Source organism: Hibiscus syriacus, unplaced genomic scaffold (assembly GCF_006381635.1).
Source record: "Hibiscus syriacus cultivar Baekdansim isolate YM2019G1 unplaced genomic scaffold, ASM638163v2 tig00117034_pilon, whole genome shotgun sequence".
Taxonomy (NCBI): domain Eukaryota; kingdom Viridiplantae; phylum Streptophyta; class Magnoliopsida; order Malvales; family Malvaceae; genus Hibiscus; species Hibiscus syriacus.
The window spans coordinates 15696962-15769050 of record NW_024063533.1 but is presented as its reverse complement, the minus strand read 5'-3'; positions in this window follow the sequence as shown (position 1 = coordinate 15769050).

The following is a 72089-nucleotide window of genomic DNA, read 5'->3' as shown; positions in this document are numbered from 1 at the left end:
TAAAGAAGACTCAACGAAGAACCAATGCTATAGAGAGCGGAGACCCAGACTTTATATTGCTTTCTTAAGGGGTGGTATTAAGGACTTGGACCCGCTATCTATATGGAGATAGGAATCATAAGTATCAAGGGAAGGGGTTGACGCCATAATTATTAAAATACTTGATAAGTCGATAAAAGTCACCAGGACTTAAGAAAAGAGAATAGTCTCACTTTAATTAATTAAAAAGGCCTGCTTACAAATGAATTATGATAACCTATTTATAGGAAATGGAGGGGCATGGTCGAATTGATACATGGTGGTTCAGCCAGCCCTTGTGTCTCCCTATAAGGTCATAATTTTAATACAAAAAGAGATGATGGTTCGGTTTAAATTAAGGGTAATAACGCTTGGCCGAATAGCTCTTGTGTCCCTTCAAGTTGGTGCCAGATGGGAGAGATAATGATGCTTGGCCGAATAGTTAGATGGCTCTTCATCTTGGTGCCTAAATGATACAACATGCAAGGCACATGGTGGCTGGTCATATGGTACGTACATGGGATTTCTAGGGAGCCTTGTGGTGTAGCCTTGTGCATGGGATGAAGGCTGGTCATGTGCACCATCTTGGGCGTGCATGTGTCTTCCTCCAAGCTTGCTTGAGTGTGTAGCTAGCTAGCAAACAAGGGTCTGGTTGTGAATGAGCTTCCTAGCCGAGACCTTGCAAACTTCATAACAACACATTTATCTACATTCAGCTACCATTGATATCACTTTTGGTAACTCAGCTTCAAATAGTCCAACTAGTTGAGTTTAGCTAGCCTTGAGCTCCTCCAGCTGAGTTGAGCTTTCCTTAGTGTTCCACGAGTTGCCATGTACTTTGTGAGCTGTTTGTGAGCTGCATATGATGTCCAAATAATCCACCAAGCTACCCCAACGAGTGTCGTGCTCCAATGTACCTACATATGCAAGGAAACTAGGTAATTCCATGGCATTGAGCTGATATGAGCTAAATACGTTGCTGCCATGCATGATTATGGTATTGTGAGCTATGTTTTCATGTCATAAGCTAAATATATCATCTCATAATATGTTTGAGCTAATGTTTAAAGTCCTGGAGCTAATATGAATGCATATGAGCTAATAAAATGAATGATAGGTATGCTGCCATGATGTATATGTGATAATCATGCTTAATATGATTGTATGATTATTCTAACATGCTTAACATATTAAAATAACAATGTGTATGATGTGTTCATACTAAGTTATTTATTAACTATATAACTTGTATTCTTAACATGAGATGTATCATAATAACATATATTATTAAACTAGTATAATGTTAATTCAATATAAATATGTTCAAAAGTACTCCCTTTGTAGATTAAAACGTTCTTGCATCATCCCCTCTTTTTTAGGGTGATTTGTCCTCAAATTGAAATCATTTTGTCCTTGCATAGCTTCACATCTCTTTGCTAAAAGAAAGCATCCCTTAAATGTTTTTGTTCTTCCAATAGGTACCCTTTCATAAGATCTCCTTTTAGGCCTTTCTTTGGAATATAATTTACCAACATGTACCTTTTGGGAATGATCTTCTTTTAGGGATATGCCTTTTGGAAGTGACCTTTCACATGGTTGGTCTTGAAATGTGAGGAGAGAAGAGGTTTTAAATGAAGGGGTACTTACCTTTTGAAGATTAAGACCCTTTGATACGATCCAAACTAGCTCCAACTTTCTCCATGACTTGAACACGCCATGAAAGTTATTAAAATATGTTTCTAAGGGAGTTCTTTCTTACCTTATCTTTTATTATATCATTTATGCATTATATTCTATCATAATCATGCATCCATAAGATAGTGTAAATCATCATTCCATTCATACCATCCTATGTTTAGTTCATCATGTTTTCCATATCATTCATATCTACGCTACGACTACATATCATTTCTTAGGGTATTATTATTACATGTTTCCATTTATCATTTATGAATACCATGTTCATGCATAAACATATTCACATCTCTACATTTGATGCACATTGGTATTTTAAAATATGTTCACATGTGATGTGATCCAATTAAGCATCATGTTTACCATGGCTATTCCACCCTCACAAGGGAAGAAACTTTCTAACTTTACACATATATATGTTTATTTCAAATGTTATAATATAGTTATTTTCATATATATAATATCTATGGTTATTATAATAACTTAATCATTAATATATGAGATATAAGTTATTATATACTATAGTTCACATTCTTATATTATACATTATATAAGTTTATATACTTAGTTTATTTCTTTATGTTATGCATGTAGGCACATTCGGTCAATACTTGGGAGCTACATTGGAGCTAAATGGAGCATGCAACAATAAGGATACTTATATGGGAACGATTAAGAGAGCATAAGGAGAAAATTGGTGAAAAGTTGTCTAGAGGCCGTGAGCTCATAGCTGGATTGAGCTGAAGATTTGAGCTACAAGATGACCTCCTTTCAGCTGGGGAGATGCACCATCATCATCACCACTTAGGACACTTCAAATATGTCCTAAGTTAAAATTTGTGAAATCATACCTTTTCGCGAATAGTTGCCACCTCAAGAGGTACCTTTTCGTAAGGAGCTGCCATAGTGTTCACTATGCTACAAGTCACCTATGGCCAGCTCATCTTTAGCTCATTTACACCATAAGTAGCTCAAACATGAAGGGTTATCTTTCTCAAACATTGTGACCTTTCATGAATGATGCTACCCATGAAGATGCCTTTACATCCAAGAGCATGCTTGTGAAGACATTGTAATCATTAGAGGCTTAAATCACCATGGGACATGATATAAAGCTTCATATATATTCGACCACAACACATGCTATGCACATGAGATCATTTGGCGCCAACATGAGGAGATACAAGCCCATTCAGCCAAAGAGAAGAAAATGGCGCCAAGATGAATAAGCATGCCTATTCGGCCAAGGGAGATGCCTTCCTATCCTTAGCCAAATCATCAAGGCCCTTTCATGAAGGGATAGTCAAACCAACACCAAGCCTATAGACATGTTCTTTTTATTTTGAAGCATTATGTATCTTCCTAAAGTCATGTATCTAACTGAAACATCATGTAACCATTCGGCCAAGCCCTCTCATTTCCTATAAATAGAGTGGCTTGCCATCATTTGTACTCATCTCATCTCATATATAAAAATTACTCTTGTGAGTTAATTTCTCTTCAAAGTTCTTTGTGAACTTTATCGATTAAACAAGTATAATTCCTATACTTGTGGCGTCATTCCTTCCATCCTGATTCCTAAATTCCTAGATTAATATCTAGTGGGTTGAAGACACTATCTCCACCCCTCAAACAAGTTTATAAAGACTGGGATTGTGCTCATTAGCAATATTTCATCTTTGGCGTGTTTAAGATACAATAACAACACCGTCTCTATTTTCAACATCAACACTATCAACTTCATCCATCAAGACCATCATTTTCGCAGCCATCTCTATCCCTACTATTTCATTTCATTATTTATCTTATTATTCCATATATTATTCCATTTATTATTCCCATATTAATCTTATTTATTTCTTATCTTATTTACATCCCAAGCTTATAATTCAAGGACATCAGTACTTGTCAATCCTAGATCGAGACACAATAAGGCTATCTACATCTCTTTACGAAAGTGTGTAGATCAGCTTACATCAAGTGGTATCAGAGCATAGTTGGATTAACAACAAAAGTCTCATTGGCGTGAAAAAAAGACTCCAACAAAATTGGAGTGCAAAAAGAAAAAAAAAAGAAAAAAAGAAGAAGAAAATTTCAGAAAAAGAAAAAAATCAAAAAGAGAAAGCAAGCCAAGGAAAGTGTTGTACCATTGCAAGTACATCAAAGATGCCAAACTACACAAAGAGAAGATAACCTTATTGTTTCTTGAGAAACGTTGCAGTAAGTGTTGTTTCTTGAATTGTAAGTCACGTCTTTCTTTTCTATACCTTCATTTTCCTTGTCTTCAACCATTTCTTTCTTTTAATACCTTCAAATACCTTTCCATTTTTCTTCTATTCTTTCTACCCTAACCTATTTGCAGCCGACGCATACAAGGAAAGAATTAACTTGTTCTAATCTTGAGTAAGTTCCTCAAAGGGCTTAGCCAGAGAAATTGAGTGGAAAAAGGCTATTGAGAGAGTGAGATCAGAAGGGGAATTGTTAAAAGCCATAATTATATTCCTGAGAGTAAACACGAGTGTTGAGTGGAGCGATCCTATCATTTATTTGGAGTAAATTTTGAGAGGCTTTGTGAGTGTGCTGGTAAGGTTTACTTTTTGTTTTATTTATCTACTAACCATGTCTGAAAGTCCTAAAGGAAATACAGGTCAACCCAATTTGCAAATGAAAGCACTGATTGGAGAAATGATGAGAATGTTTCGAACATAATTTGATGCTCTCCATGAGAAACTAGATTAAAAACAATATCAACCACAAACTCAGAACAATGATACTCCTCAGAGGCAACAACCTCTTCCAGAAGATTATGTCCTAAACAATTATGATGAAGAAGAACCAGCATTGATACATGGACCTAGGCGTGCCAATGTTGATAACATGAGCAATATAAAAATCAAGATTCCTCAATTTCAAGGAAAAACTGATCCGGAAGCATATCTTGAATGGGAAAGCAATGTGGAAAATGTTTTCAGTTGCCACAACTATTCTGAACTCAAGAAAGTAAGATTGGTAGCCATGGTGTTTGTCAATTATGCTTTGATATGGTGGGATCAACTTACTATAACCCGAAGGAGGAATGGAGAGAGACCAATCTCAACATGGCTCGAAATGAAATGTATCATGCGTAAATGTTTCATTCCTACCCATTATCACCGAGACATGTTTAAAAAATTACAGAACCTGAAATAAGGCCAACGGAGTGTAGAGGATTATTCTAAGGAAATGGAAGTGGCAATGATCCGAGTTAATATTGAGGAGGATCGTGAAGCAACCATGGCCAGATTTCTTGCCGGACTCAATCCCGAGATTGCCAACACACTAGAGTTGTACCATTACATAGAACTTGATGAAATGGTGCAAATGGCTATGAAAATAGAGAGGCAATTACGAAGAAAATATATATCTCGCACTACCATGCCTTCGAGATGGAGTCCTAACAATTTGAAGAAGTCTACTCCTACTCCTACTCTTATAAAGGAAAAAGTTGAATCATCAAATGCTTCCTAAATTGGTAAGGAGAATCGAGGAAAAGAGATCCATGAATGATCAAGACACATCCGTTGCTTTAAATGTCTTGGGAGGGGCATGTATCCACACAATGTCCCAACCAAAACACCATGTTATTACTTGGAAATGGTGATATTGAATCTGACCATAAGGAAGAAGAAACATCACCGCTACCAACGAAAGTTGAGAAAGAATATGAAATTGGTGCTCCGGTGTAAGGTGAAGCCTTAGTGGTCAAAAGAAGTCTAAGTGCTCAAGTAATAGAGGACAATGCGCAACGGGAAAACATCTTTCATACCCGCTGCCATGTGAATATGCCATGTAAATGAAAATGTGTGTTTCATGATCATAGACGGTGGAAGTTGTACCAATGTGGCAAGTACCATTATGGTGGAGAAATTGGGATTAAAAATGTTGAAGCATCCAAATCCCTACAAATTACAATGGTTAAATGAACGAGGAGAACCTAATGTCAACAAATAGGTGATGGTTCCTTTCTCCATTGGTAAGTACAAGGACAAGGTTATGTGCGATGTTGTTCCTATGCATGCTAGCCATTTACTCCTTGGAATACCATGGCAATATGATAGGAGGACCATTCATGATTGTTTTACCAATCAATATTCATTCAACCATAGAGGGAAGAAGATCATCCTACCACTCTTGACGCCTAAACAAGTCCAAATTGATCAAATCAAGATGAAACAAAGTGTTGAGGCCATGAGGAAAGGAAAATCGAAGTTAAGCGAGGATGATCCAAGCGACACAATCCATCAATTTGGTGAACTAAAGGATGTGACTTTTTAAGAGCCAAGAGGTGCGACTATTAACCAAAGGATGGTAATTCTTCATCCAATGGGCGTGATCCTTCAAGAATCAAGAGTTATGCCTAATGAAAACCAAAGGGAAATGATTCTTCATCCAAAGGGCGTGACTTATGAGGACATCACTATTCCAAGAGTCATCACCTTTCATGAATCAATGCATATATCTATTGAAGAACAAAGGGGCACCAACGTTCAAAGCCAAATGTCTTCAATAGACATGAACTTTGAACCTATATTTTACAGGAAGTATTTCTTAACTTTAATTTTGTTCAATCACATTTTTACTAATGAAAGTTTTATTTCTTTTCAGATCATAAACTTCCAATGCATTCTTTCAAAAGATATGAATGATACAATCCAAACTAGGTCCAACTTTCTCCATGACTTGAACACACCACATATGTTATTCAAAGCTATTTCTAAGGGAGTTCTTCCTTACCTTATCTTATATTATATCATTTATACATTCTATTCTATCATAACCATGCATTCACATGTTAGTATAAATTATCATATTATTATTTCCATCCTATGCTTATTAGATCATGTTTTTCATATCTTTCAAATATATGCTATGATTACATATCATTTCTTCGGATATTATTATTACATGTTTCCATTTATCATTTATTATGAATATCATGTTATATGATATTCATGCATATAACATATCCACATGTTTATATTAATTACTACACAATGATACTTCAAGCATGTTATTGTTTCATATTCGTTTTGCATTCATTTGTTAGAGCATTCATTTCAGCTCCTACTTCATATACATTATCTCACATATAGTGTATGATGATATACTTAGCTCATGTCATGCATTCATAGCTCACAAGACCATGATCATGCACGGCAGCAAGGTAATTAGCTCATACAAGCTCAATGCCATTGAATTACCTTGTTTTCTTTGCATATGTAGGTACATTGGAGCATGGCACACATTGGGACAACATGGTAGAGTATTTGGACGTCATATGCAGCTCAAAAACAGCTCACAAATGTCATGGCAACTCGTGGAACACTAAGGAAAGATCAACTTAGCTGGAGGAGCTAGCATGTAGCTGAACTTAGCTGGAGGAGAGCTTTGGACCAAAGTGCTGAAAAGTGGACTAAAGGTAGCTGGAAGTAGCTGGGAGAGTAGCTGAGGAGCTGAGAAGACCAAAGCTAACTAGCTTGAGTTCATCAAGTTATAGCTCACCTAGTTAGCTACCAAGACACTCACCTAACTTACCTTGAAGCTAGTTCATCTCTAGGCTACCCATGGACTTCAAGGCATAATCCTATGGTTGCAACCTCACCAAAACATTACAATAAGACCCATGTACATCTAAGTAGGCTGCCATGTGTATCATTCAAGCATGTGCACTCCATGTGACATCAAATTGGCGCCAAAATACCAAGGGATGCTTCCTATTCGGCCAAAGACTCTTTCCTCTTCATTTTGGCACCCAAATAACTTCCAAATACATTCAAATCTTCCTTAGGGCCGAACCAACACATAACCATTCGGCCAAGAGCATGTATCTTCATTTAAATCATGTATTTTCAAAGGGGTTTCAACATTGGCAAAACCATCAAGTGTTTATTTGGCCTAAACCCTTTAAAAACTATAAATAGGCCATCATATTTCATTTTAATCAGACCTTTTTGATTAATATAAGTGAGATTATTCTCTTTCTTAAGTCCTGGTGACTTTTATCGACTTATCAAGTATTTTTAATACTTGTGGAATCAACCCCTTCCCCTTGATACTTCTGGTTCCTAGTTCTTATAATTAGAGTAGGTTAAAGTCCTTCATACCACCCCTTAAAGACGTAATATAAAGTTTGGGTCTTTGCTCTCTATAGCATTGGTTCTTCTTTGAGTCTTTTTTAAGATACTGTCCTCACAACCATCTCTTTGTTTCATTAACCATAACCCATAGCCATATCAATCATCTTCCGCTTCCATCTCTCATTTATTAAGTAGCCCACCTATTCACCCTTACGTCTACCACCCTTAACCATCTCTTTTGAGCCATTCACTTGTGCATGTTATTTTGCTTCCTTCCTAGATCCACAATCAATTGAAGAGGTACAAGTGCCTTACATCAACCGGTAATTAGAGCTTTGGTGGAAGAAAGCAACGTGTAACAACAACAAAAAGAAAACTAAAAAAAAGAAGTGCAAGTGAAGTGCAAAGTGAATGAAATCAAGAAAAATCCAGCAAAGGAAAACAAAGCACTCCAAAAGGAAAAAAAATTCAAGCATTCAAAAAGGAAGAAAAGAAAAGAAAAGATAGAAAGAAAATTGAAGCACTCATCAACAATTCTCTTCACCAAGCTAATTCAAGTACGCCTTTTAAATTGATTGTGGTGATAGAAGGTTGTGAAGTGACTTGTCCGACGTCAAACAAGTAAAAATTTACTTGATATGGTTTTGAGTAAAGTTCTCTAGAACATGGGACAAGAGAATTGAGAGGAAAAAGGCTGGAGCGTGTGTGAGATCAGAAGAGGACAAGTAAAAGCCATTAAGTCCTATAGTACAAACACGAGAAGATTGAGTGACATTCAAGTTTCCTTGGAGTGACTCGTGAGGATTTGTGAGAGTATATTCTGGTAAGGTCCTACACACATTTCGTTTTTCCTTATTTGCTAACATGTCTCTTCTATCCAACATTTTTGTAGTCAAAAGTACTTTGAACATTCAAAGTCAAGAGGATGAACAGAGAGAGAACATCTTCCATACCAAATGTCACGTGGGAGATAAAGTTTGCGTGGTAATCATTGATGGAGGAAGTTGTACAAACGTGGCAAGAAAACACATGGCAAAAAAGTTGGGTCTGAAGACTTCCAAGCATCCTCATCCATACAAACTTCAGTGGCTTATTGATGAGGGTGAAGCCAAAGTAGCCAAACAAGTTATTGTACCTTTCTCAATTGGAAGATACAAAGATGAAGTCCTTTGTGACATGGTGCCCATGAGTGCAAGCCATATTATATTAGGACATCCTTGGCAGTTTGACAAGAAGGCTACCTATAAAGGATTTTCTAACAAGTACTCTTTCCAGCATCAAGGAAAGAAAATCATATTGGTACCCTTACTACCAAGTCAAGTTCATGAATGTCAAGTGACCCTTAAGTCACGTATAGAGGAATGGGAGAAAAATAAAGCCATGAAGAAAGTTGAAAGAGAAGTATTACAAGAGCAACAAGTTGAACAAGTGGAAAATCAGAATGATATGAAAAAAGTTGGAATTGATGAGTGTAGAGAAGAAAAGAAGAATGGAAAGCAAGACTCACCTAACAACTCTTTCCCTCCAATTCTTTCTTTTATTTTGTAGGATAATCCAAGAGACATGTCGTTTGAAGAACCAATAGTCATGACTTTTGGTGATCCACAAGACATGTCTTTTGAAGAACCAACAGTTATATCCCTTGACGTTCCAAAGGATATATCACTTGAAGTGCCAAAGAATAGGATCATTGATAATCCAAGTATATTGCACATATTGAACGAAATTCAGTAACCAATGGAGATTTCCATCATTAAGCAACCAACGCCTATCAAACATCCACCCTGGTTTGCTAATTCTAATCATTTTGTTATTAGTTTTTCATTTTATAACTTTGATTCATTTTGCAGCAATGTGATTCATATAAGTGGTATTATCCAATCAAGCTATGGTGGCAAGATCAATTGTCATTTTGAGTTCAATTGGTGCATCAAATTCAACCACTACGATGGTGTGAAGCAAGCATTATCCACCTTTTAAAGGCCATCATGTGGAAGAGCACAAAGCTTCAAGTTGTTGACTTTATTCACTTTCTTGAAGGATATCAAAATTCAAATTTCTTCACCAACCATCATGATGATTCAAGGAGTAAGAGTGAAAAGATATAATGTTTTGAAATGATACAACCTTTGGAATACAAGATACAATTTTTGAATCAAAGGACATGTGATGGTTCCCAAACATTGTGTCCTCCCATCAAAGGACGTGAAGTTACCAGATTTAAAGCCAAGAGGTTGAACATTTCGTGTGATTCATCTATTGGGGGAAAACATAAAGATTCAATCCTTTCTACATCAAGAAGGTCTTCAATGAGAAACTACTTCGATTTGAGGACAAATTGCCTAAAACAAGGGGAGGATGATACGATCCAAACTAGCTCTAACTTTCTCCATGTCATGAACACACCACGGATGTTATTCAAAGCTATTTCTAAGGGAGTTCTTCCTTACCCTATCTTATATTATATCATTTATACATTCTATTCTATCATAACCATGCATTCACATGTTAGTATAAATTATCATATTATTATTTCTATCCTATGCTTAATAGATCATGTTTTTCATATCATTCAAATATATGCTATGATTACATATCATTTCTTGGGATATTATTATTACATGTTTCCATTTATCATTTATTATGAATATCATGTTATATGATATTCATGCATATAACATATCTACATGTTTATATTAATTGCTACACAATGATACTTCAAGCATGTTATTGTTTCATATTCATTTTGCATTCATCAAAGTATGTTTCAATACATTCATGAATGTCAGCATGCTTAATCATTCATTTGTTAGCTCATTTGCATTCATTGCATCTCCTAAGTCATATACATTATCTCACATAGAGTATAAGATGATATACTTAGCTCACAAGACCATGATCATGCATGACAACAAGGTAATTAGCTCATACAAGATCAATGCCATTAAATTACCTTGTTTTCTTTGAACATGTAGGTACATTGGAGCATGGAACACGTTGTGACAGCTTGGTAGAGAATTTGGACGTCATATGTAGCTCACAAACAACTCACAAATATCTTGGTAGCTCGTGGAACACTAAAGAAAGCTCAACTTAGCTGGAGTAGCTAGCATGTAGCTAAACTTAGCTGGATGATGTGATCCTGTCTAGCACTAACTTTCTTCATGACATACTCACATCTTTGAAGATCCATCAAGTTCAATATAAGGAAGTTCTACCTTACTTTATCTTAAATTGACTCATTTATGCACTATGTATTATTATGAGCATACATTTGAATATTAGACTCTACTTGAATTATCAAAACATGAGCATTCATTCATTATGTCATATGGTTTGCATCATTGATTGATATTCAAGCATATAATATATAGTTATAATAATAATATTCATTATCATATGATGCATGAGTTATTATTATAACATATAGTCCACATCTTTATATTATAAGTTATTTACTTTAAATACTTAGCTTATATTATGCTTTCTTTTTTAAGTGCATATTCGGCCACATGATGAGAGCTAAATTTGAGCTTAACTAAGGATAAGGAGCTAGTAAAATTTACATAGGATGACTCGGGAGATCATGAAGAACAAATGGTGAAAAGTTATCAGCTCATCCCCGAGCTCATAGCTAACTTGAGCTGGACTTTTGAACTGGACTTTTGAGCTACCTAGAGGTTTCATTTCAGCTGGAGAGTTGCATATTCATACCTTTTCATGAATAGTTGCCATTCCAAGAGGTGCCTTTTCACAAGGAGTTGTCCCATGACTCATCTTCATTTATTTCATCTATAGCCAGCTCATCTTCAGCTCAAACAAATGGAAAGTATCTCAAATGATGAAAGGTTACCTTCCACAAATGTGAGCTTTCATGACAAGTTGATGCCCATTGAAGACCATGACACCTAGATGCACGTTGGGAGCTAAGTCACGCCTAGTTGCTACCTATCTTCATTCAATGGACTTCAAGATATCATCCTATGGTTGCAACCTCACCAAAGCCTTGCAAAAAGACCCATACGCATTCAAGTAGGTTGCCATGTGCATCATTCAAGCATGTGCACTCCATGTGCTACCTAACTTTTAAATGCATTCAAATCATCCTTAGGGGCAAACCAACACATACCTATTCGACCAAGAGCATGTATCTTCATTTAAATCATGTATTTTCATAAAAAAATAATGTATTTTCAAAGGAGTTTCAACCTTGGCCGAACCATCATGTATCTTTTCAACCTAAACCCTTTGAAAACTATAAATAGGCTATTACCTTCATTTGTAATCATCTCATCTCATATATAAAAATTACTCTTGTGAGTTATTTCTCTTCAAAGTTCTTTGTGAACTTTATCGATTAAACAAGTATAGTTTCTATACTTCTGGCGTCATTCCTTCCATCCTGATTCCAAAATTCCTACATTGATATCTAGTGGGTTGAAGACACTATCACCACCCCTCAAGCAAGTTTGTGAAGACCGGGATTATGCTTCATAGCATAGTTTCGTCTTTGGCGTGTTTGAGATACAACATCACCACCATTGCCATTTCATCATCATCCATCATCAACATCCTTCATTAAGACCATCATCAATTCCATAATTCCGCAGCCATCTCTATCATTTCTTCATTTCTATTCATTTCTTATCTTTATTATTTCACTTATTCTTCCTTTATTAATCATATTCCTTTTCTTATCATTGTTGTAACAAAGCTTATAATTCAAGGACATTAGTACATGTCAATCCTAGATCGGGACACAATAAGGCTATTTACTCTCTTCACCAAAGCGTGTAGATCACCTTACATCAAGTGGTGTCAGAGCATAGTTGGATTGACAAAAAAAGTGTCATTGGCGTGTAAAGCTAAAAGAAGTTCGAAAGAGAAAAGGCTCCTTCAACAAATTGGAGTGCAAAAAGAAAGAAAAAGACAAAAAGAAAAAAAGAAGAAGAAAAATTTAGAAAAGAAGAAAAGAAAAGAAAAAGAAAATAAAAAAAAAAGAAAACAAGCCAAGGAAAGTGCTATGCCATTGCAAAGTACATCAAAGAGGCCATCTACACTAAGATAAGATAACCTTATTTTTTCTTGAGAAAGGTTGCAGTAAGTGTTGTTTCTTGAATTGTAAGTCACCTCTTCCTTTTCTATCCTTTAATTTTCCTTGTCTTCAACCATTTCCTTCTTTTAATACCTTTGAATCCTTTATTCTACCTTTCCATTTCTTCTATTCTTTCTACCCTAATCTATTTGTAGCCGACGTACACAAGGAAAGAATTAACTTGTTCTAATCTTGAGTAAGTTCCTCAAAGGACTTAACAAGAGAAATTGAGTGGAAAAAGGCTATTGAGAGAGTGAGATCAGAAGGGGAATTGTTAAAAGCCAATATATATTCCCGAGAGTAAACACGAGTGTTGAGTGGAGTGATCTCTTAATTTTCTTTGGAGTGAAAATTATGAGGCTTTGGAGCGTGCTGGTAAGGTTTTAATTTTTTACTTTCTACTAACAATGTCTTATGATCTTTCATCATTCCAAACATTGGAGAACGAATAGCAAAGAAAAAACACATTTCACACTTGTTTCCATGTAAATGGTCAAGTGTGTCTTGTAGCTATTGATGGAGGAAGTTGTACAAACATTGCAAGTACATACATGGTGAACAAATTGGGCCTCACAACGATTAAACATTCCAGCCCATATGAATTGCAATGGTTAAACAACGAGGAAGAGATGAAGGTCACTAAACAAGTACTTGTGCCATTCTCACTTTGATAGAGAAGAGGTGGCGGATTGATGAACGTTGCTCTTGTTGAAGAATCAAACCTAGAAAAGCTCTAGACTCGATGAAGAACAATAAGGAATGAATGAGGAAGGTGGCGGTAATAGTTAGGGTTCTTTAGGGTTTCTTTTGGTGCTGGAAACAAGAAAAGAAATAAGATTAAAATAAGATAAACAAAAGATAAAGGAATTAAAAATAGAGAAAAATAACCAAGAAATCAAAGATCTCCCTTATGAAAGTGAACGGTAAAGATGATTGATGGCGTGGATGATGTGGAAAATCGATGGATAATGTCCTATCGAGCCCTCCTAGTCGCAATGAAAAGGCAAACACGATAATATGGCTCTAACCAACCCTCCTAGTCGTGATGAAAAGGCAAATTGGAGTGTGAAGATTAATCTCCCTCACAAGAACTTGAAAGAACTCCAGGAGAAGAAGCTTCGAAGGCACAAGGCAATCAGCACTTGCAAAAACAAACTCTCGTTGTATTATTTATCAAAGAAATATTCCATTAAAAAGTTTAATGAAGCCTCCTTTATATAGGGGCTCAGTTCTAAAGGTCCTAAATAACTAATGAATAAAATAATAATAAACTAAACATATCTTAACTCTAATTTCTAATAAAATAATAATAACTAAAGATAATATTTTTAACTCAACCTTAATTCCTAATAAAATAATAAATCTAATCCTAAAAGATAATGCATCATCCTATATTAAGTTATATTACAAATAATCAATAAAAATATTGAAAATTCGTAATATTTACAAAATCCCGTATTAATCCCGTATAGGATTTTCTGCATGCACCGTCTTCAGTAAAATAACCATATCTTGAGTTCCCGATATCGGATTGATGCGATTCAAGAACCGTTGGAAAGATAAGAGACATACGGTCGTATCTCCAGAATACATATTGACTAAATAAGATCAGGATCCCATTAAAAAAGTCGTCGTAAGTCTGCTTCTATTCTGATCTTCTTTTCCAATGCTTGGACGAGTGGATCATTTGAAAGAGTTATTACTTCTTCCTTTGATGTGAACCTTGTGATGCATGAATCATCCTACCTTTCCTCAAAAATATTCAACCTCGAATCTGAAACATTAAAGGGAGCAACATTAGAATCGTTTAATGATTCATTAACATTATACTTACCGAATAGATATGCTTTGAATCTTCGAGACTTTGTTCTTCTAATAGGTTTGAGTAGAAACATTAGTCCAAAGAAGCATGTATTATGGACTCTGGTGCATGTATCATTCCCCCACTCCTCAAAAGGATTCGTCCTCGAATATGAAAATCCAAAAGAAAGAGATTTAGATGTGTTGAAAGAAAAACTTGTGAAACATTTACCAGGATCAATGTGATGTGTCTTTATGAATTTTAGTCGAGGTTTTTTCTTTGTAGGAACTGATTTCTTGAAGTCTTGAAATTCTCTTTTGCATACAAGTCTTGTAATCTGGTGTTTTGGTTGAAATTCAACATGGCGCCGGCCACTGTTGGCTTTATGTATGATTATTTCACATAATTTCTCCATGGTTTTATTTGTGTGTGGCAAGAAAGAGTGTTTAAAAACCAAGCCAACTGGTTTGTTAAAGTAATCCCTTAAGTATCCTAAGTGGGGTTCATGAATTAATGATCCCCGGGAGGAGCTTTTTGGACTGTAGAACCTGTTTAGTTGGCAAGGAAACTCATATACAAGATAAAGCTCATTAAAAGCACTTTTAAAAGTATGGGTAGAAATATAAAAAATATCCGAGTTATCGTGATTTAAATCTTTGATATGTTCAATTCTCGGAATAGTAGTATGAGTTTGATAGGTAAGAGTATACCTTCGTGGTAGTGTATCGTCTACTATTTTTGCTTACCTTGGTATGTTATGCACTTAAAGGAGTTGTGTTTAGTATGGATGACAACTTCACGAGCCTTACCTTGTAAGAAGGAGAATAAGTATGTTACAATGTCATTAAAATGAGTAATAAAATACTTACCTTTGGACTCTCGTAAATCATGACTCTTCATTAATATAGCATAGTGATTAGGGCTTTCAGGTGGTAACCCGTCAGGAGGGTCACCTAGCACTATTCGATAACTCTTGGTGATAGAAGATGGTGTGGGCCAGTCTCCTGTTGCTTTTACTTTCTCATCATTTACATGGATTCCCTGTGCATGAACTATAAATCAGGTGGAGTTGTTCAAGTCATGTTTCATCATTAAGATGACGTTATGACTAAGGCTTTCATGGATATAGCCTTTTTGTAACAAATTTAACTCTTTGGTTTCTTCGAGATTGTATGTTTGACGAGGTATGATGGAACCTTGAATTAGATTGGTTTGGTGTAGTTTTTTTTCCAGTGGTAATCTGTCAGGTGGATCACCTAATTCTTCTTGAAAATCCTGTAACAAAGATGAAAACATACTAGGCAAATCCTTGTTAATGTTAGAAATCGAAACAATTGATTCTCTAAAGCGAACAAGGATGGAAGGATGTTTGTAAATAAGGTTCTCTCTCAATTCTTTTGTGCTCACACAGATTTTGAGTCACTCTTTTCTTCTCACAATTAGGTTTACTCACCTCCCATGGGTCATTATTCTTTTGGCTTTTGTAACTAGTGACCTCTTTTTCTTTTGCCTCTTTCTCAGCTTTTTCTTTTTTTGCTTTCCCTACCTCCTCACAAATTATCATTTGATCTTTAGGGGGTGGAAGTGTGTCATTCTTTGCTGGTCGTTCTTTCTTTTTGTCAGGTTTGTCATCTCTTAGCTTTTTTAGAGAAGATGGAGCAGAAGACGAGGAAGGATTTGAAGGATTACCTTGGTAAGAGGATGAAGTACCTTGGTAATGTTCTCGGAATCTCCTTTGGATTTGTAATTCGATTGTCATTGCTTTCTTTAGTGTATCTTCAAGGTTTTCATACCCATGGAGGTCAAGAAGATCAGTGATATTTGAGTTCAAGCCGACGACGAATCTTGACACGGTGACTTCTTCTTTTTCGGTTATATTAGCCCTATTGAGTAAGGACTGTATCTCCTTGTAGTAGTCTTCAACTGAACTTCTACCTTGTTGAAGTCGGTGTAGTCGTAGTTTAACTTCTCGTGTATAATGTGTCGGTAGGAATCGCTTCCTCATGGTTTGTTTGAGGTTGGTCCAAGAAGTGATTATTGGAATTTGGAAATTCTGGATCTTTTTCCTTGTTTGCATCCACCAAGTTCGAGCATATCCTTCGAATTGCATGGTGATGAGGGGAACTTGTTTAGCTTGGGGGTAGTAATGGTATACGAATATGAGATCAAATTTTCCTTCCCAATCGATGTACCTGTCCGGATCGTTGTCTCCTTTGAAAGACGGGATCATGAACTTTGGTTTTGCAAAGAGTTCGGGTGCTTGGAAATGTGGTTGTTCTCGCCTGGGTACCAAAAGTTCAGCATTGTTTAGTCTTGGATTCTGGTTTGGTAGATCCAGTTGTGGTTCTTGTCGTTCTCTCACGGTATTGGTAAGTTCATCAAATCTTTCAACTTGAGTCATGAGTCGTGCAAGTGCGGCTAAGATAGCCGCAAGTGTCTTGTTGTTATTGTCACACATCCTGAAATCATAACACTCGAAAGAAAATTTTAAAGTAAAATAAAAATAAAAGAAAGAAAATTCAACAAAGCAAGAAACCTCACAAGTCACTCCAAGAAAGTAACATAACGAGAGGCAAGTAAGCCGATCTTGTACTCTTTAAAACTCACTTTACCAAGTAGTCTTCCACAGTTCGTATTGGAGTTTGATTACTAGCAAAGGCGATAAGAAAAACCTAAAAGCTCTAAGAGGCCAAACAAAGGTTAGACTCCAAGAGAACGAGAATGCAAAGAAGGAAGAAGTATGCAAACTCTTTAGTCGTACTAACACAAGGAAGATAATGTGTTAGATAATGCAAAAGAATAATAACAGGGAAAAACAAAAGAACCTAAAGCACTAAGAGTCAAAGAAAAAAAAGGACCAAACCAGAAAACCTAGAAAACGCTAGATCAACTTGAGAAACATTTTTTAGGGGGTTACCAGTATCCAAAAATTCTGGAAATATTCTTGAATGTCTTTCGATGCGTTAAGAAACAACCTGTAAAATTTCAGAACCAAATACCTTCAGTAGTATCCAGTAGACCTGTTGAATGGTGAGTCCTCAAACAATCTATTTTTCTTGATCGCTTTGTTCGAAGTTGTTATTGATCTCCAAAAATTCTGATTTTTTCTGTGAATTATCTCCAATATATGAAGTTTTAATATGGAAATTTTCACCACAAAATACCTCCTGTAGAATTTTCAATAAATTCGACAATATTCTAGACCGAATCTACCGATAAAACTTGAATGATGTATTTGAAGGACCTAATGAACTCTGATCGAAGTGAATTTTGGACTGGAGATTTGGAGAAAATCAGCCCTAAATACCTTCTTTTGCATTTATTTTTGAAAATTTGGCTTTTTTGTTTTTTTATTTTTAAAAAATAGCAAACTAACAAGAAGGATTTAAATCTAAATTAAAATTAAATAAAAATAACCTGAAACGATGAATCTTCTCTGAACTAGCTCCGTTGGGGTACCTTGACGGTGTTGTGTGCAAGAACAAACAAGATTTCTTGCTTCTTTCCAAGAATCGGCCCAGCTCTGACACCAATTGATAGGGAAGCGGTGGCGGATTGATGAACGTTGCTCTTGTTGAAGAATCAAACCTAGAAAAGCTCTAGACTCGATGAAAAATAATAAGGAATGAATGAGGAAGGTGGCGGTAATAGCTAGGGTTCTTTAGGGTTTCTTTTGGTACTGGAAACAAGAAAAGAAATAAGATTAAAATAAGATAAACAAAAGATAAAGGAATTAAAAATAGAGAAAAATAACCAAGAAATCAAAGATCTCCCTTATGAAAGTGAACAGTAAAGATGATTGATGGCGTGGATGGATGTGGAAAATCGATGGATAATGTCCTATCGAGCCCTCCTTGTCGCAATGAAAAGGCAAACACGATAATATGGCTCTAACCAACCCTCCTAGTCGCGATGAAAAGGCAAATTGGAGTGTGAAGATTAATCTCCCTCATAGGAACTTGAAAGAACTCCAGGAGAAGAAGCTTCGAAGGCACAAGACAATCAGCACTTGCAAAAACAAACTCTCGTTGTATTATTGATCAAAGAAATCTTCCATTAAAAAGTTTAATGAAGCCTTCTTTATATAGGGGCTCAGTTCTAAAGGTTCTAAATAACTAATGAATAAAATAATAATAAACTAAACATATCTTAACTCTAATTTCTAATAAAATAATAATAACTAAAGATAATATTTTTAACTCAACCTTAATTCCTAATAAAATAATAAATCTAATCCTAAAAGATAATGCATCATCCTATATTAAGTTATATTACAAATAATCAATAAAAAAATTGAAAATTCGTAATATTTACAAAATCCCGTATTAATCATGTATAGGATTTTCTGCATGCACCGTCTTCAGTAAAATAACCATATCTTGAGTTCCCGATATCGGATTGATGCGATTCAAGAACCGTTGGGAAGATAAGAGACAGACAGTCGTATCTTCTTGACTAAATAAGATCAGGATCCCATTCAAAAAGTCATCGTAAGTCTGCTTCTATTCTGATCTTCTTTTCCAATGCTTGGACGAGTGGATCATTTGAAAGAGTTATTACTTCTTCCTTTGATGTGAACCTTGTGATGCATGTATCACACTTGGAAGTTACAAAGACGAGATTCTATGTGATGTGGTGCCTATGAATAAGAGTCATACACTCTTGGGGAGGCCATGGCAATTTGACAAGCATGTTGTCCATGATGGATTCACAAATCGATATTATTTCTATCAAAATTAAAGAAAAATCATCTTGACTCCACTTTCACCAAACCGAGTAAATGAAGATCAAAACACCTTGAAAAACATTGAAGCAATGAAAGAACAAAATCATTTTGAAGTTAAACAAAATGTTGGAGTTGAAAATGATGAACGGGGAGTGGATGTAGAAACTGTTGGATTTGAAAAGAATGAATTTGGAGAAAAAGAGGAGAGTGAAGAACAATTTTTATCTAACCTTACTTCTTCTCCTATTCTCTCTTTTGTTTTGCAGGATAATTCAATAGATATATCTTTTCAAGGAGATGATTCAAAAATCATGGCTTTTGAAAAACCAAAAGATGTGACTTTTGAAGAACCAATAGCCATGACTTTTTGTGATTCACAAAACATGTCTCTTGATATTTCTAAGGTTATGCCATTTGAAGTTCCAAGAGAAGCATCACTTGAAGTTCCAAGAGTTATGTTCGTTGACATTCCGAGTGCATTGCACATCCAGGAAATAATTCAACAACCAACTCCCATTAAACATCCACCATGGTTTGATAATTCCTTTCATCTTGTCAACAGTTTTTCATTTACATGTTTTGATTTATTTTGCAGCAAATCTGATACAAGCACGTTTTCAACTATAAAGGGAGTATTCTTGAACATCTTTATAATGCATTCACTTTATACTAGCCTTATAATATATACTATTATAATACATATCATGCTAAGGATATTAGTTATGAAGCTAAAGAATAACTTAGTATGAATACATCTTGCACATTGTTATTTTAATATGTTAAGCATGTTAGGATAGCTTTATAAACATATTAAGCATGATTATTATTTATAAATCAAGGCAGCATACTTATAATGCATTTCGTTAGTTCATATGTGTTCATATTAACTCTTAAGCCTCATTCATAATCCTACACATATTATGAGATGATATAATTAGCTCATGGCCTTCAAACTTAGCTCATATTACCATAATCAAACATGGCAGCAAGGTATTTAGCTTGTCTTAGCTCAATATCATGGACTTACCTTGTTTCCTTGCACATGTATGTACATTGGAGCATGATGCACGTTGAGATAGCTTGGTGAATGATTTGGACGTCATATGAAGCTCACAAACAGCTTATAAAGTACAAGGCAACTCATGGAACACTAAGGGAAGCTCGATTCAGCTGGAGGAGCTTAAGGCTAGCTAAACTTAGCTAGTTGGACTATTTGGAGCTGAGTTGTCAAAAGTGATGTCAAAGGTAGCTGAACATAATGTTGAGGAGCTCACAAGGACTTAGCTAGGAAGCTTGTTCACGAACATCCCATGTTTGCTAGCTAGCTCCACAACTCAAGCTAGCTTGAAGGAGACAGATGCACACCCAAGAGAGAGAGAGCATGACCAGCCATCATTCCATGCACAAGGCTGCACCACAAGGCTTCCTAGAACACCCATGTGCCTTGCATATGACCAGCCCCCATGTGTCTTGCATATGGATCATTTAGGCGTTAAGATGAAGAGTTCTCTCCCTATTCGGCCAAGCCATATGTTTTGCATGTGATCAGCCCCCATGTGCCTTGCATATGACTCTATTTAGGCGCCAAGATGAATGGCCATCTATCCATTCGGCCAAACACCATTACTCCTCCAATTTGGCGCCAACTTGAAGGGTTTCAAGTGCTATTCGACCATGAGACATACCCCTACACTTCAACTGAACCATCACCTATTTATTCAAGTTATTTATGAATTAAATTATGTCATTTTAGGAAGGCACAAGGCTGGCCGAATCTCCTTATAATTATTCGAACATGTCTCTCCATTTCCTATAAATAGGAAAACATTCATCATTTGTAAGGAGACCATTTTTATTAATCAAAGTGAGATTATTCTCTTCCTTAAGTCCTGGTGACTTTTATCGACTTATCAAGTATATTTTATACTTGTGGCGTCAACCCCTTTCCTTTCATCTTGATACTTCTGGTTCCTAGTTCTTTATAACTAGTGGGTCAAAGTACTTCATACTACCCCTTAAATAATCAATATAAAGTCTGGTTCTTTGCTCTATATAGCATTGGTTCTTCTTTGAGTCTTCTTTAAGATACTATCCTCACAACCATTCTTTTTTTCATAAACCATAACCATAGCCATATCAACCATCTTCCGCTTCCATTTCTCATTTAAACAGCCCACCTATTCACCCATACGTTTACCACCCTTAACCATTTTGTTTTGAGCCATTCACTTTGCAGGTTGTTTTGCTTCCTTCTTATATCCACAATCAATTTGTTAAGGCATCAGAAGATCCTTACATCAAGTGGTATCAAAGCTTTGGTGGAAGAAGCAACGTGCAACAAAAAGAAAAATACAGAAAAAGAAGTTCAAGTGAAGTGCAAAGTCAAAGAAAAAGAAAATCAGAAAAGAAATTGAAGCACTTCAAAAGAAAGAAAGAAATTCAGCATTCAAAAAGAAGAAAAGCAAAGAAAAGAAAAGAAAGAAAGTTGAAGCACTCATTAACAATTCTCATCACCAAGCAAGTCAAGTAAGCCGTTTAAATTGATTGTGGTGATAGAAGGTTGTGAAGTGACTTGTCTAAGTAATCCTTTTGTTTCTCTTCTTTCTATTTCTAAGCCACCCTTTCATTATATTTGTTTTTCCCTTCCTACTAACCCTTTTGCGGCCGACGCCAAACAAGTAAAATTTACTTGATATAGTCTTGAGTAAAGTTCTATAAAACTTGAAACAAGAGAATCGAGAGGAAAAAGGATGGAAAGTGTGTGAGATCAGAAGAGGACAAGTAAAAGCCATTAAAGTCCTAGAGTGCAAACACGAGTGGATTGAGTGACATCAAGTTTTCTTGGAGTGACTCATGAGGCTTTGTGAGAGTATATTCTGGTAAGGTCTTTTACACATCTTATTCTTTTCTTATTTGCTAACCATGTCTCGGAGCTCAGGATGATCACCATAAAGAGAAGCCCCTAACTTGCAAACCCAAGCCATTATGCATGAAATGGCAAGATTGCTGAAATGGCAAGATTGCTGAAATTATAATTGGAGCCTTTGCAAGATCATATGGATCAATTAGAAGCATACTTAGGCAACCGGAGAGTAAACGCCTTAGAATGGAAGAAAAATTAGAAGAGGAGGAGGCTGAAGTAACATCAGTAGCAAGAAGAGATGTTCATAGAAATCAGAATGACAACTTCAGCAACATCAAAGTGACCATTCCTCCATTTCAAGGACGAACAGATCCTGAAGCCTATCTAGACTAGGTAATCAAAATCGAACACATTTTCGAATGTCAAAATTATACGGAACAAAAGAAGGTCAGGCTTGCTGCTATGGAATTCGTGGATTATGCCTTAGTTTGGTGGGATCAATTGGTAAGTTCAAGAAGACGAAATGGTGAACGCCCCATCACTACATGGGAAGAAATGGAAGCCATTATGAGGAAAAGGTTCGTGCCTACTCACTATCACCGATATCTTTATCATAAACTACAAAACTTGAAACAAGGAAGAAAGAGCGTTGAAGATTATTTCAAAGAAATGGAGATAGCCATGATCTGAGCCAATGTGGATGAAGATTGAGAAGCAACAATGGAAAGGTTCTTATCTAGCCTAAATCTTGATATTTATAACCTTGTTGAAGTTCAGCATTATGTAGAGATTGAAGAGATGGTGCATGTAGCCATGAAAATTGAACGACAACTTAAGAGGAAAACCTACAATTGGAGCAGTCCAAATTAGACCACCAAATGGAAGCAAGAGCCTATTACATTCCAGAAACAAACTCCAGTCCAATCAAAGGATCGTACTGAGGTACCCAAAATTATACAAACGGGTGAATCTAGCAAAGGTAAAGAAAAGCAAACCAGCACTTTCGAGAGATCAAGAGATATCAAATGTTTCAAGTGTTTTGGAAAAGGGCATGTTACTAGTCAATGCCCCAACCGAAATGCCATGATGTTGCTTTACAATGGAGATATTGTATCATATTCTGATGAGCCTATTTTTGACGAGGAACCTGAAACAATACAAGAAGAAGAAGCGGAAGAAAATGCAGATAATGGTGAGATGCTTGTTTCAAAGAGGTGCCTACAATCACAAACATCCCAAGATGATATTCAAAGAAACAATATCTTTCATACAAGGTGCCACGTTAAGGATAAGGTTTGCACAATGATCATCGATGGAGGAAGTTGCACAAATGTAGCCAGCACTGTTATGGTTGAAAAACTTGGATTGGCAACGTCAAAGCATCCTACGCCATATAAACTCCAATGGCTTAATGAAGGAGGTGAGTTAAATGTTACCAAACAAGTTCTAATTCCTTTTTCAGTTGGAAGGTACAAGGACGAGGTGCTTTGTGACATTGTCCCTATGCATGCTAGCCATATTCTACTTGGGAGACCATGGCAGTATGACAAAAAGGCCATTCATGATTGTTTTCACAATCAATACACTTTTAAGCATGATGGACGCAAGGTGACCTTGATGCCTTTAACACCTAAAGAAGTACAACAAGATCAATTGCATATGCGAAAGAGTGTACAAGCATGGCGCAAAGACAAAACCCCAACGAAAAATGAAGAAGAACTAAACAAGAAACTAAACTTCTTCAAAAAGAAACATGATGGTTCAATTCTGGAAAATGAAGGGTCTCCTACGAAAAGTGGTGATGATTGGGACTTAAAGTCACAACTCTTCACCAATGGTTTTAATATTCAGAAGGTAAGTACCCTTTCTTTATCTCCTCACTTTTCAGGACAAATCACGTGAAAGGTCACTTCCAAAAGGGATATCCCTAGATAAAGATCATTCCCAAAAGGTACCTATTGGTAAATCATATTCCAAAGAAAGACCTAAAGGGAAATCTTACGAAAGGGAATCTAATGGAAAGACACAATCGTTCAAAGGATGTTTTCTTTTAGCAAAAAGACGTGACACTATGCAAGGACAGAATGAACGCGATTTGAGGACAAATCACCCTAAAGAATGGGGGATGATACAAGCACGTTTTCAACTATAAAGGGAGTATTCTTGAACATCTTTATAATGCATTCACTTTATACTGGCCTTATAATATATACTATTATAATACATATCATGCTAAGGATATTAGTTATAAAGCTAAAGAATAACTTAGTATGAATACATCTTGCACATTGTTATTTTAATATGTTAAGCATTTTAGGATAGCTTTATAAACATATTAAGCATGATTATTATTTATACATCAAGGAAGTATACTTATAATGCATTTCGTTAGTTCATATGCATTCATGTTAACTCTTAAGCCTCATTCATAGTCATACACATATTATGAGATGATATAATTAGCTCATGGCCTTCAAACTTAGCTCACATTATCATAATCAAACATGGCAGCAAGGTATTTAGCTCGTCTTAGCTCAATATCATGGACTTACCTTGTTTCCTTGCACATGTAGGTACATTGGAGCATGATGCATGTTGAGGTAGCTTGGTGAATGATTTAGACGTCATATGCAGCTCACAAACAGCTTACAAAGTACAAGGCAGCTTATGGAACACTAAGGGAAGCTCGATTCAGCTGGATAAGCTTAAGGCAAGCTAAACTTAGCTAGTTGGACTATTTGGAGCTGAGTTGCCAAAAGTGATGTCAAAGGTAGCTGAATGTAGCTGAACATAATGTTGAGGAGCTCACAAGGACTTAGCTAGGAAGCTTGTTCAGGAACAGCCCATGTTTGCTAGCTAGCTCCACAACTCAAGCTAGCATGAAGGAGACACATGCACGCCCAATAGAGAGAGAGCATGACCAGCCATTATTCCATGCACAAGGTTGCACCACAAGGTTTCCTAGAACACCCATGTGCCTTGCGTATGACCAGCCCCCATGTGCCTTGCATATGGATCATTTAGGCGCCAAGATGAAGAGTTCTCTCCCTATTCGGCCAAGCCATATGTTTTGTATGTGATCAGCCCCCATATGCCTTGCATATGACTCTATTTAGGCGCCATGATGAATGTCCATCTATCCATTCGGCCAAACACCATTACTCCTCCAATTTGGCGCCAACTTGAAGGGTTTCAAGTGCTATTCGACCATGAGACATACCCCTACACTTCAACCGAACCAGCACCTATTTATTCAAGTTATTTATGAATTAATTTATGTCATTTTAGGAAGGCACGAGGCTGGCTGAATCTCCTTATAATTATTCGGCCATGTCTCTCCATTTCCTATAAATAGGAAAACATTCATCATTTGTAAGGAGACCATTTTTATTAATCAAAGTGAGATTATTCTCTTCCTTAAGTCCTGGTGACTTCTATCGACTTATCAAGTATATTTTATACTTGTGGCGTCAACCCCTTTCCTTTCATCTTGATACTTCTGGTTCCTAGTTCTTCATAACTAGTGGGTCAAAGTACTTCATACCACCCCTTAAAGAAGCAATATAAAGTATGAGTCTTTTCTCTATATAGCATTGGTTCTTCTTTGAGTCTTCTTTAAGATACTATCCTCACAATCATTCCTTTGTTTCATAAACCATAACCATAGCCATATCAACCATCTTCCGCTTTCATCTCTCATTTAAACAGCCCACTTATTCACCCATACGTTTACCATCCTTAGCCATTATGTTTTGAGCCATTCACTTTGCAGGTTATTTTGCTTCCTTCCTAGATCGACAATCAATTTGTTAAGGCATCAGAAGATCCTTACATCAAAATCTATTCATGTCTATGGTATTATCTTATCAATTTTTGATGATAAGGTCATTCGATAATGCTTATGGACAAGACAAAAGATCAAGGATGATTATTCTAACCATGAAATTGTAGAAATTTTCTTTGATTTGCAGGACAATCTAAAATGCACAACTTGTCAAGGGAAAGAGCCAAGAGGCATGATTAAAAAAGGCTTAAAGGACGTGACTCTGTAAGAACCTAAGGATAAGGAGTTTCAAGGTACTTATTCAAGTTTTATAACTTTTCATAAAGATCCTCTCATAGATCTTTTCGAAAGGGAATGTCTTGAACAAGTTGCTACTGAATGGATATATTTGAAGACAAATGTACAACGTTTGAATGGAAAAACACTAAGGAAACTTCACCTTTCGATTTGAGGACAAATCACCTAAAAGAAGGGGAAGATGATGTGATCTTGTCTAGCACTAACTTTCTTCATGACATACTCACATCATTGAAGATCCATCAAGTTCAATTTAAGGGAGTTCTACCTTACTTTATCTTAAATTTACTCATTTATGCACTATGTATTATTATGAGCATACATTTGCATATTAAACTCTACTCGAATTATCAAAACATGAGCATTCATTCATTATGTCATATGGTTTGCATCATTGATTGATATTCAAGCATATAAAATATAGTTATAATAATAATATTCATTATCATATGATGCATTAGTTATTATTATAACCTATAGTCCACATCTTTATATTATAAGTTATTTACTTTAAATACTTAGCTTATATTATGGTTTCTTTTGTAGGTGCATATTCGGCCACATGATGGGAGCTAAATTTGAGCTTAACTAAAGATAAGGAGCTAGGAAAATTTACATAGGATGACTCGGGAGATCATGAAGAATAAATGGTGAAAAGTTGTCAGCTGACCCCCGAGCTCATAACTAACTTGAGCTGGACTTTTAAGGTAGCTAGAGGTTTTATTTCAGCTGGAGAGTTGCACCATCATCACCACCACATAGAGTACTTCAAATATAGTCTATGTTAATTTTTGTGGATTCATACCTTTTCGCGAATAGTTTCCATTTCAAGAGGTGCCTTTTCACAAGGAGCTATCCTATGACTCATCTTCATTTAATTCTTCTATGGCCAGCTCATCTTCAGCTCAAACACATGGAAAATAGCTCAAATGATGAAATGTTGCCTTCCATAAATGTGACCTTTCATGACAAGTTGTTGCCCATTGAAGACCATGACACCTAGATGCACGTTGGGAGCTAAGTTACGCCTAGTTGCTACCTATCTTCATTCCATGGAATTCAAGACATCATCCTATAGTTGCAACCTTACCAAAGCCTTGCAAGAAGACCCATGCGCATTCAAGTAGGCTGTCATGTGCACTCCATGTTACATCAAATTGGTGCCAAAACACCAAGGGATGCTAACTATTCGGCCAAAGACTCTTTCCTCTTCATTTTGGAACACATAAAACTTTCAAATGCATTCAAATCATCCTTAGGGACAAACCAACACATACCCATTCGGCCAAGAGCATATATCTTCATTTAAATCATGTATTTTCATAAAAAATAATGTATTTTCAAAGGGGTTTCAACCTTGGCCGAACCATCAAGTATCTTTTCGGCCTAAACCCTTTGAAAACTATAAATAGGCTATTGCCTTCATTTGTAATCATCTCATCTCATATATAAAAATTACTCTTGTGAGTTATTTCTCTTCAAAGTTCTTTGTGAACTTTATTGGTTAAACAAGTATAATTCTTATACTTGTGGCGTCATTCCTTCCATCCTGATTCCAAAATTCCTATATTGATATCTAGTGGGTTGAAGACACTATCACCACCCCTCAAGCAAGTTTGTGAAGACCAGGATTGTGCTTCATAGCATAGTTTCCTCTTTGGCGTGTGTGAGATATAACATCACCACCATTGCCATTTCATCATCATCCATCATCAACATCCTTCATCAAGACCAGTATCAATTCCATAATTCCGTAATCATCTCTATCCTTTCTTTATTTCTATTCATTTCTTATCTTTATTATTTCACTTATTCTTCCTTTATTAATCATATTCCTTTTCTTATCTTTGATACAGCCAAGCTTATAATTCAAGGGTATCAGTACTTGTCAATCCTAGATCGGGACACAATAAGGCTATCTACTCTCTTCACCAAAGCGTATAGATCACCTTACATCACTGGAGGAGAGCTTTGGACTAAAGTGCTGAAAAGTGGACTAAAGGTAGCTGGAAGTAGCTGAGGAACTGAGAAGACCAAAGCTAATTAGCTTGAGTTCATCAAGTTATAGCTCACCTAGTTAGCTACCAAGACACTCACCTAGCTTACCTTGAAGCTAGTTCATCTCTAGGCTGCCCATGGACTTCAAGACATCATCCTATGGTTGCAACATCACTAAAACATTGCAAGAAGACCCATGTACATTCAAGTAGGCTGCCATATGCATCATTCAAGCATGTCCACTCCATGTGACATCAAATTGGTGCCAAAACACCAAGGGATTCTTCCTATTCGGCCAAAGACTCTTTCCTCTTCATTTTGGCACCCAAATAACTTTCAAATGCATTCAAAGCTTCCTTAGGGCCGAACCAACACATAACCATTTGGCCAAGAGCATGTATCTTCATTTAAATCATGTATTTTCATCATAAATCATGAATTTTCAAAGAGGTTTCAACCTTGGCTGAACCACCAAGTGTTTATTTGGCCCAAACCCTTTGAAAACTATAAATAGGCCATCATACTTCATTTGTAATCAGACCTTTTTGATTAATATAAGTGAGATTATTCTCTTTCTCAAGTCCTTGTGACTTTTATCGACTTATCAAGTATTTTTAATACTTGTGGCATCAACCCATTCCCCTTGATACTTCTAGTTCATAGTTCTTATAACTAGTGGGTCAAAGTCCTTTCATACCACACCTTAAAGAAGACATATAAAGTTTGGGTCTTTGTTCTCTATAGCATTGATTCTTCTTTGAGTCTTCTTTAAGATACTATCCTAACAACCATCCCTTTGTTTGATTAACCATAACCCATAGCCATATCAATCATCTTCCGCTTCCATCTCTCATTTATTAAACATCCCACCTATTCACCCTTACGTCTACCACCCTTAACCATATCTTTTGAGCCATTCACTTGTGCAGGTTATTTTGCTTCCTTCCTAGATCCACAATCAATTGAAGAGGTACAAGTTCCTTACATCAATGAACCTTTTCATAAAGGTACTTATCGAATTAAAGGACTCAAGGAAAAGAAGATCTTTCGATTTGAGGACAAATCGATTAAAAAAAGGGAAGGATGATGTGATCCAATTCAGTATCATGTTTACCATGGCTATTCCACCCTCACAAGGGAAGAAACTTTCTAACTTTACACATATATATGTTTATTTCAAATGTTATAATATAGTTATTTTCATATATATAATATCTATGGTTATTATAATAACTTAATCATTAATATATGAGATATAAGTTATTATATACTATAGTTCACATTCTTATATTATACATTATATAAGTTTATACACTTAGTTTATTTCTTTATGTTATGCATGTAGGCACATTCGACCAATACTTGGGAGCTACATTGGAGCTAAATGGAGCATGCAACAGCAAGGATACTTACATGAGAACGATTAAGAGAGCATAAGGAGCAAATTGGTGAAAAGTTGTCTAGAGGCCGTGAGCTCATATTTGGATTGAGCTGAAGATTTGAGCTACAAGATGACCTCCTTTCAGTTGGGGAGATGCACCATCATTATCACTACTTAGGACACTTCAAGTATATCCTAAGTCAAAATTTATGAAATCATACCTTTTCGTAAATAGTTGCCACCTCAAGAGGTAACTTTTCACAAGGAGCTGCCATAGTGTTCACCATGCTACAAGTCACCTATGGCCAGCTCACTTTTAGCTCATTTACACCATAAGTAGCTCAAACATGAAGGGTTACCTTTCTCAAACATTGTGACCTTTCATGAATGATGTTTCCCATGAAGATGCCTTTACATCCAAGAGCATGCTGGTGAAGACATTATAATCATTGGAGGCTTAAATCACCATGGGACATGATATAAAGCTTTATATATATTCAGCACAACACATGTTATGCACATGAGAGCATTTGGCGCCAACATGAGGAGATACAAGCCCATTCGGCCAAAGAGAAGAAAATGGCGCCAAGATGAACAAGCATGCCTATTCGGCCAAGGGAGATGCCTTCCCATCCTTAGCCGAATCATCAAGCCCCTTTCATGAAGGGATAGCCAAACCAACACCAAGCCTATAGATATGTTCTTTTATTTTGAAGCATTATGTAACCATTCGGTCAAGCCCTCTCATTTCCTATAAATAGAGTGGCTTGCCATCATTTGTACTCCTCACATCTCATATATAAAAAATACTCTTATGAGTTAATTTCTCTTGAAAGTTCTTTGTAAAATTTATCGATTAAACAAGTATAATTCCTATACTTGTGGCGTCATTCCTTCCATCCTGATTCCTAAATTCCTAGATTAATATCTAGTGGGTTGATGACACTATCACCACCCCTTAAACAAGTTTGTAAAGATCGGGATTGTGCTCCTTAGCATTATTTCATCTTTGGCATGTTTGAGATACAACAACAACACCATCTCCATTTTCAAAATCAACACTATCAACTTCATCCATCAAGACCATCATTTCCGCAGACATCTCTATCCCTACTATTTCATTTCATTATTTATCTTATTATTCCATTTATTATTCCCATATTAATCTTATTTCTTTCTTATCTTATTTGCAGCCTAAGCTTATAATTCAAGGACATCAGTACTTGTCAATCCTAGATCGGGACACAATATGGCTATCTACATCTCTTCACCAAAGCGTGTAGATCAGCCTACATCAACATGTTAGAATAGTTTGCATAACATTTACATATTATATTAAGCATGTTTTCATTCACTTGTCAGCTCATGTCACGTTACTTCAAGCATATTATTATATCATATTAGATTTGCATTCATCTTAAGCATATTTTTATAATAAGCATACATGCATTCGTATGACTCAATGCATTCATTTTAATACTTATAATTTTCATGTGTTGTTCATGTTTTACATTCACAGCATATCATTTGGTAGTTCATTACATTCATCTTTACCTTTAGCATTTTCACGTGTAGTTAATGTTGTTTAATAATAAAGATGCAACCAAAGGTTCACAATCATTGGCATGACAACAAGTGTTAGCTTCTCTTTCTGGGGTTCGTCCTGGACTTCAAGACATGATTAGTTAAATAAGAAAAGAAAAAGATGTGTAAAAGACCTTACTAGATAATACTCTCATAAAGCCTCACTAGTCACTCTAAGAAAATTTGAATGTCACTCAATTCGCTCGTGTTTGCACTCTAGGACTTTTAAGGATTTTACTTGTCGATCTAACACAAGCTCAAGCCTTTTTCCTCTCAATTCTCTTTATCCCAAGTTCTAAAGGACTTTACTCAAAACCGTATTAAGTAGATTTTACTTGTTGGGCGTCGGCTACAAAAGGGTTAGTAGGAATGGAAAATAAAATATAATGAAAAGGTGGCTTAGAAATAGAAAGAATAAAACAAAAGTGATGCAATCATGCAAGGGACCAAACTTCTTCAACACATGATCACTTCATGGACGTTCTGCCTTGTTGATTATAAGGGAGTCTTACCTTATTTTATTATTTATTTACTCATTTATGCATTACATGTCACGTGAATATGTTTATCTTATTCTTAATTTTTGCTTGAATATTATATGCTGTCATTTATATGTATAATATATGATATTCATGCATGACTTATTAATTCACATCTTTATATAACCCATTCAATGCATATGCATTCATAGTTAGCTCATTTGCATTATTAACATAGGTGTAAGCATGCATTCATAATTATCATAGCTCAATTCCTATCTAATTATTTGTTTACATACTTTGTCTAGGTTCATTGGATGCTAAGAAGACTAAAGGCAATTGAAGAGTTGGTTGGACAGTTCACGTCAGTCAGATTGAACTATATTTTTTAAAATTTTTCAAGCATCTTTGGGTTATGAAGTATTCTTAACATTTAATCCCCTATCTCTTATCTTTCCAACTCATTTTGAATCACATCAATCCGATATCGGGAACTTGAGATATGCCCAGATTACTGAAGACAGTGCAGGCTGGAAATTAATACGGGATTTGCAACCTTTTATCTCCTTCAAAGGACTTATGCATGGGAGGAATTAATGAAGACATGCATGGACGAGAAAAGAATATTAAAATGAATCAGAACATTTGTGAGGAGGTGCAAGGATTCATTCAAAGGCTTTTAAATTCATCCATTCATGCATATTCATGCAAGAAGCCAAATAGTCATGTTCACACAAGGGGGAAGAATTTCAGCCAAGATATATTCACGAACATTCATCCATAGAAGACAAATCAACAAGTTCACACAAGGTGGGATGAATTCGGCCAAAGGATGTATTCCATTAAAAGATGAACATCCATTCATCAAAATTCATTCACCTAAGCCATGCTTTGTATCTACTTAAAGTATGAACACTCATCCATGAAGGCTGACTCATTAAATGTTTTGTATTCACACCATGCACTCTTAGGCCTATAAATAGATTTCCATTCATTTGTAAAAGGAACCAATTCACTTTGTTTAATCAAATATTTGTGAGAGTTTCTCTCTTTAGTTCTTAAGTGAACTTTATCTACTTATCAAGCTTATGCTTGTGGCGTCACCCCTATCTATGTCACCCTGATACTTCTGGTTCCTATCTCTTTATAGATAGTGGGTCAAAGTCCTTGTTTACCATCCCTTAAAGAAGCAATATAAAGTTTGGGTCTTTGTTCTTTAACATTGGTTCTTCTATAAGTCTTCTTTGAGATACTACTTTTCATATTCATCTCCGTCACCTTCATTCTACTTCCATTACCATACTTCATCATTTCCTTTAAACATATCACCAACTTATATATATTTTTCGCTACCATATTTATCTTTCCATTTCATTACTTCCATTTAACCATTTTTTAGCTTTCTTGTTTGTGCAGGATACTTGTTATTTTCCTAGATCGAAACAATCAAATATACAACCTTAAATTCACCATCCATCCAGGTGACACTAGGTTGAACTGTATCATATGGTAATCAGAGCTAAGGTGGATTACAACAAGAACAAGCAAAAGCAACATCCTACCATTCAATAAAAATAAAATCAAAAAGAGAAGTGCAAAAAAAAATCAGCAAGTTAATCCAAACATCAACAAGGGATTCCAAGTGAAGAAAAACTAAAGAAAGGAAATAAAGAAAGAAAAATGCAAAGAAGTGCCAAAGGTGATAAGCAACATTATCAATCCAACCGATCCTAAAGAAGTCTTCAAGACCTTTGATTGTTTCTTCTAGGAAGGTGGTGAGTATCTTTGCATAGTTAGTGAACATTTCTTTCTTTTTCTTCCTTTTATAAGACCACGATTCACTATTTAATCTTTCTACCTTTCTATTTTTTTCTCTACATTAACGAACTTTTCAGCCGACGTCCATAGCACTTGAAAGATCTCGAGTTAGTTCTTTTAAGAACTTTACAAGAGAGGAACGAGTGGAAAAAGGCTAATTGAGTGTGTGAGATCAGAAGAGGAATTGAAAAAGCTAATTTATATTCCTGAGTGCAAACACGAGCATTGAGTGGAGCATCATCATTTTTTTTTGGAGTGATCGTGAGGATTTGTGAGTGATTATTGGTAAGGTCCTTTCATCTTATTCAACTATTAATTTTTCACTAACAATTCTCCCATCTTTCGAATGGAATACAGACAGTAAAGGAGGAATCCATTTCATACTCGTTTTCATGTGAATGATAAAGTATGCCTTGTAGCCATTGATGGTGGTAGTTGTGCAAATCTTGCAAGCACATACATGGTTGAGAAGGTGAGGCTTATAACATTCAAACATCCCAGTCCTTATGTTTTGCAAGGATTAAATGAAGATGAAGAGTTAGAATTCATAGAGCAAGTACTTGTGTCATTTTCAATTGGAAGATATAAAGATGAATTCTTGTGTGATGTTGTTTCTTTGAATTCAATCCATCTACTCCTTGGACGTCCTTGGCAGTTTGATAAACAAGCATTGTATGATGGGTTCTCCAATAGGTATTCATTCAAACACCAAGGGAGAAAGATCACGTTGGTTCCAATGTGCCCAAATCAAGTCCATGAATGCCAAGAGACCCTTAAGTCACGTATAGAGGAATGGGAGGAAACTAAAGCCATGAAGAAAGTTGAAAGAGAAGTTTTACATGAAAAACAAATAAGAGTAGAGAGAGTTAAACATGCACAAATCAAAGAAGAACATCGTGAGAAAACCAATACATTTGGAGTTGAAAATTAGAGTGTGATTTTGCGTGAGAAATCCATTAGAGTAATTGAAAATGAGAGTAAGAGCATTGAGAGTGAAGATGAGTGTGTTGTAAAACATGAGAGTGAGATTGAAGAGATAATTCAAAACAAACATGAGCATGAGAGAAAATAATGTTAGGAGAAGGAAGTTTTACTTTATACTAATCAATCTTTTCTTCCTATTCTTTCATTTGATTTGCAGGTTATTCCAAAGGCCTTACCATTGCAAATTGATGAATCACATTTGTCCATTGATGTTCTAAAGGTTGTAACATTTGGTATTCCAAAGCATCTGCTCTTTGACATTCGAAGTACATTCATTCTACATTCAAAGTTCAAACAACCTTATGAAGGGAAAGTTTCAACGAACCAAATTTCATTCCTGAACTTTAATGAATCTTGTACGTTCATTCACATTGATAATGATGTTTCATGTTCTAAATTATTTCTATTTTGTAGCACATTGAATCATTTACATGGAAGTATTATTGCTTGTGATCAACAATTCAAGGAAAAGAAACGAACATTATCCAACTATTCAAGATTCATAATGTGGAAGGGTACAAAGACTAAAGTTGGCATGCCTTACCTACTTGAAGGATTCAAAGAAATTCATGCATACCCTAATAGGCATAATGATCTTCATTCATCATTTCTTACACCAATGGATCAATCAATGACAAAAGCCTTCGATTTGAGGACAAATCGCTCTAAAGAAGAGGGGATGATGCGATCATGCCAAGGACCAAACATCTTCAACACATGATCACTTCATGGACGTTCTGCCTTGTTGATTCTAAGGGAGTCTTACCTTATTTTATTATTTATTTACTCATTTATGCATTACATGTCACGTGAATATGTTTATCTTATTCTTAATTTTTTCTTGAATATTATATGTTGTCATTTATATGTATAATATATGATATTCATGAATGACTTATTAATTCACATCTTTATATAACTCATTCAATGCATATGTGATGTGATCCTGTTTAGCACCAACTTTCTGCATGACATACTCACATCATTGAAGAACCATCAAACTCAATATAAGGGAGTTCTACCATACTTTATATTATATTTACTTATTTATGCACTATATATATTATTATGAGCATACATTTGCATGTTAGATTATACTTGAATTATCATAGTATGTGCATTCATTCATTATATCCTATGGTTTGCATCATTGATTGATATTCATGTATATAATCTATAGTTATAATATTAAAATTCATTCATTATCATATGATTCATAAATTATTATTATAACCTATAGTTCACATCTTTATAATATGCACATCATTATATTATATGCATTATATAGTTTATATACTTAGTTTATTTCTTTATGTTATGCATGTAGGCATATTCGGCCAACACTTGGGAGCTACATTTGAGCTTAACTAATGATAAGGAGCTAGGAAAACTTTCATAGGATGACTCGGGAGATCATGAAGAACAAATGATGAAAAGTTGTCAGCTGACCCCCGAGCTCATAGCTCACTTGAGCTGGACTTTTGAGCTAGCTAGAGACCTCATTTCAGCTGGAGAGTTTCACCATCATCACCACCACACAGAGTACTTCAAATATGGTCTAAGTAAATTTTTGTGGATTCATACCTTTTCGCGAAGAGTTGCCATTCCAAGAGGTGCCTTTTCACAAGGAGCTGGCCAAAGACCCATCTTCTTTTAATTCACCTATGATCTTCAGCTCATACACATGGGAAGTAGCTCAAATGATGAAAGGTTACCTTCCACAAATGTGACATTTCATGACAAGTTTCTACCCAATGAAGACCATGACACCTATATGCATGTTGGAAGCCAAGTCACGCCTAGTTGATGCCATCTTCATTCCATGGACTTCAAGACGTTATCCTATGGTTGCAACCTCACCAAAGCCTTACAAGAAGACCCATGTGCGTTCAAGTAGGCTGCCATGTGCATCATTCAAGCATGTGCACTCCATGTGACATCAAATAGGCGCCAAAACACCAAGGGATGCTTCCTATTTGGCCAAAGACTTATTCCTCTCCATTTTGGCGCCCAAATGACTTCCAAAAGCATTCAAAACATCCTTAGGCCGAACCAACACCTTACTATTCGGCTAAGAGCATGTATCTTCATTAAAATCATGTATTTTCATTTAAAAGTCATGAATTTTTAAAGGGGTTTCATGCATAGCCGAACCATCATGTACCTATTCGGCCTAAACCCTTTGAAAACTATAAATAGGCTTTGGCATTTCAATTGTATCTCATCTCATCTCTTATATAAAATATACTCTTGTGAGTTAGTTCTCTTCAAAGTTCTTTGTGAACTTTATCGATTAAACAAGTATAGTTTTTATACTTGTGGCGTCATTACTTCCATTTTGATTCTAAAATTCCTAGATTGATATCTAGTGGGTTGAAGACACTATCACCACCCCTCAAGCAAGTTTGTGAAGACCGAGATTGTGCTTCATAGCATAGTTTCCTCTTTGGCGTGTTTGAGATACAACATCACCACCATTGCCATTTCATCATCAACATCATCCATCTCTTCCATCAATTTCGCAGCCATCTCTATCCTTTATTTATTTCATTTTATTCTTATTATTTATTTTCATTACTTATATTATTATTCCTTTATTAAATTACATTATTAATCATTATTTTCTTATCTTATTTTGCAGCCCAAACTTATAAATTCAAGGACATCAGTACTTGTCAATCCTAGATCGGGACACAATAAGGCTATCTACTCTCTTCCATCAAAGCATGTAGATTCGCCTTACATCAAGTGGTATCAGAGCATAGTCGGATTGACAACAAAAGTGTCATTGGCGTGCAAAGCAAAAAAAAGAAATTCAAAAGAGAAAAAGACTCCTTCAACAAATTGGATTGCAAAAAGAAGAGAAAAATCAGAAAAAAAGAAAAGAATAAAAGAAAAGAAAAAGAGAAGTTCAAAAAGAGAAAGCAAGAGAAGGAAAATGCTCTACCATTACAAGAACATCAAAGAGGCCATCTACACTAAGAGAAGATAACCTTATTGTTCCTTGAGAAAGGTTGCAGTAAGTGTTGTTTCTTGAATTGTAAGTCACCTCTTCCTTTTTTATACTTTCATTTTCCTTGTCTTCAACCATTTCATTCTTTTAATACATTTGAATCCTTTCTTCTACCTTTCTATTTTTTTCTACTATTTCTACCCTAACCTATTTGCAGCTGATGCACACAAGGAAGGAATTAACTTGTTATAATCTTGAGTAAGTTCCTCAAAGGACTTAACAAGAGAAATTGAGTGGAAAAAGGCTAACTGAGAGAGTGAGATCAGAAGGGGAATTGTTAAAAGCCAAATTATATTCCCGATAGTAAACACGAGTGTTGAGTGGAGTGATCTCTTAATTTTCTTTGGAGAGAAGATTGTGAGGCTTTGAGAGTGTGCTGGTAAGGTTTTTAATTTTTTTTCTTTCTTTCTACTAACAATGTATTATGATCTTTCATCTTTCCAAAAAATGGAGAACGAATAGTAAAGAACAAACACATTTCACACTCGTTTCCATGTAAATGGTAAAGTGTGTTTTGTAGCTATTGACGGAGGAAGTTGTACAAACATTGCAAGTACATACATGGTGAACAAATTGGGGCTTATAAGGATTAAACATTCCAGCCCATATGAATTGCAATGGTTGCATGGCAATGAAGAATTGAAGGTTACTGAACAAGTATTTGTTCCATTCTCACTTGTAAGTTATAAAGAATAGATTCTATGTGACGTGGTACATATGAATACGAGTCATTTACTCTTGGGGAGGCCATGGTAATTTGACAAGCGTGTTGTTCATGATGGTTTCACAAACCGATACTCCTTCTTTCACAATGAAAGGAAAATCATCTTGACTTCACTATCTCCTAGCCGAGTAAATGAAGATCAAAACACCTTGAAGAAGACCATTGAAGCAATGAACGAGCAACTTAAAGACAATGCAATTGAAAGAGAACATTTGGAAGAAAATTCAAATGATGAAAAAGTTGGGATTGCAAATAAGAGAATTGAAATAGATGAATTTGGATATAAAGAGGAGAGTAAAGAACAAATTTTATCTAACATTACTTTTTCTCCTATTCTTCCTTTTATTTTGCATGACAATTCAAGAGACATATCTTTTCAAAGAGATGATTCAAGAATCATGTATTTTGGAGGACTAAAAGATGTGACTTTTGAAGAACATATAGTTGTTACTTTTGATCCACAAAACATGTCTCTTGCTTTTTCAAAGATGACGCCATTTGAAGTTCCAAAAGAAACGTCATTTGAAGTGCCAAGAGTTGTGTTCGTTGACATTCAAAGTGCATTTCCAATCGCAAAAAGAATTCAGCAACCAACTCCTATTAAACATCCACCTTCGTTTCATGTTTCCATTCATCTTGTTAATAATTTCTTATATTTTAACTTTGATTTACTTTGCAAGAATTTGAGCTATATACATGGTATTATCTTACCAAACGTTAATGACAAGATCATTTGTCGTTATAAGCTTGATTGGTGCATTGAACTCAACCATTTCAAGAAGTTTCAAAGGTTGAGACTCTCCATAAACCATCATGATGATTCAAAGAGTGGAGATGAAGATATACATATTCTTTTTAACGAATATGATGTGTCGGATCAAAGAGATATTCCAAATGATTCAATTTTTCAAATGGAGGAACCAAAAGGCGTGATCCTTGGAAGCTTAAGAGAATTATCTTCTCAAGTACTAAAAGATATGACTTTTCATTTAAAGGACGTGATCTTTGGGAAACCAAAGAATATGTCTTTTAGAGTGAAAAAAGAAGTGATCATTCAAAACAACATGTCTTGTGATTCAAATGACATAACTTTTGGCTATTCAAAATATGAGAACAGGGAGTACAATTTTCACTTGTTCATAATTAACAATTCTCTTACTTATGAAAGTTTCTTATCTTTCAGGTCATGGACATTCAAGGAACCTATTCAAGGGATATGACTCTTAATAAGAATCCTTTCATAAAGATGATCTATGGAAGCAAACCAGCAACAATTGAATGGGTGTACAATTTGGAGAAGTCATCTTTCGATTTGAGGACAAATCGCCCAAAAGAAGGGGATGATGATGTGATCCTTTTTAGCACCAACTTTCTGCATGACATACTCAAATCATTGAATAACCATCAAACTCAATATAAGGGAGTTCTACCATACTTTATATTGTATTTACTTATTTATGCACTATATATATTATTATGGGCATACATTTGCATATTAGACTATACTTGAATTATCATAGTATGTGCATTCATTCATTATATCCTATGGTTTGCATCATTGATTGATATTCATGTATATAATCTATAGTTATAATATTAATATTCATTCATTATCATATGATGCATGAATTATTATTATAACCTATAGTTCACATCTTTATAATATGCACATCATTATATTATATGCATTATATAGTTTATATACTTAGTTTATTTCTTTATGTTATGCATGTAGGCATATTCGACCAACACTTGGGAGCTACATTTGAGCTTAACTAATGATAAGGAGCTAGGAAAACTTTCATAGGATGACTCGAGAGATCATGAAGAACAAATGATGAAAAGTTATCAGTTGACCCCCGAGCTCATAGCTCACTTGAGATGGACTTTTGAGCTAGCTAGAGACCTCATTTCAGCTGGAGAGTTAAACCATCACCACCACCACACAGATTACTTCAAATATGGTCTAAGTCAATTTTTATGGATTCGTACCTTTTCACGAAGAGTAGCCATTCCAAGAGGTACCTTTTCACAAGGAGCTGGCCAAACACTCATCTTCATGTAATTCACCTATGATCTTCAGCTCATGCACATGGGAAGTAGCTCAAATGATGAAAGGTTACCTTCCACAAATTTGACCTTTCATGACAAGTTGCTGCCCATTGAAGACCATGACACCTAGATGCATGTTGGAAGCCAAGTCCCACCTAGTTGCTGCCATCTTCATTCCATGGACATCAAGACATTATCCTATGGTTGCAACCTCACCAAATCCTTGCAAGAAGACCCATGTGCGTTCAAGTAGGATGCCATGTGCACCATTCAAGCATGTGCACTCCATGTGACATCAAATAGGTGCCAAAACACCAAGGGATGCTTCCTATTTGGCCAAAGACTTATTCCTCTCCATTTTGGCGCCCAAATGACTTCCAAAAGCATTCAAAACATCCTTAGGCCGTACCAACACCTTACTATTCGGCCAAGAGCATGTATCTTCATTAAAATCATGTATTTTCATTTAAAAGTCATGAATTTTCAAAGGGGTTTCATGCATAGCCGAACCATCATGTGCCTATTCGGCCTAAACCCTTTGAAAATTATAAAGAGGCTTTGGCATTTCATTTGTATCTCATCTCATCTCTTATATAAAATATACTCTTGTGAGTTATTTATCTTCAAAGTTCTTTGTGAACTTTATCGATTAAACAAGTATAGTTTCTATACTTGTGGCGTCATTCCTTCCATTTTGATTCCAAAATTCCTAGATTGATATCTAGTGGGTTGAAGACACTATCACCACCCCTCAAGCAAGTTTGTGAAGACCGGGATTGTGCTTCATAGCATAGTTTCCTCTTTGGCGTGTTTGAGATACAACATCACCACCATTGCCATTTCATCATCAACATCATCCATCTCTTCCATCAATTCCACAACCATCTCTATCCTTTATTTATTTCATTTCATTCTTATTATTTATTTTCATTACTTATATTATTATTCCCTTTATTAAATTCCATTATTAATCATTATTTTCTTATCTTATTTTGCAGCCCAAACTAATAAATTCAAGGACATCAGTACTTATCAATCCTAGATCGGGACACAATAAGGCTATCTACTCTCTTCCATCAAAGCATGTAGATTCACCTTACATCAAGTGGTATCAGAGCATAGTCGGATTGACAACAAAAGTGTCATTGGCATGCAAAGCAAAAAAAAGAAATTAAAAAGAGAAAAAGACTCCTTCAACAAATTGGAGTGCAAAAAAAGAGAAAAATCAGAAAAGAAGAAAAGAAAATAAAAAGAGAAGTTCAAAAAGAGAAAGCAAGCGAAGGAAAGTTCTCTACCATTACAAGAACATCAAAGAGGCCATCTACACTAAGAGAAGATAACCTTATTGTTTCTTGAGAAAGGTTGCAGTAAGTGTTGTTTCTTGAATTGTAAGTCACCTCTTCCTTTTTTATTCTTTCATTTTCATTGTCTTCAACCATTTCCTTCTTTTAATACATTTGAATCCTTTCTTCTACCTTTCCATTTTTTTTTCTACTCTTTCTACCCTAACCTATTTGCTGCCAACGCACACAAAGAAGGAATTAACTTGTTATAATCTTGAGTAAGTTCCTCAAAGGACTTAACAAGAGAAATTGAGTGGAAAAAGGCTAACTGAGAGAGTGAGATCAGAAGGAGAATTGTTAAAAGCCAATTTATATTCCCGAGAGTAAACACGAGTGTTGATTGGAGTGATCTCTTAATTTTCTTTGGAGTGAAGATTGTGAGGCTTTGAGAGTGTGCTGGTAAGGTTTTTAATTTTTCTTTCTTTCTTTCTACTAACAATGTCTTATGATCTTTCATCTTTCTAATAATGGAGAACGAATAGCAAAGAACAAACACATTTTACACTCGTTGCCATGTAAATGGTAAAGTGTGACTTGTAGCTATTGACGGAGGAAGTTGTACAAACATTGCAAGTACATACATGGTGAACAAATTGGGGCTTATAACAATTAAACATTCCAGCCCATATGAATTGCAATGGTTGCATGGCAATGAAGAATTGAAGGTTACTGAACAAGTATTTGTTCCATTCTCACTTGGAATTTATAAATAAGAGATTCTATGTGACGTGGTACATATGAATACGAGTCATTTACTCTTGGGGAGGCCATGGCAATTTGACAAGCGTTCTTTTCATGATGGTTTCACAAACCGATTCTCCTTCTTTCACAATGAAAGGAAAATCATCTTGACTTCACTATCTCCTATCCGAGTAAATGAAGATCAAAACACCTTGAAGATGAACATTGAAGAACTGAACGAGCAACTTAAAGATAATGCAATTGAAGGAGAACATTTGGAAGAAAATTCAAATGATGAAAAAGTTGGGATTGCAAATAAGAGAATTGAAAGAGATGAATTTAGAGATAAAGAGGAGAGTAAAGAACAAATTTTATCTAACATTACTTTTTCTGCTATTCTTCCTTTTGTTTTGCAGTACAATTCAAGAGACATATCTTTTCAAGGAGATGATTCAAGAATCATGTCTTTTGGAGGACTAAAAGATGTGACTTTTGAAGAACATATAGTTGTTACTTTTGATCCACAAAACATGTCTCTTGATGTTTCAAAGATGATGCCATTTGAAGTTCCAAAAGAAACGTCATTTGAAGTGCCAAGAGTTGTGTTCGTTGACATTCCAAGTGCATTGCTAATCGTAAAAAGAATTCAACAACCAACTCCTATTAAACATCCACCTTGGTTTGATGTTTCCATTCATCTTGTTAATAATTTCTTATATTTTAACTTTGATTTACTTTGCAGGAATTTGAGTTATGTACATGGTATTATCTTACCAAACGTTAATGACAAGATCATTTGTCGTTATAAGCTTGATTGGTGCATTGAACTCAAGCATTTCAAGAAGTTTCAAAGGTTAAGACTCTCCACAAACCATCATGATGATTCAAAGAGTGGAGATGAAGATATACATATTCTTTTTAACGAATATGATGTGTCAGATCAAGGAGATATTCCAAATGATTCAATTTGTCAAATGGAGGAACCGAAAGGCGTGATCCTTGGAAGCTTAAGAGAATTATCTTCTCAAGTACTAGAAGATATGACTTTTCATTTAAAGGATGTGATCTTTGGGAAACCAAAGAATATGTCTTCTAGAGTGAGAAAAGAAGTGATCATTCAAAACAACATGTCTTGTGATTCAAATGACATAACTTTTGGCTATTCAAAACATGAGAACAGGGAGAACAATTTTCACTTGTTCATAATTAACAATTCTCTTACTTATGAAAGTTTCTTACCTTTTCAAGTCATGGACATTCAAGGAACCTATTCAAGGGATATGACTCTTGATAAGAATCCTTTCATAAAGATGATCTATGGAAGCAAACCAGCAACGATTGAATGGGCGTACAATTTGGAGAAGTCATCTTTCGATTTGAGGACAAATCGCCTAAAAGAAGGGGAGAATGATGTGATCCTGTTTAGCACCAACTTTCTGCATGACTTACACACATCATCGAAGAACCATCAAACTGAATATAAGGGAGTTCTACCATACTTTATATTATATTTACTTATTTATGCATTATATATATTATTATGAGCATACATTTACATATTAGACTATACTTGAATTATCATAGTATGTGCATTCATTCATTATATCATATGGTTTGCATCATTGATTGATATTCATGTATATAATCTATAGTTATAATATTAATATTCATTCATTATCATATGATGCATGGATTATTATTATAACCTATAGTTCACATCTTTATAATATGCACATCATTATATTATATGCATTATATAGTTTATATACTTAGTTTATTTCTTTATGTTATGCATGTAGGCATATTCGCCCAACACTTGGGAGCTGCATTTGAGCTTAACTAATGATAAGGAGCTAGAAAAACTTTCATAGGATGACTCGAGAGATCATGAAGAACAAATGATGAAAAGTTGTCAGCTGACCCCCGTGATCATAGTTCACTTGAGATGGACTTTTGAGCTAGCTAGAGACCTCATTTTAGCTGGAGAGTTACACCATCATCACCACCAGACAGAGTACTTCAAATATGGTCTAAGTCAATTTTTGTTGATTCGTACCTTTTCGCGAAGAGTTGCCATTCCTAGAGGTGCCTTTTCACAAGGAGCTGGCTAAAGACTCAAATGATGAAAGGTTACCTTCTACAAATGTGACCTTTCATGACAAGTTGCTGCCCATTGAATACCATGACACCTAGATGCATGTTGGAAGCTAAGTCACGCCTAGTTGCTGCCATCTTCATTCCATGGACTTCAAGACATTATCCTATGGTTGTAACCTCACCATATCCTTGCAAGAAGACCCATGTGCGTTCAAGTAGGCTGCCATGTGCATCATTCAAGCATGTGCACTCCATGTGACATCAAATAGGCGCCAAAACACCAAGGGATGCTTCCTATTTGGCCAAAGACTTATTCCTCTCCATTTTGGCGCCCAAATGACTTCCAAAAGCATTCAAAACATCCTTAGGCCGAACCAACACCTTACTATTCGGCCAAGAACATGTATCTTCATTAAAATCATGTATTTTCATTTAAAAGTCATGAATTTCCAAAGGGGTTTCATGTATAGCCGAACCATCATGTACCTATTCGGACTAAACCCTTTGAAAACTATAAATAGGCTTTGGCATTTCATTTGTATCTCATCTCATCTCTTATATAAAATATACTCTTGTGAGTTATTTCTCTTCAAAGTTCTTTGTGAACTTTATCGATTAAACAAATATAGTTTCTATACTTGTGGCGTCATTACTTTCATTTTGATTCCAAAATTCCTAGATTGATATCTAGTGGGTTGAAGACACTATCACCACCCCTCAAGCAAGTTTGTGAAGACCGAGATTGTGCTTCATAGCATAGTTTCCTCTTTGGCGTGTTTGAGATACAACATCACCACCATTGCCATTTCATCATCAACATCATCCATCTCTTCCATCAATTCCGCAGCCATCTCTATCCTTTATTTATTTCATTTCATTCTTATTATTTATTTTCATTACTTATATTATTATTCCCTTTATTAAATTACATTAGTAATCATTAGTTTCTTATCTTATTTTATAGCCTAAACTTATAAATTCAAGGACATCAGTACTTGTTAATCCTAGATAGGGACACAATAAGGCTAACTACTCTCTTCCATCAAAGCATGTAGATTCACCTTACATCAAGTGGTATCAGAGCATAGTCAGATTGACAACAAAAGTGTCATTGGCGTGCAAAGCAAAAGAAAAAAGAAATTAAAAAGAGAAAAAGACTCCTTCAACAAATTGGAGTTCAAAAAGAGAAAGCAAGCCAAGTAAAGTACTTTACCATTACAAGAACATCAAAGAGGCCATCTACACTAAGAGAAGATAACCTTATTGTTTCTTGAGAAAGGTTGCAATAAGTGTTTTTTCTTGAATTGTAAGTCACATCTTCCTTTTTTATACTTTCATTTTCCTTGTCTTCAACCATTTCCTTCTTTTAATACCTTTTAATCCTTTCTTCTACCTTTCCATTTTTTTTCTACTCTTTCTACCCTAACCTATTTGCAGCCGACGCACACAAGGAAGGAATTAACTTGTTATAATCTTGAGTAAGTTCCTCAAAGGACTTAACAAGAGAAATGGAGTGGAAAAAGGCTAACTTAGAGAGTGAGATCAGAAGGGGAATTGTTAAAAGCCAAATTATATTCCCGAGAGTAAACACGAGTGTTGAGTGGAGTGATCTCTTAATTTTCTTTGGAGTGAAGATTGTGAGGCTTTGAGAGTGTGCTCGTAAGGTTTTTAATTTTTTTTCTTTCTTTCTACTAACAATGTCTTATGATCTTTCATCTTTCCAAATAATGGAGAACGAATAGAAAAGAACAAACACATTTCACACTCGTTGCCATGTAAATGGTAAAGTGTGTCTTGTAGCTATTGACGGAGGAAGTTGTACAAACATTGCAAGTACATACATGGTAAACAAATTGGGGCTTATAACGATTAAACATTCCAGCCCATATGAATTGCAATGGTTACATGGCAATGAAGAATTGAAGGTTACTGAACAAGTATTTGTTCCATTCTCACTTGGAAGTTATAAAGAAGAGATTATATGTGATATGGTACATATGAATACGAGTCATTTACTCTTGGGGAGGCCATGGCAATTTGACAAGCGTGCTGTTCATGATGGTTTCACAAATCGATACTCCTTCTTTCATAATGAAAGGAAAATCATCTTGACTTCCCTATCTCCTAGCCGAGTAAATGACGATCAAAACACCTTGAAGAAGAACATTGAAGCAACGAACGAGCAACTTAAAGTTAATGCAATTGAAGGAGAACATTTGGAAGAAAATTCAAATGATGAAAAAGTTGGGATTGCAAATAAGAGAATTGAAAGAGATGAATTTGGAGATAAAGAGGAGAGTAAAGAACAAATTTTATCTAACATTACTTTTTCTGCTATTCTTCCTTTTGTTTTGCAGGACAATTCAAGAGACATATCTTTTCAATAAGATGATTCAAGAATCATGTCTTTTAGAGGACTAAAAGATGTGACTTTTGAAGAACATATAGTTGTTACTTTTGATCCACAAAACATGTCTCTTGATGTTTCAAAGATGATTCCATTTGAAGTTCCCAAAGAAACGTCATTTGAAGTGCCAAGAGTTGTGTTTGTTGACATTCCAAGTGCATTGCCAATCGCGAAAAGAATTCAGCAACCAACTCCTATTAAACATCCACCTTGGTTTGTTGTTTCCATTCATCTTGTTAATAATTTCTTATATTTTAACTTTGATTTACTTTGCAGGAATTTGAGTTATGTACATGGTATTATCTTACCAAACGTTAATGACAAGATCATTTATCGTTATAAGCTTGATTGGTGCATTGAACTCAAGCATTTCAAGAAGTTTCAAAGGTTAAGACTCTCCACAAACCATCATGATGATTCAAAGAGTGGAGATGAAGATATACATATTCTTTTTAACGAATATGATGTGTCGGATCAAGGAGATATTCCAAATGATTCAATTTTTCAAATGGAGGAACCGAAAGGCGTGATCCTTAGAAGCTTAAGAGAATAATCTTCTCAAGTACTAGAAGATATGACTTTTCATTTAAAGGATGTGATCTTTTGGAAACCAAAGAATATGTATTTTAGAGTGCGAAAAGAAGTGATCATTCAAAACAGCATGTCTTGTGATTCAAATGACATAACTTTTGGCTATTCAAAACATGAGTACAAGGAGTACAATTTTCACTTGTTCATAATTAACAATTCTCTTACTTATGAAAGTTTATTATCATTTCAAGTCATGGACATTCAAGGAACCTATTCAAGGGATATGACTCTTGATAAGAATCCTTTCATAAAGATGATCTATGGAAGCAAACTAGCAACGATTGAATGGGCGTACAATTTGGAGAAGTCATCTTTCGATTTGAGGACAAATCGCCCAAAAGAAGGGGAGGATGATGTGATCATGTTTAGCACCAACTTTCTGCATGACGTACTCACATCATTGAAGAACCATCAAACTCAATATATGGGAGTTCTACCATACTTTATATTATATTTACTTATTTATGCCCTATATATATTATTATGAGCATACATTTGCATATTAGACTATACTTGAATTATCATAGTATGTGCATTCATTCATTATATCCTATGGTTTGCATCATTGATTGATATTCATGTATATAATCTATAGTTATAATATTAATATTCATTCATTATCATATGATGCATGAATTATTATTATAACCTATAGTTCACATCTTTATAATATGCACATCATTATATTATATGCATTATATAGTTTATATACTTAGTTTATTTCTTTATGTTATGCATGTAGGCATATTTGGCCAACACTTGGGAGCTACATTTGAGCTTAACTAATGATAAGGATCTAGGAAAACTTTCATAGGATGACTCGGGAGATCATGAAGAACAAATGATGAAAAGTTGTCAGCTGACCCCCGAGCTCATAGCTCACTTGAGCTGGAATTTTGAGCTAGCTAGAGACCTCATTTCAGCTGGAGAGTTGCACCATAATCACCACCACACAGAGTACTTCAAATATGGTATAAGTCAAATTTTGTGGATTCGTACCTTTTCGCGAAGAGTTGCCATTCCAAGAGGTGCCTTTTCACAAGGAGCTGGCCAAAGACTCATCTTCATGTAATTCACCTATGACCAGCTCATCTTCAGCTCATACACATGGGAAGTAGCTCAAATGATGAAAGGTTACCTTCCACAAATGTGACCTTTCATGACAAGTTGCTGCCCATTGAAGACCATGACACCTAGATGCATGTTGGAAGCCAAGTCACGCCTAGTTGCTGCCATCTTCATTCCATGGACTTCAAGACATTATCCTATGGTTGCAACCTCACCAAATCCTTGCAAGAAGACCCATGCGCATTCAAGTAGGATGCCATGTGCATCATTCAAGCATGTGCACTCCATGTGACATCAAATTGGTGCCAAAACACCAAGGGATACTTCATATTCGGCTAAAGACTCTTTCCTCTTCATTTTGGCGCCCAAATAACTTTAAAATGCATTCAAATCATCCTTAGGGCCGAATCAACACATACTCATTCGCCCAAAAGCATGTATCTTCATTTAAATCATGTATTTTCATCAAAAATTATGTATTTTCATCAAAAATCTTGTATTTTCAAAGGGGTTTCAACCTTGGCCGAACCATCAAGTATATTTTCGGCCTAAACCCTTTGAAAACTATAAATAGGCTATTGCCTTCATTTGTAATCATCTCATCTCATATAAAAAAATTACTCTTGTGAGTTATTTCTCTTCAAAGTTCTTTGTGAACTTTATCGATTAAACAAGTATAGTTCCTATACTTGTGGCGTCATTCCTTCCATCCTGATTCCAAAATTCCTAGATTGATAACTAGTGGGTTGAAGACATTATCACCACCCCACAAGTAAGTTTGTGAAGACCGGGATTGTACTTCATAGCATAGTTTCCTCTTTGGCGTGTTTGACATACAACATCACCACCATTGCCATTTTATCATCATCCATCATCAACATCGTTCATCAAGACCATCATCAATTCCATAATTCCACAGCCATCTCTATCCTTTCTTTATCTCTATTCTTTTTTTATCTTTATTATTTCACATATTCTTCCTTTATTAATCATATTCAATTTCTTATCTTTGTTGGAGCCAAGCTTATAATTCAAGGGCATCAGTACTTGTCAATCCTAGACACAATTAGGCTATCTACTCTCTTCACCAAAGCGTGTAGATCACCTTACATCACTGGAGGAGAGCTTTGAACCAAAGTGTTGAAAGTGGACTAAAGGTAGCTGGGAGTAGCTGAGGTGTTGAGAAGACCAAAGCTAACTAGCTTGAGCTCATCAAGTTATAGCTCACCTAGTTAGCTACCAAGACACTCACCTAGCATACCTTGAAGCTAGTTCATCTCTAGGCTGCCCATGGACTTCAAGACATCATCCTATGGTTGCAACCTCACCAAAACATTGCAAGAAGACCCATGTGCATTCAAGTAGGATACCATGTGCATCATTCAAGCATGTGCACTCCATGTTGCATCAAATTGGCGCCAAAACACCAAGGGATGCTTCATATTCGGCCAAAGACTCTTTCCTCTTCATTTTGGCACCCAAATAACTTCCGAATGCATTCAAGAGCATGTACATTCATTTAAATAATGTATTTTCATCAAAAATCTTGTATTTTCAAAGGGGTTTCAACCTTGGCCAAACCATCAACTATTTATTAGGCCTAAACCCTTTGAAAACTATAAATAGGCCATCATATTTCATTTGTAATCAGACCTTTTTGATTAATATAAGTGATATTATTCTCTTTCTCAAGTCCTAGTGACTTTTATCGACTTATCAAGTATTTTTAATACTTGTGGCGTCAACCCCTTCCCCTAGATACTTTTGGTTCCTAGTTCTTATAACTAGTGGGTCAAAGTCCTTTCATACTGATGTAAGGTGATCTACACGCTTTGATGGAAGAGAGTAGATAGCCTTATTGTGTCCCGATCTAGGATTGACAAGTACTGATGCCCTTGAATTATAAGTTTGGGCTGCAAAATAAGATAAGAAAGAAATAAGATTAATATTGGAATGGATAAATGGAATGATAAAATAAATGATGAAATGAAAGAATAAGGATAGAGATGGCTGCAGAAATGATGGTCTTGAAGGATGATGTTGATGAAATGGAGATGGTGATGGTGTTGTATCTCAAGCATGCCAAAGATTAAACAATGCTAAGGAGCACAATCCCGGTCTTTACAAACTTGCTTGAGGGGTGGTGATAGTGTCTTAAACCCACTAGATATCAATATAGGAATTTAAGAATCAAAATTGAAGGAATGACGTCATAAGTATATGAACTATACTTGTTTAATCGATAAAGTTCACAAAGAAATTTGAAGAGAAATTAACTCACAAGAGTAATTTTAATATATATGAGATGATATGAGTACAAATGATGGCAAGCCACTCTATTTATATGAAATGAGAGGGCTTGGCCAAATGGTTACATGATGTTTCGGCTAGATACATGTCTCTAGGAAGATACACAATAATTCAAAATAAAAGAACATGTCTATAGGCTTGGTGTTAGTTCGGCTAACCCTTAATAAAGGGACTTGATGATTCGACTAAGGATTGGAAGGCATCTCTCTGGGCTGAATGGTGATGTGCCTCCTCATGTTGGCACCAAATGCTCTCATGCACATAGCATGTGTGTGGCTGAATAGGCATGGAGCTTTATATCATGTTCCTTGGTGATTTAAACCTCCAATGATTACAATGTCTTCATCAGCATACTCTTAGAAGTAAAGGCATCTTCATGGGTAGCAACATTCATGAAAGGTCACAATGTTTGAGAAAGGTGTCCCTTATGGGTAGCAACATTCATGAAAGGTCACAATGTTTGAGAAAGGTGTCCCTTCATGTTTGAGCTTCTTATGGTGTGAATGAGCTAAAAGTGAGCTGGCCAAAGGTGACTTGTAGCATGGTAAACAATATGATAGCTCCTTGTGAAAAGGTACGATTTCACAAATTTTTACTTTGGACATATTTGAAGTGTCCTAAGTGGTGATGGTGATGGTGCAGCTCTCCAGCTTAAATGAGGTCATCTTGTAGCTCAAATCTTCAGCTCAAATCTTTAGCTCAATCCAGCTATGAGCTCACGGCCTCAAAATAACTTTTCACCAATTTGCTCCTTATGCTCGCCTAATCGTTCCCATGTAAGTATCCTTGCTTTTACATGCTCCATTTAGCTCCAATGTAGCTCCCAAGTGTTGGCCGAATGTGTCTACATGCATAACATAAGGAAATAAACTAAGTAAATGAACTTATATAATGTACAATATAAGAATGTGAATTATAGTATATTATGATAACTTATATCTCAAATATTAATGGATAAGTTATCATCATAATAACTATAGATGATGTAAGGCGGATCTACACGCTTTGATGAAAGAGAGTAGATAGCCTTATTATGTCCCGATCTAGGATTGACAAGTACTGATGTCCTTGAATTTATAAGTTTGGGCTGCAAAATAAGATAAGAAAATAATGATTAATAATGAAATTTAATAAAGGGGATAATAATATAAGTAATGAAAAACAATAATAAGACTGAAATGAAATAAATAAAGGATAGAGATGGCTACGGAATTGATGGAAGAGATGGATGATATTGATGATGAAATGGAAATGGTGGTGATGTTATATCTAAATCACGCCAAAGAGGAAACTATGCTATGGAGAACAATCCCGGTCTTTACAAACTTGCTTGAGGGGTGGTGATAGTGTCTTCAACCCACTAGATATCAATCTAGGAATTTTGGAATCAAAATGAAAGGAATGACGCCACAAGTATAGGAACCATATTTGTTTAATCGATAAAGTTCACAAAGAACTTTGAAGAGAAATAACTCACAAGAGTATATTTTATATAAGAGATGAGATCCTTACAAATGAAATGACAAGGCCTATTTATAGTTTTCAAAGGGTTTAGGCCGAATAGGTACATGATGGTTCGGCTATGGATGAAACCCCTTTGAAAATACATGACTTTTAAATGAAAATACATGATTTTAATGAAGATACATGCTCTTGGCCAAATAGTAAGGTGTTGGTTAAGCCTAAGGATGTTTTGAATGCTTTTGGAAGTCATTTGGGCGCCAAAATGAAGAGGAAAGAGTCTTTGGCCGAATAGGAAGCATCCCTAGGTGTTTTGGCACCAATTTGATGTCACATGGAGTGCACATGCTTGAATGATGCACATGGCAGCCTACTTGAATGCACATGGGTCTTCTTACAAGGCTTTAGTGAGGTTGCAACCATAGGATGATGTCTTGAAGTCCATGGAATGAAGATAGGTAGCAACTAGGCGTGACGTAGCTCCCAACGTACATCTAGGTGTCATGGTCTTCAATGGGCAACAACTTTTCATGAAAGGTCACATTTGTGAAAGGTAACCTTTCATCATTTGAGCTACTTTCCATGTGTTTGAGCTAAAGATGAGCTGGCCATAGATGACTTACATGAAGATGAGTCATAGGACAATTCCTTGTGAAAAGGAACCTCTTGGAATGGCAGCTATTTGTGAAAAGGTACGAATCCACAAAAATTAACATATACCATATTTAAAGTACTCTGTGTGGTGGTGATGATGGTGCAACTCTCCAGTTGAAATGAAACATCTAGCTAGCTCAAAGTCCAGCTCAAGTCAGCTATTAGCTCAGGGGTCAGCTGGAAACTTTGTCCCAAAATATTCTTGAGTTGTCCCAGAGTTGTCCTAGTTAAGTTTCCATAGCTCTTGGACTCTAATGGTAGCTTTAATTCAGCTCCCATCATGTGGCCGAACATGCATCTACAAAAGAAAGCATATTATCTACTAAGTATATGAATTATTATAAAGTAATAAGAATGTGCATATTATAAAGATGTGAACTATAGGTTATAATAATAATTCATGCATCATATGATAATGAATGAATATTATTATTACAACTATAGATTATATGCATGAATATCAATCAATAATGCAAACCATAAGACATAATTAATGAATGCACATGTTATGATAATTCAAGCATAGTCTAATATGAAAATGTATGCTCATAATAATATATAGTGCATAAATGAGTAAATATAATATAAAGTAAGGTAGGACTCCCTTATGTTGAGCTTGATGGAATTTCAATGATGTGAGTATGTCATGCAAAAAGTTGGTGCTAGATAGGATCACATCATCCTCCCCTTCTTTTGGGTGATTTATCCTCAAATCGAAAGGTGACTTCTCCAAATCGTTCGCCTATTCATCGGTCATCTTTATGAAATGATCTTTATCAAAAAGCACATCCCTTGAATCAGTTCCTTGAATGTCCATGACCTGAAAAAGGAAATGAATCTCATAAGTAAGAGAATGATTAATGATAAATAAGTGAAAGAAGTACTCCCTATCTATGTTTGCTGGATGGTCAAGAGTCATGTCTTTTGAAGACATATTGTCTTTAATAATCATATCTCTTGGTACCCCAAAAGACATATTGTTTGGTTCTTCAAAAGTCATGTCCATTGAATGAAAAGTTATAGCTTTTGGCATTTGAAAAGATAATTCTCTTAAGCTTCCATGGATCATGCCTCTTGGTTCCTCCATATGACAAGTTGTGTCATTTGAATCATCCTTCACGCTTGATGCATCAATGTTGGGTAGGATAATCCCATGTATATGAATTGATTTCCTGCAAATTAAATCAAAGTTAGAATATGAGAAATTATAAACAAAATGAATAGAAATATCAAACCAAGGTGGATGTTTAATGGGAGTTGGTTGCTTAATTATGGAGAACTCCATTGGTTGTTGAAATCCCTTCAATATGTGCAGTGTATTTGGAATTTCAAGTGACACTTCCTTTGAAATATCAAGAGACATGTTTTGTGCATCACCAAAAGTCACATCTTTTAGTCCTCCAAAAACCATGATTCTTGATTTATCTGCTTAAAAAGATATGTCCCTTGAATGGTCCTGTAAAACAAAAGGAATGATAAGAGAAGAAAGGTTAGATAAAATTTGTTCTTCACTCTCCTATTTATCTCCAAATTCACCACTTTCAACTCTTTCATTTTCAACGTTTTTGAATGATTCCATTCTTTTCTTCAAATGGTACTGGTCTTCATTCACTGGACTAGGAGATAGTGGAGTCAAGATGATTTTCCTTTCATTATGAAAGAAAAAGTATCAGTTTGTGAAACCATCATGAACAGCACGCTTGTCAAATTGCCATGGCCTCCCCAAGAGTAAATGACTCGTATTTATATGTACCACATCACATAGAATCTCTTCTTTGTAGCTTCCAAGTGAGAATGGAACAAGTACTTGTTCAGTAACCTTCAATTCTTCATTGCCATGCAACCATTGCAATTCATATGGGATTGAATGTTTAATCGTTGTAAGCCCTAATTTGTTCACCATGTATGTGCTTGCCATGTTTTTACAACTTCCTCCGTTAATAGCTAAAAGACACACTTTACAATTTACATGGCAACGAGTGTGAAATGTGTTTGTTCTTTGTTGTTTGTTCTCCATTGTTTGGAAAGATGAAAGATCATAAGACATTGTTAGTAGAAAGAAAAAAAATTAAAACCTTACCAGCACGCTCTCAAAGCCTCACAATCTTCACTCCAAAGAAAATTAAGAGATCACTCCACTCAACACTCGTGTTTACTCTCGGGAATATAATTTGGCTTTTAACAATTCCACTTCTGATCTCACTCTCTCAATTAGCCTTTTTCCACTCAATTTCTCTTGTTAAGTCCTTTGAAAAACTTACTCAAGATTAGAACAAGTTAATTCTTTCCTTGTGTGCGTCGGCTGTAAATAGGTTAGGGTAGAAAGAATAGAAGAAATGTAAAGGTAGAAGAAAGGATTTAAAGGTATTAAAAGATAAAAATTGTTGAAGACAAGGAAAATGAAAGGATAGAAAAGGAAGATGTGACTTACAATTCAAGAAACAACACTTACTGCAACCTTTCTCAAGAAACAATAAGGTTATCTTCTCTTAGTGTAGATAGGCCTCTTTGAAGTACTTTGCAATGGTAGAGCACTTTCCTTGGCTTGCTTTCTCTTTTTCTTTTCTTTTCTTCTTTTCTAATTTTTCTCTTCTTTTTGCACTCCAATTTGTTGAAGGAGTCTTCTTTTTTCTTTTCGCTTTGCACGCCAATGACACTTTTGTTGTCAATCCAACTATGCTCTGATTACCGCTTGATGTAAAGCGGATCTACACGCTTTGATGAAAGAGAGTAGATAGCCTTATTGTGTCCCGATCTAGGATTGACAAGTACTGATGTCCTTGAATTTATAAGTTTGGGCTGGAAAATAAGATAAGAAAATAATGATTAATAATGGAATTTAATAAAGGGGATAATAATATAAGTAATGAAAATAAATAATAAGAATGAAATGAAATAAATAAAGGATAGAGATGGCTGCGGAATTGATGGAAGAGATGGATGATGTTGATGATGAAATGGCAATGGTGGTGATGTTGTATCTCAAACACGCCAAAGAGGAAACTATGCTATGAAGCACAATCCTGGTCTTCACAAACTTGCTTGAGGGGTGGTGATAGTGTCTTCAACCCACTAGATATCAATCTAGGAATTTTGAAATCGAAATGGAAGGAATGACGCCACAAGTATAAGAACCATACTTGTCTAATCGATAAAGTTCACAAAGAACTTTGAAGAGAAATAACTCACAAGAGTATATTTTATATAAGAGATGAGATCCTTACAAATGAAATGACAAGGCCTATTTATAGTTTTCAAAGGGTTTAGGCCGCATAGGTACATGATGGTTCGGCTATGGATGAAACCCCTTTGAAAATACATGACTTTTAAATGAAAATACATGATTTTAATGAAGATACATGCTCTTGGCCGAATAGTAAGGTGTTGGTTCGGCCTAAAGATGTTTTGAATGCTTTTGGAAGTCATTTGGGTGCCAAAATGAAGAGGAAAGAGTCTTTGGCCGAATAGGAAGCATCCCTTGGTGTTTTGGCGCCAATTTGATGTCACATGGAGTTCACATGCTTGAATGATACACATGACAGCCTACTTGAATGCACATGGGTCTTCTTACAAGGCTTTGGTGAGGTTGCAACCATAGGATGATGTCTTGAAGTCCATGGAATGAAGATAGGTAGCAACTATGCGTGACATAGCTCCCAACGTGCATCTAGGTGCCATGGTCTTCAATGGGCAGCAACTTGTCATGAAAGGTCACATTTGTGGAAGGTAACCTTTCATCATTTGAGCTACTTTATATGTGTTTGAGCTGAAGATGAGCTGGCCATAGATGAATTACATGAAGATGAGTCATAGGACAGCTCCTTGTGAAAAGGCACCTCTTGGAATGGCAACTATTCGTGAAAAGGTACGAATCCATACATAGACCATATTTGAAGTACTCTGTGTGGTGGTGGTGATGGTGCGACTCTCCAGCTGAAATGAAACATCTAGCTAGCTCAAAAGTCCAGCTCAAGTTAGCTATGAGCTCGGGGGTTAGCTGGAAACTTTATCCCAAAATATTCTTGAGTTGTCCTGGAGTTGTCCTCGTTAAGTTTCCATAGCTCTTGGACTCTAATGCTAGCTTTAAGTCAGCTCCCATCATGTGGCCGAACATGCATCTATAAAAGAAAGCATAATATCAGCTAAGTATATGAATTATTATAAAGTAATAAGAATGTGCATATTATAAAGCTGTGAACTATAGGTTATAATAATAATTCATGCATCATATGATAATGAATGATTATTATTATTACAACTATAGATTATATGCATGAATATCAATCAATGATGCAAACCATAGGACATAATGAATGAATGCACATGTTATGATAATTCAAGCATAGTCTAATATGAAAATGTATGCTCATAATAATATATAGTGCACAAATGAGTAAATATAATATAAAGTAAGGTAGGACTCCCTTATGTTGAGCTTGATGGAATTTCAATGATGTGAGTATGTCATGCAAAAAGTTGGTGCTAGATAGGATCACAACAATAGATATAATATATGTAGATGAAAATAACTATATTAAAATATTTGAAATAAGCATATATATATATGTAAAGTTAGAAAGTCTCTCCCCTTGTTAGGGTGGAATATCCATGATGTTGAATTGGATCACATCAATACCACCCCTTAAAGAAGCAATATAAAGTTTGGGTCTTTGATCTCTATAGCATTGGTTCTTCTTTGAGTCTTCTTTAAGATACTATCCTCACAACCATCCCTTTATTTCATTAACCATAACCCATAGCCATATCAATCATCTTCCGCTTCCATCTCTCATTTATTAAACAACCCACCTATTCACCCTTACATCTACCACCCTTAACCATCTCTTTTGAGTCATTCACTTATGCAGGTTGTTTTGCTTCCTTCATAGATCCACAATCAATTGAAGAGGTACAAGTGTGATACAGTTCAACCTAGCTTCACTTCAGTGGATGGTGAAGTCAATGTTGTACCTTTGATTGTTTCGATCTAGGAAAGCAACAAGGATCCTGCACAAACAATAAAACTCAAAAAAATGGTTAAATGGGAGTAATGAAATGGAAAGATAAAAATGGCGACCTCTATGAGTGACGTGAATCTGTCCAACCAACTCTTCAATTGCCTTTTCTTAGCATCCAATGTACCTAGACAAAGTTTGTAAACAAATAATTAGATAGGAATTGAGCTATGATAATTATGAATGTATGCTTCCACCTATGTTAATAATTCAAATGAGCTAACTATGAATGCATATGCATTGAATGAGTTATATAAAGATGTGAATTAATAAGTCATGTATGAATATCATATATTATACATATAAATGACAGAATATAATATTCGAACAAAATTAAGAATAAGATAAACATATTTGCATGACATGTAATGCATAAATGAGTAAATAAATAATAAAATAAGGTAAGACTCCCTTAGAATCAACAAGGTAGAAGGTCCATGAAGTGATCATGTGTTGAAGAAGTTTGGTCATTGGCATGATCGCATCATCCCCCCTTCTTTAGAACGATTTGTCCTCAAATCGAAGGCTTCTTTCATTGATTGATCCATTGGTGTAAGAAAGGATGAATGAAGATCATTATGCCTATTAGAGTATGCATGAATTTCTTTGAATCCCTCAAGTAGGTAAGCCACACCAGTTTTAGTCTTTGTACCCTTCCACATTATGAATCTTGAATAGTTGGATAATGCTTGCTTCTTTTCCTTGAATTTATGATCACAATCAAGAACACTTGCAAGTAAATGATTCAATGTGCTGCAAAAAAGAAATAAGTTAGAACATGAATCATCATTAACAATGTGAATGAACATACAAGATTCATTAAGGTTCATGAATGGAATTTGGTTCTTTGAAACTTCCCTTTCATAAGGTTCATTGGATCTTGAATATGAAGTGAATGCACTTCGAATGTCAAAGAGCACATGCTTTGGAATACCAAATGTTACAACCTTTGGAACATCAATGGACAAATGTGATTCATCAATTTGCAATGGTATGACCTTTGGAATAACCTGCAAATCAAATGAAAGAATAGGAAGAAAAGATTTATTAGTATAAACTAAAACTTCCTTCTCGTCACATCCTTTTCTCTCATGCTCGTGTTTGTTTTGAGTTCTCTCTTCACTCTCATGTTTTACAACACACTCATCTTCACTCTCATTGCTCTTACTCTCATTTTCAATTACTCCAAATGTCTTGGTTTTCTCACGATGTTCTTCTTTGATTTGTTCATGTTCAACTCTCTCCACTCCTATTTGTTTTTCATGCCTGATGCATTTCCACCTTCATGAATCCATTTATGGCGTGTAAAATCATACAAGGAGGCTAAAGGACTTGTTCACATTCAAGAGAGATGGATGCATTATTTTCAAACTCATTCACCAAATCCAAGTGATATAAGGCTAACTAGGCTTCTTCAATGATGGAGAAGTTGGCAACCTTGTTGTTTCCCGATCAAGGAGAGACACCAAATGCTACACCTTGGATTGAAAGTAATCTGCACAAAAGAAGAAGAGTTGATTAAGTAATATGATAATAAAGAAATGAAAAGTAAATGGAAATGGTAAGAATTGAAATGGAAAGGAATGTTATCAAAGATGGGTTGCGGAAGTAATGTTGATTTATCCTTCAATGCAAGAGAATTCGACCACCAATGATGTTGTTGGTCGTATGCCTTAATGATGAATGAAGGATGTTTTAATTGGTGATGAAGATGGTATTGAAATGGAGATAGATTTGGCGTGAAGGTAATGCAATATGGAGATGGAAATAGTATCTTATAAAACTAAGAAGGAACCAATGTTATAAAGAACAAAGACCCGTTTCTTATAAGTCTTATAAGGGATGGTAGAAAGGACTTTGACCCTCTAGTTATAAGAACTAGGAACCAGAAGTATCAAGGTGAAGGAATGACGCCACAAGCTTTAGAAAGGCTTGCTTAATCGATATAGTTCTAAAAAGAACTTGAAGAGAGAATAATTTCACAAAGAGTTTGTATTATCAAAGGGTTCATGTTTACATTGGAAATACAATAGCCTATTTATAGTTTTCAAAGGGTTTAGGCCGAAAAGATACTTGATGGTTCGGCCAAGGTTGAAACCCCTTTGAAAATACATGATTTTTGATGAAAATACATGATTTAAATGAAGATACATGCTCTTGGCCAAATGGTTATGTGTTGGTTCGGCCCTAAGGATGATTTGAATGCATTTGGAAGTTATTTGGGCGCCAAAATGAAGAGGAAAGAGTCTTTGGCCGAATAGGAAGCATCCCTTGGTGTTTTGGCACCAATTTGATGTCACATGGAGTGCACATGCTTGAATGATGCACATGGCAGCCTACTTTAACGTACATGGGTCGTCTTGCAAGGCTTTGGTGATGTTACAACCATAGGATGGTGTCTTGAAGTCCATGGAATGAATATGGCAGCAACTAGGCGTGACTTGGCTTCCAACATGCATCTAGGTGTCATGGCCTTCAATGGGCAGCAACTTGTCATGAAAGGTCACAATATCTGGAAGGTAGCCTTTCATCATTTGAGCTTCTTTACAAGTGTTTGAGCTGAAGATGAGCTGGCCATAGATGAATTACATGAAGTTGAGTCATAGGTCAGCTTCTTGTGAAAAAACACCTTTTGGAATGACAACTATTCGTGAAAAGTTACGAATCCACAAAAATTGACATAGACCATATTTAAAGTGTTCTGTGTGGTGAAGATGATGGTGCAACGCTCCAGTTGAAATGAGGTCTCTAGCTAGCTCAAAAGTCCAGCTCAAGTGAGCTATGAGCTTAGGGGTCAGCTGACAACTTTGTCCCAAAATGTTCTTGAGCTATCCCGGAGTTATCCTAGTTAAGTTTCCATAGCTCTTGGACTCAATTGCTAGCTTAAAGTCAGCTCCCATCATATGGCTGAATATGCACCTACAAAAGAAAGCATAATATAAGCTAAGTATATGAATTATTATAAAGTAATAAGAATGTGCATATTATAAAGTTGTGAACTATAGGTTATAATAATAACTCATGCATCATATGATATTGAATGAATATTATTATTATAACTATAGATTATATGCATGAATATCAATCAATGATGCAAACCATAGGAAATAATGAATGAATGCACATGTTATGATAATTCAAGCATAGTCTAATATGAAAATGTATGCTCATAATAATATATAGTGCATAAATGAGTAAATATAATATAAATTAAGGCATAACTCCCTTATATTGAGCTTGATGGATTTTCAATGATGTGAGTATGTCATGCAGAAAGTTGGTGCTAGACAGGAGCACATCATCCTCCCCTTCTTTTATACGATTTGTCATCAAATCGAAATGTGACTTCTCCAAATTGTACACCCCTTCAATTGTTGTTGATTTGTATTCTAAATATATCCATTCAATAGTAACTTGTTCAAGACATTCCCTTTCGAAAAGATCTATGAAATGATCCTTGTGAAAAGTCATGAACCTTGAATAAGTATCTTGAACCTCCTTATCCTTAAAAGAAAGAAAAATTTCATAAGTAAGGGAATTATGAATCATTGTTAGGTTAAAAGTATACTCCCTGTTCACATCTTTTGGCTCTTTCCTTTGAAAGATTGTGTCATTTGAATCATCCTTGCCATTACAATTTGATAAGATTGTACCATAGACACAGATCGAATTGTAGGGTGGATGTTTAATGGGCGTTGGTTGCTTAATGATGTAAAACTCCATTGGTCGTTGAATTCTCTTCCATAGTCGTAATGAACTTGGAGCTTCAATGATCATAACTTTTGGCACTTCAAGTGACACATCGTTTTGAATTTCAAGTAGCATAACTGTTGGAACGTCTAAGGACATGTCTTGTGGATCACCAACGATCACACCTATTGGTTCTTCAAAAGACATGTTTCTTGAATCATCAACTTGAAGTGATATGTCTCTTGGATTATCCTGCAAAATATTAGGAAGAATAGATGAAAGAGTAAGGATAATTAAAATATGTTCTTCATTCTCCTCTTTATCTCCAAATTCATCCTTTTCAACTCTCTCATTTTCAACTCCAACGTCTTCTTCATCCACTCTTTGTTTCTCATCATTTTCAACGTTTTGTTTTATTTTAAAATTCATTCCATCATTCGAACTTCCTTCCAAACGTTCTTCTTCAAGTTGCTCCTTCATTGCTTCAATTCTTTTCCTCAAGGTGTTTTGATCTTCATTCACTCGGCTAAGAGATAATGGAGTCAAGATGATTTTTCTTTTATTGCGGTAGAATGAATACTGATTTGTGAATCCATCATACAATGCTCGTTTATCAAACTGCCAAGGTCAGCCAAAAAGAAGATGGCTTGAATTTATGGAAGCAACATCACAAAAGACTTCATCTTCATATCTCCCAATTGAGAAGAGAACAAGTACTTGCTCTATGACTTCGAACTCTTCATCTTCATTTAATCCTTCCAAAACATATGGGCTAGGATGTTTGAATGTTGTAAGTCCCAACTTTGTGACCATGTATGTGCTTGCAAGATTTGCACAACTTCCTCCATCAATAGCTACTAGACACACTTTACCATCTACAGGGCAACGAGTGTGAAATGCTTTCATTGTTTACTGTTCATACTCCATTGAAAAGATGAAAAATTGTTATTGAAATAAAGAATGAAAATGTGAAAAGGACCTTATCAAGAACACTCTCACAAAACCTCGCAATAACACTCCAAAGAAATTAAAATGTCACTCCACTCACACTCGTGTTTGCACTCAGGGATATATTCTTGGCTTTTTCTGATCCCCCTTCTGATTTCACCCTCTCGTTTGCCTTTTACCTCTCAATTCTTTCTTGTGGGTCCTTTTTAAGAACTAACTCAAGATTGAGCAAGTTTCTTTAGTTTGTGCGTCGGCTTAAACAATATGGTTAGGGTATAGAAATGGTTATGGTAAAGGTAGGATAGGAAAGGTTAAGAAAAGGATAAAGTAATGAAATAAGAAAAGATGAAAGAAAAGGAAATGAAATAGTAAATAAGTGAAGATAACTTACAACTCAAGTTGCAACACTTACTATCTTCCTTCACAAGAAACAACAAGGATACCTCCTTCAAGTTTGATGTTGGGGCAGATTGTATTGTGCTTCTCTTTGAGTGTACTTTGCAACTTGCTTCACCTTTCTTTTGTTTTTTCTTTTCTTCTTTTCTTTTCTTTCTTTTGCACTCCAAATTTGTTGTAGGAGTCTTTTCTTTTCTTTTTTTTTCTTTTATTCTTTCTCGTTGCTTTTTGTTGTAGCACTTTGAATGTCAATCCACCAAAGCTCTGATTACCGCTTGATGTAAGGCTAACCAGGCTTCTTCAATGATGGAGAAGTTGGCAACCTTGTTGTTTCCCGATCTAGGAGAGACACCAAATACTACACCTTGGATTGAAAGTAATCTGCACAAAAGAAGAAGAATTGATTAAGTAATATGATAATAAAGAAATGAAAAGTAAATGGAAATGGTAAGAATTGAAATGGAAAGGAATGTTATCAAAGATAGGCTGCGGAAGTAATGTTGATTTATCCTTCAATGCAAGAGAATTCAGCCACCAATAATGTTGCTGGTCGTATGCCTTAATGATAAATGAAGGATGTTTTAATTGGTGATGAAGATGGTATTGAAATGGAGATAGATTTGGCGTGAATGTGATGGAATATGGAGATGGAAATAGTATCTTATAAAACTAAGAAGGAACCAATGTTATAAAGAACAAAGACCCGTTTCTTATAAGTCTTATAAGGGATGGTAGAAAGGACTTTGACCCTCTAGTTATAAGAACTAAGAACCAGAAGTATCAAGGTGAAGGAATGACGCCACAAGCTTTAGAAAGGCTTGCTTAATCGATATAGTTCTAAAAAGAACTTGAAGAGAGAATAATTTCACAAAGAGTTTGTATTATCAAAGGGTTCATGTTTACATTGGAAATACAATAGCCTATTTATAATTTTCAAAGGGTTTAGGCCGAAAAGATACTTGATGGTTCGGCCAAGGTTGAAACCCCTTTGAAAATACATGATTTTTGATGAAAATACATGATTTAAATGAAGATACATGCTCTTGGCCGAATGGTTATATGTTGGTTCGGCCCTAAGGATGATTTGAATGCATTTGGAAGTTATTTGGGCGCCAAAATGAAGAGGAAAGAGTCTTTGGTCGAATAGGAAGCATCCCTTGGTGTTTTGGCGCCAATTTGATGTCACATGGAGTGCACATGCTTGAATGATGCACATGGCAACCTACTTGAACGTACATGGGTCTTCTTGCAAGGCTTTGCTGATGTTACAACCATAGAATGGTGTCTTGAAGTCCATGGAATGAATATGGCAGCAACTAGGCGTGACTTGGCTTCCAACATGCATCTAGGTGTCATGGCCTTCAATGGGTAGCAACTTGTCATGAAAGGTCACATTATGTGGAATGTAACCTTTCATCATTTGAGCTTCTTTACAAGTGTTTGAGCTGAAGATGAGCTGGCCATAGATGAATTACATGAAGTTGAGTCATAGGTCAGCTCCTTGTGAAAAGGCACCTTTTGGAATGACAACTATTTGCGAAAAGGTACGAATCCACAAAAATTGACATAGACCATATTTGAAGTGTTCTGTGTGGTGAAGATGATGGTGCAACTCTCTAGCTGAAATGAGGTCACTAGCTAGCTCAAAATTCCAGCTCAAGTGAGCTATGAGGTCGGGGGTCAGCTGGCAACTTTGTCCCAAAATGTTCTTGAGCTGTCCCGGAGTTGTCCTAGTTAAGTTTCCATAGCTCTTGGACTCAATTGCTAGCTTTAAGTCAGCTCCCATCATATGGCCGAACATGTACATACAAAAGAAAGCATAATATAAGCTAAGTATATGAATTATTATAAAGTAATAAAAATGTGCATATTATAAAGATGTGAACTATAGGTTATAATAATAACTCATGCATCATATGATATTGAATGAATATTATTATTATAACTATATATTATATGCATGAATATCAATCAATGATGCAAACCATAGGACATAATGAATGAATGCACATGTTATGATAATTCAAGCATAGTCTAATATGAAAATCTATGCTCATAATAATATATAGTGCATAAATGAGTAAATATAATATAAAGTAAGGTAGAACTCCCTTATATTGAGCTTGATGGAATTTCAATGATGTGAGTATGTCATGCAGAAAGTTGGTGCTAGACAGGATCACATCACCAAGTGCATGAAGGGAGCCTATGAGTCACGTTCACACTTGGTGCATGCATTCCAAAGGGGGCCGAACATACAATGAAACATTCCTCCTAATTCATGCAAGGAAATGAACCAACATGTTCACATCAAGAAAGGATTCGGCTATAAAGATGTATTCACTTTAATGGATGTACATTCATTTATCTTATTAGTCTATGAACTTGTATAGGGGACGTACATTGTATATACTTAAGGATGAACATTCATCCATGAATGTTCAATCATTAAATCTAGTATGTGCATCCTAGACATCTCTTAGGCCTATAAATAGCTTTCCATTTCATTTGTAAAAGGCAATTCACTTTGTTTAATCAAATATTTGTGAGAGTTTCTCTCTTTAGTTCTTAAGTGAACTTTATCGACTTATCAAACTTATGCTTGTGGCGTCACCCCTATCTATGTAACCCTGATACTTCTGGTTCCTATCTCTTTATAGATAGTGGGTCAAAGTCCTTGTTTACCATCCCTTAAAGAAGGAATATAAAGTTTGGGTATTTGTTCTTTAACATTGGTTCTTCTTTGAGTCTTCTTTGAGATACTACTTTTCATATTCATCTCCATCACCTTCATTCTACTTACATTACCAAACTTCATCATTTCCTTTAAACATATCACCAACTTATATATATTTTCCGTTGCCATATTTACATTTCCATTTCATTACTTCCATTTAACTATTTTTTTGAGCTTTCTTGTTTGTGCAGGATCCTTGTTACTTTCCTAGATCGAAACAATCAATGATACAACCTTAACTTCACCATCCATCCAAGTGAGGCTAGGTTGAACTGTATCATATGGTGTCATAGCTTAGGCATATTGCAACAAGAACAAGCAAAAGCAACATCCTACCATTCAATAAAAGGAAAATCAAAAAGAGAAGTGCCAAAAGAAAAATATCAGCAAGTTAATACCTACGTCAACAAGGGATTCCAAGTGAAGAAAAACTAACGAAAGGAAACAAAGAAATCAAAATGCAAAGAAGTGCCGAAGGTGACAAGCAACATCATTATTTAAACTAATCCTAAGGAAGTCTTCAAGACCTTTGATTGTTCTTCTAGGAAGGTGGTGAGTATCTTTGCATAGTTAGTGAACCTTTCTTTATTTTTCTTCCTTTTATAAGACCACCCTTCACTATTTAATCTTTGTACCTTTCTATTTTTTTTCCTCTATACTAACAAATTTTTCAACCGACGTCTATAGCACTTGAAAGGTCTTGAGTTAGTTCTTTTAAGAACTTTCAAAGAGAAGAACGAGTGGAAAAAGGCTAATCGAGTGTGTGAGATCAGAAGGGGAATTGAAAAAGCCAATTTATATTCCCGAGTGCAAACACGAGCGTTGAGTAGAGCATCATCATTTTCTTGGAGTGATCATGAGGATTTGTGAGTGATTATTGGTAAGGTCCTTTCGGCTTATTCAATTAATAATGTTTCACTAACAATTCTCCCATCTTTCGAATGGAATACGGACAGCAAAGGAGGAATCCATTTTATACACGTTTTCATGTGAATGATAAAGTATGCCTTGTAGCCATTGATGGTGGTAGTTGTGCAAATCTTGCAACCACATACATGGTTGAGAAGTTGGGGCTTATAACATTCACACATCTCAGTCCATATGTTTTGCAAGGATTAAATGAAGATGAAGAGTTAGAAATCATAGAACAAGTACGTGTGTCATTTTCAATTGGGGGATATGAAAATAAAGTTTTGTGTGACGTTGTTTCTATGAATTCAAGCCATCTACTCCTTGGATGTCCTCGGAAGTTTGATAAACGAGCATTGTATGATGGGTTCTCGAACAAATATTCATTCAAACACCAAGGGAGAAAGATCACGTTGGTTCTAATCAAGTCCATGAATGCCAAGTTATCGTCAAATCACGTATAGAGTAATGGAAGAAAACTAAAGCCATTAAGAAAGTTAAAAGAGAAGTTTCACATGAGAAACAAATAACAGTGGAGGGAGATCAAAATGAAAATGAGAAAATTGATGTGAGAAACGTTGGAGACCATTTTGATTAATATAAGTGAGATTATTCTCTTCCTCAAGTCCTGGTGACTTTTATCGACTTATCAAGTATTTTTTATACTTGTGGAGTCAACCCCTTTCTTTTCACCTTGATACTTTTGGTTCCTAGTTCTTTATAACTAGTGGGTCAAAGTACTTTATACCACCCCTTAAAAAAGCAATATAAAGTTTGGGTCTTTGCTCTATATAGCATTGGTTCTTCTTTGAGTCTTCTTGAAGATACTATCCTCACAACCATTGCTTTGTTTCATAAACCATAACCATAGCCATATCAACCATCTTCCACTTCCATCTCTCAGTTAAACAGCCCACCTAATCACCCATACGTTTACCACCCTTAACCATTTTGTTTTGAGCCATTCACTTTTTAGGTTGTTTTGCTTCCTTCCTAGATCTACAATCAATTGCTAAGGCATCAGAAGAGCCTTACATCAAAGTGCCTTACATCAATGAACCCTTTCATAAAGGTACTTATCGAATGGAAGGACTCAAGGAAAAGAAGATCTTTCGATTTGAGGACAAATTGATTAAAAGGAGGGGAGGATGATGTGATCCAATTTAGCATCATGTTTACCATGGCTTTCCACCCTCACAAGGGAAGAAACTTTCTAACTTTACACATATATATGTTTATTTCAAATGTTATAATATAGTTATTTTCATATATATAATATCTATGGTTATTATAATAACTTAATCATTAATATATGAGATATAAGTTATTATATACTATAGTTCACATTCTTATATTATACATTATATAATTTTATATACTTAGTTTATTTCTTTATGTTATGCATGTAGGCACATTCAGCCAATACTTGGGAGCTACATTGGAGCTAAATGGAGCATGCAACATCAAAGATACTTACATGGGAACGATTAAGAGAGCATAAGGAGCAAATTGGTGAAAAGTTGTCTAGTGGCCATGAGCTCATATCTAGATTGAGCTGAAGATTTGAGCTACAAGATGACCTCCTTTCAGTTGGGAAGATGAACCATCATCATCACCACTTAGGACACTTCAAATATGTCCTAAGTCAAAATTTGTGAAATCGTAGCTTTTCACGAATAGTTGCCACCTCAAGAGGTACCTTTTCACAAGGAGCTGCCATAGTGTTCACCATGCTACAAGTCTCCTATGGCTAGCTCACCTTTAGCTCATTTACACCATAAGTAGCTCAAACATAAAGGGTTACCTTTCTCAAACATTGTGACCTTTCATGAATGATGTTGCCCATGAAGATGCCTTTACATCCAAGAGCATGCTGGTGAAGACATTGTAATCATTGGAGGCTTAAATCACCATGGGACATGATATAAAGCTTCATATATATTCGGCCACAACACATGCTATGCACATGAGAGCATTTGGCGCCAACATGAGGAGATACAAGCCCATTCAGCCAAAGAGAAGAAAATGGCACCAAGATGAACAAGCACGCCTATCCGGCCAAGGGAGATGCCTTCCCATCCTTACTCGAATCATCAAGCCCCTTTCATGAAGGGATAGCCGAACCAATACCAAGCCTATAGATATGTTCTTTTATTTTGAAGCATTATGTATCTTCCTAAAGTAATGTATCTAGCCGAAACATCATGTAACCTTCCCATCATTTGTACTCATCTCATCTCATATATAAAAAATACTCTTTATACGATCCAAACTAGCTCCAACTTTCTCAATGACTTGAACACACCATGGATGTTATTCAAAGTTGTTTCTAAGGGAGTTATTCCTTACCCTCTCTTACATTATATCATTCATACATTCTATTTTATCATAAGCATGCATTCACATGTTATTATAAATTATCATAATAATTCCATCCTATGCCTAGTTGATCATGTCATTTATATCATTCAAATATATACTATGATTACATATCATTTCTTAGGATATTATTATTACATGTTTCCATTTATCATTTATTATGAATACCATGTTAAATGATATTCATGCATACAACATATATCCATAATGTTATTTCAAGCATGTTATGTTATATTAGTCTTGCATTCATTTAAGCATGATTATCATATATACATCAAGGCAGCATTATTATAAATCATTTCATTAGTTCATATGCATTCATATTAGCTCTTAAGCTTCATGCATTATCTTACACATACTTTGAGATGATATAATTAGCTCATGACCTTCAAACATAGCTCACATCACCATAATCATAAATGACAGCAAGGTATTTAGCTCATAACAGCTCAATATCATGAACTTACCTTGTTTCCTTGCACATGTAGGTACATTGAAGCATGATGCACGTTGAGGAAGCTTGGTGAATGATTTGGACGTCATATGCAGCTCACAAACAGCTTCCAAAGTACAAGGCAGCTCATAGAACACTAAGGGAAGCTCGATTCAGCTGAAGGAGCTTAAGGCTAGCTAAACTTAGCTAGTTGGACTATTTGGAGCTGAGTTGCCAACAGTGATGTCAAAGGTAGCTGAATGCAGCTGAACATAATGTTAAGGAGCTCACAAGGACTTAGCTAGGAAGCTTGTTCACAAACAGCCCATGTTTACTAGCTAGCTCCACAACTCAAGCTAGCTTGAAGGAGACACATGCACGCCCAAGAGAGAGCACATGACCATCCATCATTCCATGCACAAGGCTGCACCACAAGGCTTCCTAGAACACCCATGTGCCTTGCATATGACCAGCCCCCATGTGCCTTGCATGTGGTTCATTTAGGCGCCAAGATGAAGAGTTCTCTCCCTATTCGGCCAAGCATCAACTACCATCTAAATTGGCGCCAACAAGAAGTGACACAAGAACTATTCGGCCAAGGGTTATTACCCTCCATTTAAACTAAATCGTCATCTCTATTTAATATTAAATTATCTCTATAGGAAGGCACAAGGCTGGCCGAATCTCCTTGTAATTATTCGGCCATGTCTCTCCATTTCTTATAAATAGGAAAGCATTCATCATTTGTAAGGAGACCTTTGTTTTAATTAAAGTGAGATTATTCTATTCCTTAAGTCCTGGTGACTTTTTATCGACTTATCAAGTATAATTTATACTTGTGGCGTCAACCCCTTCTCTTTTCACTTGATACTTCTGGTTCCTAGTTCTTTATAACTAGTGGGTCAAAGTACTTCATACCACCCCTTAAAGAAGCAATATAAAGTCTGGGTCTTTGCTCTATATAGCATTAGTTCTTCTTTGAGTCCTTTAAGATACTATCCTTACAACCATTCCTTTGTTTCATAAACCATAACCATAGCCTTATCAACCATCTTCTGCTTCTATCTCTCAATTAAACAGCCCGTCTAATCACCCATACGTTTACCACCCTTAACCATTATGTTTTGAGCCATTCACTTTACAGTTTGTTTTGCTTCCTTCCTAGATCCACAATCATTTGTTAAGCCATCAGAAGTGCTTTACATCAAGTGGTAATCAGAGATTTGGTGGAAGAAAGCAACGTGCAACAACAACAAAAAGGAAAATACAAAAAGAAGTGTAAAGTAAAAAAAAAAAATCATAAAAGAAATTGAAGCACTCCAAAAGAAAGAAAGAAAATCCAGCACTCAAAAAGAAGAAAAGCAAAGAAAAGAAAAGAAAGAAGTTGAAGCACTCATCAACAATTATCATCACCAAGCAATTCAAGTAAGCCGTTTAAATTGATTGTGGTGAAAGAAGGTTGTGAAGTGACATGTAAGTAACCCTTTTGTTTCTCTTCTTTCTATTTCTAAGCCACCCTTTCATTATATTTGTTTTTCCCTTCCTACTAACCCTTTTGCAGCCAACGCCAAACAAGTAAAATTTACTTGATATAGTCTTGAGTAAAGTTCTCTAAAACTTGAGACAAGAGAATCGAGAGGAAAAAGGCTGGAGAGTGTGTGAGATCATAAGAGGACAAGTAAAAGCCATTAAAGTCCTAGAGTGCAAACACGAGCGGATTAAGTGACATTCAAGTTTCCTTGGAGTGAATCGTGAGGCTTTGTGAGAGTATATTCTGGTAAGGTCCTACACACATTTCGTTTTTCCTTATTTGCTAACATGTCTCTTCCATCCAACATCTTTATAGTCAAAAGGACTTTGAACATTCAAAGTCAAGAGGATGAACAAAGAGAGAACATCTTCCATACCAAATATCACGTGAGAGATAAAATTTGTGTGGTGATCATTGATGGAGGAAGTTGTACAAACGTAGCAAGTACTCACATGGTGGAAAAGTTTGGTCTCCAGACTTCCAAGCATCCTCATCCTTACAAACTTCAATGGCTCAATGATGTGGGTGAAGCCAAGGTAACCAAATAAGTTGTTGTACCTTTCTCAATTGGAAGATACAATGATGAAGTCCTTTGTGATGTGGTGCCCATGAGTGCAAGCCACCTTATACTAGGACGTCCTTGTCAATTTGACAAGAAGGCTACTCATGATGGATTTTCCAACAAGTATTCTTTCCAACATCAAGGAAAAAAAATCATATTGGCGCCTCTTCTTCGAAGTCAAGTTCATAAATTCCAAGTGACCCTTAAGTAACGCATAGAAGAATGGGAGTAAAAGAAAGCCATGAAAAGAACCCTTGAAGAAGAACGTTTTGAGGAGACAAGAACAATTGTAAATGAAACTGTTAGTGTTGAAAGAGAAGTCTTGCAAGAGCATCAAGTAGAACAAGTGGAAAATCAAATTGATACGAGAAACATTGGAAAAGAAATGGAGAATGGAGAGCATGATTCACCTAACAATTCTTTTCCTCCAATTATTACTTTTGTTTTGC